Source organism: Adiantum capillus-veneris, chromosome 18 (assembly GCF_014529385.1).
Source record: "Adiantum capillus-veneris isolate H3 chromosome 18, ASM1452938v2, whole genome shotgun sequence".
Taxonomy (NCBI): domain Eukaryota; kingdom Viridiplantae; phylum Streptophyta; class Polypodiopsida; order Polypodiales; family Pteridaceae; genus Adiantum; species Adiantum capillus-veneris.
Genome location: NC_140948.1, coordinates 54,450,309 through 54,522,397, shown reverse-complemented (window position 1 = coordinate 54,522,397; position 72,089 = coordinate 54,450,309). Strand labels below are relative to the sequence as shown.

Genomic DNA, 72,089 nt, shown 5'->3' with positions numbered 1-72,089 from the left:
ATGCCAAGTCTTGTGTCTAACACAGTCTTTGAACTAAAAGCTATGCATGTTGAATCTTTTGTACCACACATTTCTTGTAAGCATTGAACATTTTTTCTAAGCCTTGAACTTACATAGCCCCCAAAACAAAGCGCCAGATGCCACATTAGTATCTCCAAAATTGATATCATGTAAAATACTTCTATCTTCCACAAACATGATTACAAGACCAAGGTTTGCAAGTGCAGATACATGCAAAAGGTATGTCTACCACTTGCAACACTAAACATAATTTTTCCAGCTTCCTTAACCGGATAAGAGGCATTCTTGGCACATGTGATAGTATTCCCATTAAGGATAGTGTCAGAGAATTGAACAAATCGTGATGAGATATTATACTCTTAGGTGCACCATTGTCACAATATCATGCATAATCCATAGATTCTACAATAGATGCATCATGAACAGATGGGCCATACTTACACTGTACACTAAAAGACCATTTTACATCTTGCACACCATTTTTTGAGTTTGTGTTTGAAGAAGCATCTAAAATAGCTGCATTTTTCTTTTTCTTACAAGCCTCTTTAGCTTTAAGCTTAGGAAATTTCTCAATGAGATGATCATTTTTCCTATAGTATTGCTTCTTCTTGCCTTTATTGCTAGACTTCTCAGACCTATTGATGTTTGAAGAGGTAGCAAGTGCGGGGCAAGACTTATAAAAGTAGAAGCATTGGAGGTGGAAAAATTTGTATTTTTATTCTACCCAAATGCTTGATCAATAGTGCACTAATTAGCCCTATTTCTTCTAAACTAAGCCACTTGCAACAATACACAAATAGAACCATCAAACTTCACATGATCAAGTTTATTCTCTATCACAAGACTAGAGGTGAAACACTTAATAGAAAGTGAAATCCATGCATGAGCCTACACATCCTTAGCATTCCAACATGCTTGCTCATTAGTAGGCAAAACAACTATAGTAGTAGGAGTGATAGAGCCTACACAATCATCCACAACATCCATATCTATAGAATCCGGTCTTACATCATAATATTCCAACACTCTTTGCAATGAGGACATGTTGCATCATGTATGCCCAAAGTGGGTAGTTGTCTCCATCCAACTATATCTTTTCCTTAGGGGACAACGTGCAAAAAGCATTATCATTGTTAGCCATGGTTGGTGACTACCTGATGCAAAATTTGCATGTATAAACTACACAAAACCAGCCTCTTATATATAGAACATCCCATAGTGGATTGCAAAGTGCCTAGTTTCAAACAATCTATACAAAAGGATAAAATTACTTGCACAGTATTGCTAGTAGTGGAAACAAAGACCAAAATGATTCTGTATTAAGTTTTTTACGATACGAAGCTCTATCAAAAATACTCAATTGAAGAGTGTGACATAGGAGGGTGTTGGCAATGCTGGGGGGGGGGGGGGGGGGGGGGGGGGGGGGGGGGGGGGGGGGGGCAATAGAAGGTGTTATTAAAAAGAAAAATCTCACATTTTCACATATAGAAGGGTACAGCGGAATGGAATTGGCAAAAAATCTATTGATTGAATAGGAAAAGGGTGTATTTATTTGTGTCAAAAATTCACAGACAAGGAGTTTAATAAATAGTCCTTGAACGCACGAATAATTCACAATTTATACATAGTGACCCCCCCGCCCCCCGACTGGCTATGTTGCGAGGGATGTCAAAGCCTACTCTAAAACCAATTGTTTGATATAAAGCTCTATGAATGAGCGCAAAGACGGAAAAGTTGAAAGAGAATCTCGAGAGAACACGACACAAGAAGTATTACTGAGTCTACTTTGCATTAGATAAGGATTTACCTTGAGTGATGGGTGTATACAAGCCAGGGGGGGGAAATCTCATAGCAAGGATTTCCCTTGAGTGTATACAAGCCGGGGGGGAAAACCTCGTAGCAAGGAAAAGTGCCCTGACAATCCTAAGTGTGGTTACACACATCATTACCAAAATATGGTTACAACTTCAAACTCATTTAGAGGCCAATACATCAGTTATACATCATCGCAAATATTTTAGATGCAAGAATCTATTTCTTCATTGCGTCTTCTCAAGTGACTTCACTTCACTTCACTTGGAGTCTTCACTCAATCCATCTTTGCTTCCATTACTGCTATCCATGCTTGGCCTCACTTACCATGCCACTTCTACGTGTCTTCACCCTATTGCAACCCAAGTGTGCACAAATTGCTACGCAACTCCACACTTCCTAATGAGTGTCTTCCCCTAGACACCCTTTGCAAGGTGCTAGGTGTTGAGGAAGTGGTGATGAAATGGCTAGACTTTCTTGAATTGAGCGTTGATAGTTTGATGATATTGAAGCCTTTGTAGGGATAATGTAGAAGAAGATATAGGAGGCCATTTGTGGTTGAAAGGTGAATTTTGGAAGTTATTTGGATGGCCATAGCTCTTTGAAAGGATATAAAGATATTAGATATTGGAGCATGTAAAGTTTTATGAAGTGAAGGTGTTGTGGTATGAGGGAGGAACTTAGCTTGGCAAGAAAATAAAGTAGAAGGTTTGTGATCCAAAGCTAGGGTATAAATACCTGGATGAATGAGGGGGGGGGGGGACCCAATGGGAGAAAAGTTCCCTTTGCGTACGCACATGAAATACTTATATGTGCTATACTTTAAATGAAGTTGATTTGGCAAGGATAAAGTAATTACAAAAAATCTGGATAAGTCTACATCTAGAGAATAGGGTTGAAATGTATAGTAGCCCAAAATGGTATATGAAAGTCGAGAGGCTGGAGTGAGTCATCATTGCATGAGAATTTTGCTCAAGTAGTTGTTGGAGATGGGTGGATCTGTACATGGAGAGAGAGAGAGAGAGAGAGAGAGAGAGAGAGAGAGAGAGAGAGAGAGAGAGTAGATGGCTGAGACAGTTTCACTAGGTGGGAACCGGCTCCTGTGAGACAAACAGTGAATCAGTCAGTAATTACTACGGTAATTACCATGGTAAACCCAAGGCATATAAATAGGGCCCATTACATTGTAATCGGGTTGGCATTTGTTGGCAATTGTACTCGGGTTAGCAATCATTGGCACTGTTGTCGACTGTACTCTGTTCATCCTTTTGTTTATAAGCTACATCATCTTCATTGTAATCCATCATTTGTAATTCCAATTATAGCAGTGCAGTATATTCCAATTATACATACTCTGTACTCAGTTACTATGAATCTGAATCTGAATGTGAATCTAAATCCGAATCTGAATATCATTCTCAGTACTTAGTCTGGTTCTTATTCAAGTAGATGTATTCCATTTCAGTTTATGTTCCTCTGTCCATTCTACTGTCTGAAATAATACATCACCAGTAGCTAAAAGCTTTTACCACTGGAATTAGCTATCTCAAGAGATCAGCTCCAATTCCATTTTGGCAATCACGGTGGCTAGAGCTGAAGCTCGTGACTGGAACACTCTTCTCTCAGTTGGAAGTTCTCAGCTACAGCAATGGCACCCAAAACCAGTTGTGGCCGGAAATCAACCATCAGTGTTGATCCTATGCATGACGAGTCGGGAAGAGAATTTGTCCCTAAGCAAGAGAGGGTGACTGACACTAAGGCTCATGAGGAGCATAGTTAGGCTGATGAGACGCAGGACTCATAGCATTCCAGTCACTCTAGACGCAGACGGGCAGAAAGGGAAGCACGAAAGGCCAAAATTTCTCGGTCCAGGCAGGGGAATGAGGGTACCAAAGGTAGTAAAGGCAGTCGCCACACTTCCAGTAGACAGGCCAGAGAGGACACTGACACAGAGATAGAAACAGATATTGATTGGGATGCAGATATTGACAACTCTAAGAAGACTCCAAAGCGTCATTCAGACTCTAAGAAGAGAAGCGGCAGGCCCAGCGGTAATCGGAATGATTACACATCCTCACTAAAAATCTCTTTTCCAGTCTTCAAAGGGGGCAAGAAGGATGATCCGGATGTTCACATCCAGGCTTTTGAGCAATATGCAGAGCTGAAGAATATTGATGAAGATGAATACTTTCCACAAACCTTGAAGGAGGCAGCGAGAAAGTGGTACTACCATTACCCTGCTTGTCAGCTTAAATCCTATAACAAACTACTTAAAGCCTTCAGATTGGAGTATTCCGACAACAGAGGTGATGAGGATATTCTTTGTGAATTGGATAAGATCAAGCAGAGGAATCTGTCAGTCCGAAGCTATGTGGAGAAAATCAAGGAGCTGACAAGGCAATTGTAGGAACCGCCGTCAGAAAAGCTAATGCGTGCATGGTTGCTTAATGGCTTTCGTAGCAAAGAAGCTTAGAGAGCAGGAGGTACCAGCACCAACGAAGAAATTCAATGATCTAGTACAGCGAGCACTGAAGCTGGAACAACAGGCCAAGAAGGAAAAGAGCCATAAGAAGAGAAGATCCAGTAGCAGTAGTTCTTCTATTGAGAACTCTGATTCCAACGAAGTTTCCAGCAGCTCTGAAAGCAGCTCCAACGAGAGGTCCAAGGATAAGTCAAAAAAGGGATCCTGGACTAAGAAGATTGAAGAGATGGCTAGGCAGATTGCAGAGATTAGCGATACCAGACAACCAGTGAGGAAAATGGAGACTTGGTGTTCAAAATGCAAATCCATGTTTCCAACGAGTGCCCACAGTGTACTTACTATAAGGCCTTTGGCCATTTATGGAATAATTGTGGTATTAGGATTCATCACTTCAAGAAGGGCAAAGACTTGTCAGTGGTAGCATATACGAAACCAATAAGAGTGGAAACCGCCAAAGCCTCTCAGGAGGAGAAACCAGGTACCAATGGTACTGGTCCCAGGCCGAGGCAGATACCAAGCGGGTACTGGCCGAGGCCGAGGGCATGGCAACTTCCAGAGCCGGAGTTTGAATTGCTATACTTGTGGAAAGTATGGGCATTTCGCGGCTCAATGTCCAGACACACCTACACCTACACCTGCACCTGCTGCTACTGAGACAAAGGCACCAGAGCCAGTTCCAGTACGGGCAGTAACAAGGAGCAAAGGAGTAGTAATTGAAAAAATTCCAGATACTCCAGAAAAACCAATCACTACTGAAAGCAACAAATGGGCTCAACAGAGAGAGGTATGGAAGGCCAAGGGTAAAGAGAAGGTGGTAGATGAATGGTAGGAGTAGAGAGAACTAGCGGCGAAAATCACGGAGGATTTAGCCAAGAAGCTGCCAGAGCAGCCAGAAAGTTCTGAAGCCCAAGTCATTCAGAAGATACCAGCCCAATCTACTAAGAAAGATCAGTCAAAGCCTGGCATACCTGAGACCATGCTGGCTGCAGTACAAGGAATGATTGGAGAATTAGGAGTTAATAGAAGAACTGGAAGCACTATAAGGGAGGAATGGCATTGCGAAGATACGACCAGTTCTTCGAGCTTCGACAACCAGTCTGATCAGGAGAAGGAGGAAATCCATGTTAAGATCTGTGATAGAATTCAGAAACTTACAGTGGAGTTGGAAGATATCAGAAGAACCTTGCCTGAAGTGGCGAAATTCATCAAACAGAGAAGGAAAGCTAAAGCGGAGGCCAGAACAGTTGATGTGACGGCTGTGTGAGATGATAAAGTACCGCTCATTCAGGTGGATTACAAGGTTCGGAAGCAATGGGAACCACTTTCAAGTGTCATCTTGGATGGAGGAGCAGAAGTCAATATAATGGGAGTACATCTCCAGCAGAGGATGGGCATCACAAATCTAAAGCCAACACCATTTAAAGTGAGAATGGCATATCACAGAGTAGTACAAGCTACTGGCATGATTGAAAATATGCAGATAAGAGTAGGCAAGGAAAAATTTAAATCCAGCTTCCTAGTTCTTGATGTGCAAGGGGCATATGGGATGCTGCTAGGACGCACATGGTTGAGAACGGCACATGATGTTCACGACTATGCAAATCAAACCTTAACCATACAAGGGGCCAGCAGAGCAGAGTTCAGATCCAGACAAACAATACTAGGAGCTGGAGAAAAGAGCTGAGGCCTAAGAAATTATGCCAGAAGTACAAGGCAAAGAAGATTGAATGAATGTCAGCAACTCTGAACATATTTCCTCTAGCACAAATTGACTTGAATGCGGTTTTACTGAACAAAGAGCAGGCCGACAAGCAGAAAAAGCAATTCCCATATCAGTTTACTGAAATCAATACATGAGAAGGATCAGTTCAGTTAACTGGGAGGCTAGAGGAATCAGCTGAAACTGGCATAGCAGAGGAGCCAGTGCATTCGGGAGAGCACACAGTGAATCAGAATGCTGATTCAGAACTTAACGGGCCATCTTGGGATTATGTTGAGGAATCGACCAAGAGAAAAGGAGGTGGGCCTAATTGGTTGCTTCCAGACGACCAAGAAGTTGAAGAATGGTACCTAGGCTCTGAGGAGAGTCCTAGGATGATCAAGGTTAATAAGCATCTCAATCCTACAATGAAGGAAAAGACACGCACGATGTTCCAGAACTACAAAGACGTATTTGCATGGAAACGCACAGACCTGAAAGGGGTGGATCCCGAAGTATGCCAGCACAGGATACCGTTGAATCCAGATGCTCGGCCAATAAGACTGCAAAGATACCGAATGAACCCCAACTATGCTAAGAAGGTCAAGGAGGAGATTGACAATCTTCTCAAGACTGGGTTCATCACAGAAGTGGCCAGTAGCGATTGGCTGTTTCCCATAGTAGTAGTTCTCAAGAAGAATGGGAAATTGAGAGTCTGTGTTGACTATAGGAAACTCAATTCCCAAACTATCAAAGATCCATTTCCATTGCCTTTTACTGACATGTTGCTTGATGAGATTGCAGGATATGAAATGTATAGTTTTATGGACAGTTATTACAGTGGCTATAACCAGTTACAGATCGCTCCTGAGGATAGAGCGAAGACCACTTTCATCATCGACTAGGGAACTTTCATATATCTGGTGATGCCTTTCGGCCTATGCAATGCACCAGCTACTTTTCAGTGGTGTATGATGGAAATGTTCAATGAGTTTCTTCATCGGTTCCTCGCCATCTTCATGGATGATTTTACTGTATATTCAAATGAGGAACAGCACTTACTATTTCTAGAAATGGTTTTTAAACGCTATCAGGAGAAGCGGATTTGTTTGAATCCATTTAAATCCGTTTTCCTAGTCTGGAAGGGAAAACTACTGGGACATGTAGTATCCCGTAATGGAATAGAAATGGCCAACGATAAAATCCAGTGTGTTCAGCAAGCCAAAGCACCCAGAAATGCATCTAAGTTAAGCTCTTTCCTGGGTTATATTAACTTCTACAGAAGGTTTGTGCATAAGTTTGCCTATCAAAGAGTACCATCATATGAGCTCACAAAGAAGACCAGTAAGTTCAATTGGACTGCTGAGTGTGAGGAAAGCTTTCAGAACTTGAAAAAGGACATTATCAGTAAACCAATCCTCAGGCAACCAAACTGGGATGTTATTTTCCATGTACATGTGGACGCTTCGGGACTGGCAATGGGGGCGATATTGGCTCAGCCAGATGAAAGGACTACTTATCCTGTTTATTTTGTCAGTCCTTGCAGATTCAGTCAGGCTGAACAAGGTTATACGACCACTAAACGAGAAGCCCTAGGAATGGTTTTCAGTGCTACAAAGTTCAGGCATTACCTGCTAGGCAAACTATTTCATTTCTATGTGGATCATTGGGCTCTTTTGTTCTTGATTAATAAAGTCATTATTCAAGGCAGGCTAATACGGTGGATGATGTTCCTCATGGAGTTTGAATTTTGAATTTTTCATAAGACTGGCAAGAATCACTGTGGAGCTGATTTTCTATCCATAAGTACAGAGGGTTATTCAGAAGCATCCTTAAGGGACGAACCAATGGATGCTGAATTATTTCAGCTGGAAGGAGGAGAATCAGTTGACCCTGAATGGTATGATGTTTATCAGTTTCTTTCTCAGGGTGCTTTCCCAGATGACTGGAAGCAGAACCAGAAGAAGGCTTTGGTCACCAAGAGCTTGAAGTTTACCATCATAGGGGGTTCACTCTATCGACTAGGTGTTGATGGTATTCTTCGGCGTTGTGTGCCTATGGAAGGGAGAATGCAAGTCATCTTAGAGGCACAAAATGGTGAATGTGGTGGACATTTTTCCAATGAAGTTACCTACAAGAAGATTTTGCAAGCTGGTTGATGGTGGCAAACATTGATAGCTAATGTTAGAAGTTTTTGCAAAACTTGTGACATATGCCAAAGAATGGGTAGACCTACAGCTGCAGACATGACTCATTTAACGCCAGTACAACCACTGGGGGTTTTCATGAAATGGAGCTTGGATTTTATGGGACCTTTTAAGAAGGTTACCCCCAGGAAGAACAAGTACATAGTGATGGCTACTTGTTATGTCACTAAGTGGGTTGAAGCTAAGGCTCTTTCTGACAACACAGCCAAGTCAACTGCAAGATTTCTATTTGAGAATATTTTCTATCGCTATGGATGTTCTCTAGAGATTGTGTCGGACCAAGGGACACATTTTATTAATGACACCATGGAGATTCTAATGGATATGCTTTCAGTCAAGCATCAAAAATCTACCCCTTATTATCCCAGATGCAATGGACAGGCTGAAAGTAGTAATAAGATAATAAAGACTATTCTCACTAAGGTTGTGTAGAAGAAGCCAGACTAGTGGGATTTGAAGCTCCAGATTGCTTTATGGGCGTATAGGACAGCTTACAAGGTCACTACAGGGTTGACACCATTCAGAATGGTGTATGGCACTGAAGTTGTGGTTCCTATGGAGTTTGTTATCCCAAGCCTGAGAATGGCTGTGAAATATGGGTTAAACTTCAACCACAATCTGAAAACGTGCATGGATGAGCTTATGCAGTTAGATGAACTCAGGCAACGGGCTATGCTGGAACAAGAGATTGTTCAGCAACGAAGGAAGCACTGGCATGATCGCAGAATTAAGGTCCTAGAATTTCAGAAAGGGGATCTGGTGCTCCTCTATCAGTGTAGATTGGGTCATAAGAAGCCAAACCTAAAGATTGCCTGGGCAGGACCATTTGAGGTAGGCTGGGTTTTCTCCAATGGCACAGTCAAATTGAAAGACTTATCTGGATTACTGCTGCCAGGGGTGTATAATGTCGCAAAGATCAAACTCTACTATTCAGAAGCTAGAGAGCCTGGCCAGGGTACTAGGGAGCTGGGAACTGAAGATCAAGAGATACCAAAATCAGATATTTTTGGGCTTTTTCATGTGCAGCCAATTCCAGTTTCAGAACCAGTGTCAGTAGGACCAAGCCAGACTGGTACCAGAACCAGTACCAGTGTGATCAAGCCAGAATGGGGCCCAGGCCAGTATCAGTGGGAACACAGTTATCAATTTTTAAGCGCCTAACAGTCAGATGGCACTCTAGTAGTAATCATTTCAAGGATGGGTAGGAGTCTTGTCCAATGCATGTCTACCACGACAGTAGCGACGCACAAAAGTCTAGGAACGACAAGTGGTGGAGCTTTTATGGTGCGAACGAGTATAATAGTAAGGAGAGTCGGCATTTTTTCTCACAAATCTCCTGCGCGATGATTCCCACCTGTTGTCCATTAGCCTCACCAAGCTCTGAGGTATCTTCGCTCCAGCCGCAGACTTCGTCTTCTGAGGAGACAGTGGACTGTCGTCTAGCTTTGCCATGAACACCTAGGTACAGATTTGAAGCATCAAGTAAGTCTTCCTCTTCCTCACATGTTTCGTCATCTTCACAGTGTATGTGTAGGAGGAAACGTTCAGAAAAGATGCAGGAATCTCTCAATGAAACCCAAGCTATTGTCACTGCTGCAAAGGCAAGCCTTCCCCTCATCCCTTACAGCAAGATTCAGCGTTACGTGTTCACTGACCAAGCCATGGCTCTACTGCAACTATGGGATTTATGTGTGGTTCTGCAAGCCACAAGAATCGATTTTGACACAGCCATCATCAAGCAGGTTCTCGACTCTTTCAATGCTGAAGATGGCAGTGCTATGGTATATGGCAAGAAGGTGTCTATCACACCAGACAACATAGCTTTTGCATTTCGTATGCCAAATGAGCCCAAGCCGTCTGTGGCAACTCCACAGCAGATCAGCATAGTTTTGAAGGAGGATGATGTTGTCAAGCGAAAAAGAAAAGCCAGTAGTCAAGGGATTCCAGTGGCCGGACTGGAAGCTTGCGTTGCTTATAGGTTTGTAGATGAAGCTGTTAGTCTTAAGAATAATCCAACATATGTGTCAGAGAAGGTTTTTGCTATGCTGCTAACAAAGACATTGGATTCAAAGGTTTCTATCAACCTTTATCAGATCTTGTCACATAATGTGCTTCAACAAACTGCCAAGTTGAAATCCCAGAGTGTATTTAAAGCTTGGTATGTTTGGCAATTTTTATATTCGGAACTGCTCCAGATGCTCATGACCAGGTAAGAATAGCTTGGAGTGAGAAGCCATTTCCAGTGTCAAAAAATATTTATTTGTCTTCGGCTGAAGAAGCCACGGACAGTCGGACCACTCCAACTTGACTGAAAAGGAAGGCTACCCAAGATGAATCTGGCAGCTCAAAGAAACCGAGGACTACATTGACGAAGAGCAGTGCTTTTCTGAAGCAGATGGAGAGTCAAGTCAAGACAGTGACTACTGAAAAAACTCTAGTCAGCCAGGCTGACAAACAACCTTCTCAGACCACTGAAGTCAACCAGTCAGTAGGACAGATTAAAGTCACTACTGGTACTGGCAAAGATCAAGCAAAAGAGACTACCTCTGAAAAGTCAGCAGAACAATTGGATAAGGGCAAAGGTCCAACCTCTCCAACCCTACTGGGTGGCGTTTCTATCCCAAACAATGAAGAAGCTCGCTCTGCACCTGATGAAGAAGGACAAGTTGCAGCAGCTGTAGACCCATCCACTTAAAGGACGTCTCTTTCTACAAAAATCTGATTATGCTGCTTTACCCTATATGGCTCCTGTTATAGTGTATGAGCCAACTGATTCTGACCCAGCAACAGTCAATCATGGATGTTCAGTCCTCATCCAGTCCTCATGGAACACTATTGTCAACTATATGGGACAGATGTTGGACGCTGCAGGGTCAGAAGATGAACTGAATAAGGTAAAGCTGAATTGAAGGGGGTTGAAGACCAGATTGAGAAGCTGAAGGAAGCAAGAGAAAATCAGAACCTGCGCCACAAGCTACTTGAAGCTCATTCAAAGAGGTCCATTAAGCTACTGGAAAGTAAGCTAGCTAGGGCGGAGTCTGCTATGCAGATGATGAAGGAAGAAAAGGAGGAAGCACAGAGAGCTGCAGATCGGTTTGAAACGATGCTGAGAATGAAGAGAGTTGACTTCAACTCCTTGCTGCTTCGTCATAAAGCTCTGAAGACTACCCTCACTGAAAGATATATTTATAATAATTTGGCTGAGATTTTAAATCCATCAGGCAATGTTGTCTTTGATCTGGAGAATTTGAAGTCTCTTATGGAGGCTATGCAAAGTCACTTGCAGGACAAAGTTGCTGAATATAATAATACTCTGGCAAATCAAACCATTTTGGATTATATTGAACAGCAGAATTCCCTTGAAGAAGCAGAAGAAGATAAGGAAGAAGAAGAAGATAAGAAAGAAGAAGCTGATAAGAAGGAGGATGACCAAGACGAAGGGCATACTAATGATGATGATGATGCCTCCCCTCCATCTCCACCTCCAAGACCTAGTACTGGTGGCACAGGGCCAACTGGAGGAAGTCAGTCACAGTCAGACCAGCCAGACCAGTATGAAGGGCATAAGTCAAGCCATCAGCAGCCAGAAGAACAATGACCTAGTAACACTGGGAATCTGTCATCAAATCAGTCCCAGCATAGTAGGGAGGATAAAGGGAAAAGTAATGGCTGAGGGACCAGCAGCTGATGAGCAGAATTCATTACAGCTTATCACACTAAACAGGAAATTGAGACATCAACAAGCTCCCATAACCAGGCAATATCTGGAGGATGATGATCTCCTATCTGATCTGGAACGCTTTCAGCAGCGACTCTATGTCGGAGCCAGGAAAATGATGGAGCACTGGAAATCAGTTGCTTTTCATGATCAAGAGACCTGCCAATTACCTGCGCATCCCAGTACAGTCTAGCTGTTGGAAAGGATACCTAAATGGATAATCACTTCTGAAGAGAGAGTGACCAATCCACACTGGCAACGACAGTCTACTGCAGATTTTCAATCTCTGGCTATAGAATTAGAACTTCTGTTGGGAAACAAGCCAACCTACAAATGTATGAAGGATGTCAGAAATCAGTTGAAAAAAGTTTTGGTACAGATGCAAATTGCTAGAGGAATCTTGGATCAAAGGGTGCGGGTCATTCTTGAAGATCAGACGGCCACCAGCAAAGGACCTCAGACTAAAATGTCAGTCGGAGAACAGACGACTGCTCTCCAAAAACTGTTTCAGCTGATCAGAGTAACCAGAAAAATGATGCAGTAGGAGAACCAGGTTGTTCTCAACTTCTTAGAATTTGTGCCTGATTCCCCAGTCCTCTTGTATGCTTTACCAGCAAGAGAAACAGGCGAAGAATAAGGATAGTTTTGTTAGTGTTAAAATGTCCATTGAACACAGGCGATTGACAAGATAAGTTGGCTCTTTATACCAAACAACCTCCCACTTGAAGGCCAATGTAACAAGCTATGGACATAGACAAGTAATATAGAGTCTAGATTTCTACCGAATGTCCATAAGCACTCGACAACATTGTGCAAATGTTTCAGAGGGTAGACCCTTGGTTTAGTAGATCAAGAGGTTTGTCATTTGTGTGAATCTTGATAAGCTCCGCATGCTTGTCCTCGAGCATTTTGCAAATGAATTGATACATCACATCAAATGATGATAATCTCCTCCACAACAATTAAGTTTCGCTTAGTATTTAGTTAAGTTTGTAAAGAATGTGTTTTGAAGATGCAAAACGGATAATGGAATCTCAGGACTCTCTCTTTAGTTGAAGACTATAACCGTTTACATAGGTTGGGTAATGCACAAAACATTCATGTATAAAAATGTTGAATGAAACAAACTTTTGTCTCTTTATTTGTTTATTGTCTCCATCCTGTATAATGATATTGATATGTACACAATGTTTTCATGCTTGCAGCAAGTCTTTATTTCTCAACCATCAGATACTAATGTCCCCTTCCCCGCATACCCTACAAAATCTGCCTGCTCTACATCACTCTCTTGGGAGTCTCCTTGCTCTACCTACCTCCTCTCGGGGCACCCACATTCCTATTTTTCTAGCTTCTTTGAAGTTACATCTTATCTGCACTCCTCCCACTCTTCCAAAGCTGCAAATCAAGAGCTCCTTTTGCCAATCGAGTCAAGAGCAAATGTTCCTCACACGTTGTAGGAATAGGGCCTTGAAGGCCTACCTTATAGGCCATATTTGTAGAAAGATGAGGCGACTGCAGATCCCATGCAAAAACAAATGGATGCATGCTAGGGTGAGAGACGTTTTGAGTGCATGCACAAAGGGAGACCTTGTGGCTGCATGTGCATTTCCCCATCCAGATGTTATTGATGTCCTAGTTGCATGCACAACTCACCATCGCCCACTACGGTTCTCTTGCAGACATGCAGATGTGCACGCAATGCTAAAAGATCTCCCAAGATTCCATAAGAATAAGGCATATGTGTAAATCAAGACTCCCTACTCTCTTTATGACTTTTTCATCAAGGGACAAACCACAAATACGAACATCAATTGTAATGTGATGTTTGCTTGAACTTGGACACTGACTACAAAACATCTAATTGATGATAAGCGCATGGCATGACTAAAGTCGCGTAAGTGGCAAAGGACCCAGCATCTTATTAGGTGATACTGAACTCAAGATAAAATAGCTGGCCTCCACAAGTGGGTCGTCTGCAAGGCCTAATGCACACATATGAAGATCCCTTACAGTATCAAGATCCAGCAAAACCACACAACTATGTGTGCAGCACAAAACACTTCATTCAGGTACATCTTCAATCTAATCGAAGGATTGGAGATACATTGCGATGACTCTTGAAAACTCTTCACTAAAATTAATTATATGCACAAACATGACCTACAATTGTGCCAATCAACTCTACTAAAAATAGAGACTCAAGTTAATCCACATGAAAACAATTACAAAGAAAACAAAGGCACACTCTTTGGCAATGTCTCATTTTGTTCTTAGGCACCGTGCAAAAGCACATGAAGGCTCTTCATATTCTAAAGGAACCTATGGGATCCAATCAAGTACTAAGCAAGCCCAGGGCCAAAGACTCAAAATCTAAAGAAAAAAATGTCGCTTGCATCAAAATTGGGAACCAAAAATATGTCTTGCATGCTGCTGTATATATTGCTAGCTCACACGTATTACAAATGTTAACATATGTGCATCAATTACACACAAAGGTCGCACTCATCAAGTAGTTTGTTCCAACAGCCTGCTAAAGAAGTACCCTTCAAATCTCCCAAAACATATGTCAAGAAAGTGAAATGCTCTACAAAACCAACAAGCTTACACCATATAACGTACACACCATGCCACAACAGAAATGAGTAACAACTACTGCAAGACTTACGTTCTGTCATTAACATTCCTTTCAAACCTTCCAGCCATAACAGCAGCATCTTGCATGATAACTTGCCCTCAGCTCAGGGCAAAAGACCAGCCGTACTCATCGAGTTCTACGACTGGAGGTCATTCTGGTTTTAATGAACAGAAGACTAAGCCCTTCGAATCGTAAGCTATATGGAAGCCAGCACATTAGTTGATGCTTGAAATACCAAACATGAACTTCGGAGGCTTACAAGCTAAGGCATTCCTTGATGAACAATCCCATTAGTTGATGCTTGAAATACCAAACATGAACTTCGGAGGCTTACAAGCTAAGGCATTCCTTGATGAACAATCCCATTGAGCACTCTTGTGGTAACAACTGATAATGACCACAAACAAGAAATCACACTTGCCGAGCCTTGAATGTTACAGAGCTCCAGCCTGCTCCAATCAGCTTGGAAAAGGTACCAGGAACCCAAGTTCCCCTGGATTACGAGGACACAGCTGCTCAGCCCCTCGTTCCCAACAGAAAGCCAAGCAAAATCACTTCAACAACCCACCCAAGAATGTGCTAAGGTCACCCTTAGCAAGCTCTTGCTCACACAACAGTTTAACATAGTTCACCATGCATTTCCTACTCTTTCCATGAGTTGAGGACCACTTTGGGGTCCCTTTCCGCTGCTTCAAGGTACCGGCTGTCTCAGAGATGATAGGCCCAGGAGGAACCCCTTTTTTTAATGCACTACCTCTGGGAGTAGCTGAGGGAGGCACTCTAACATTCTCAGCTGGAAGAGGCGTGGAAGGCGTCCAAACTAGGTTCTTCTTGAGAGCAAACCTAACCCTTTTGACCTTTCCTGAGCTTTTTCCACTCGTAACAACTGTAGGAGTTGTATACTGTCCACCAGCAGATACAGGAAGCGCAAGAGTTTCATGGCCTTCAGCAGCACTATCACTGGAAGTCGGTATTTTCCTTTTCCTCTTGCCTGTACTTTGTGGAGAGACCACCTTTGACATCTTGATGTTAGGTGAGAGGTCAACGACCGACGCTGCATCTGCAAGCATATCAAACTGTTTTTCTAATTTTGACACCACTGAATCATCCATACCCAATCCATTGGATATACTCCGTAGCCCCTCCTCACTAGTTCCTGTTCCCACCAAGGCAACCATTTTCCGCTTCACAGATCTTCGCCTTTTCTCCTCCTCATTGCCTGTTGTCTCATGGTCTTTCCTCTCAAGAGTACTAGAGTCCCTAGGCTCAATGCATTCAGATCCCTTTCTTTTGTCCGCCTTCATGCTCCTTTCACCTTCTTTACTTTCAGAAGGTGCCTTACACTCTTTGAAGACACTGATGTGTTTCGAGGAACTTCCTTTACTCCCTCTTCCTCTGTCCAAGACCTTTTCCTTTGAAGAAGCGGCTATTTTCTTGGATCGTGCTTCCTTCTTTGTTCCCTTGGCAATGGAATGCACTGGAACTAAACCTGTCTCCTTTTTCTTTTTCTTTTTCTTTTTTTTAACATCTGTTAGCAAAGAAAGGGCGATACCAGAAGTCTCTAATAGCTTTTCCAATTTCTCGAACTCCCCATGGAGCTCATACAAGATCTTCCGATTTGCTTGTGAGGTGGAAGGTAGGGAAGCCAGCTTAAAAGCTTCGGGGCCAAAAGGTGCAGAAAGAAGTAATGATCCAAGCACGTCTTCAACAACATCTATAGGATGTCCCTCTTGCTTGGCCGTTATGACCATGCGGCTGAGATTAAAGAGATGGTTAAATATGTTCTCCTTGATCCTTTGAAGCAGGCTCTTTTCTGATGAATGACTGCAGATTACCAAGAAGGGCTCTAGCAAAAGCTTGAAGATCTCTGCTCTCAAGGGCAAAACAGTTTTAAGTTCCTGGAGAAATATATCAGCATAATGAAGGTTTATGCCCAATGCAGCATACTGGTCTTTAGCCAAGAAGGCATTCTCCAAAAGAATATCCATGAACTCCTTAGTCGAATCAGCATCCCAACCTGATGTTTGCAGAGCTGAGAACATATGAGCTAAGTACTTCCTTAGCAGAAGGTAAAACTTGTCCAATCGAAGCCTATCTATGCCAGCCCACTCCCGCCTCATGGTTATTAAAAACACCTTGAAGAACTTTAAAGCAAGACCATCATCGAGCTTCTCTAAAATGGATGCCAGCCTTTCAATTAGGTCTGCTTGCACTGGAGCTTTGTCAGAGTGCCAGACACAATAAAAGAGCCCTTTCCATACCTTTTTGAGCTCATCTTCCTCAAGCTGCTTTTGTGACGTGAGCCACAGCACAAGGAGAGAAATGGCTTTTTCCCGTGTCTTCTTTTTGGGTGATGCCAACCTTCGAGCAAATCCCATATTGGATTCACTGGCATGAGCTTCCATCTTCCCGCTACTTCACCAGTTTGCCTCAAGGTGCTGAAAGAAAATAAGGGATTACTTTACACACATAAGGAAAGCATAACCATTCTACAAATGAGGAATCAGCATCTCAAATGTCATGCTCTTCAAAGAAAGAGATTATTTCCTAGGAAGAAACTACCTTCACAGATCTGAGAAAACGCTATTCACCAAATGGAAGGAAATGTCCAAGAGTAGAGTAAAACAGTACAAACCAATAGCCTCAGCCTCAGGAATGGTTAAAACTCAAATGAGGTAATAAGTTGCAACCAAAGTGGTAGAAAAATCAAGGGTATACCCAGATTCATAGGTATTGTATGTGTGTGTATGTGTGCGCGCGCGCATGAGTGCATAACCTGTGTAAGCGTGCATGGCCATATGCATGAGCACATGTAAATGTGCGTGCTATTTTGTGTGCGCGTGCATGCGTGCAGTATAACAGTGCTCCAAAAAAAAAAAAAATTGACCTTGTTTTTTAAGGCCAAAATAATAAGACTACTGGGATTCATGTGCAAATGTAAGGTATTTACCAGGATTTACAACTAAAATGCCCAATTTTTAACCTTGGAAATGAAGGTCCAAAAAAATAACAACCGGGATTTTCCATATTCAACCAAGAAATTTACACTACAAACCGGGTTATGTGAGCACTGCAGTAAAAGTGCATCTGTGCACTCATATACACATTGCACTTATATATAGGGCAATAAATGCACACGCACAGGCGCATGCATGTATGAACATATGAACCACGCCGACATATGAACCCAACCTTTAAACGTCAAAACGCAAGGGCTATTGTGCCCTTGGCGAAAAAATTGACCAATCAAGATTCCTACTCTACCCCCATTCCTGACTCATCAAAAATTGAATGGAGACAACTACGCTATTTGGCTGCGACCATGACGACGGTCTTCGACTCATTTAAGCTTAAAGGCCTTTCCACCCATGACTTCAAGAAGTCAAAGAATCCAACACGGGCAAAGTTGTGGGAGGTGCCAGAGCCCGGATTTGATCCTTCATTATCCTCAACGATACTACATTAGTAGTTAGTCGCATCATAGTGATGATGTAATGGGACAGGCACCACGTGCCAACTGAAAAGAGAAGACTGAGACAGACGTTTAGCACTTTAAACAAGTAAACAGAAACACAAAGAGAATCCACACGAAACACGGAGTGGCGGAGTTCCACTCCCACACTGCAATGGCCCCAAACGATGGCACCCCTTTCAGTATTTCTTTATATTGCTTCAACATGGTCTAACTCTGTAGCTCTGCTCTACTTCTCTGTACGGTAGAATGCAAAAGAGAGAGCCCACAACACGTATTTAAAGACCTTTAGCCTGAACAAAAGCAATTTACATAAAAGCAACAATTCTAAAGTATCTTGACCAAAAGCAAACGCCCAGTGGGCTGTCCGTACGACGTTGCCACATCGTCAACAATCCGCAAAACGCAGAGGTGTCCGTACAACCTGCCACGTCATCAATTTTTACGCAAGTTATGGAGTGTGTGTGACCTACTTTATTTAAATGATTTCAAGCCCCTCAGCAAAGGTTCTGCAAGTTATTGGGGGTGCCAAAAGTAAATCACAAATCATTGAAACCAGAATCAAGCAATCTCAAATCAATTCCAAAACAAGTTAAAAACAGATAAAATCCATTTCAAACAAATTCAAAACAGTATTTTCAAACAATTTCTCAAGCAAAATGGGTCTCCTCGTTGTAGTAGAGTGGATGTCTAACTCCATGCTCCCAAATGCTTATTCCTCGATCCTAAAACCTGTTATTGCACACAAAAGAAAAGAGCTTCGAAAAACATTACTTTTACACGTACTGAAATTTTCTGCAAAAACCCTAATTTTTCAAGATTGTCGAAATCAAAATCCGCTCGCGTCAAGGCATAGGGCGCGTCGAAATGATCAACTTTGACATCTGTTGCATACCCAAAATTCTCAACCGTTGAAGAGATTTTTAGAGACCTCCACATAACAAAAGGCATCAAAAAGCACGTTTTTTGCGCTTTTTAGGGCAAAAAAGAACTCTTTCTCCTTTACCTCCTCCTCGTCTTGTCGTTTCTTTCGTATCCAACCCATAGCTTCCATCTATAGGTTCATGTATGTCCCGTTTTCTCTCGAAAAAAGGGAGAAAAAATTTATGTAGATTCTAGAAGCGCCATCTTGCTCTGTCTCGTATTGAAAGAACCGATATGCTTTCAGAAAAGCACACGACTGTAGCTCTAATACCACTGTAGCAAGACGGGCACCATGTGCCAGCTGAAAAGAACAAACTGAGACATACGTTTGGCACAAAGCATTTGGTCCAAAAGCAAGCGGCTATCTGTATAACGCTGCCACATCATCAATTGTCAGCGCAAAACATTGAATGTCCGTACAACCTGTCATGTCATCAATTTTTACGCAAGTTATTGAGTGTGTGTGTGTGACGTGCTTTATTAAAATGAATTTAGGCCGCTCGACAAAGGTTCTACAAGTTATTCGGGCTTACGACTTTTAGTCCTAACCCATCTTTAAATTTGGGCCACTCGGCAAGAATCTGTAAGTTGGTGAAGCTAACTCAACGACTACCTCGTCACTCCCCCCGCAAATAACTTAAAAAAGTCCGGGCCATGAGTTCAGAGGACTTGTACAACCAAGCCCTCCCCAAACCATAGCCTACGTTGGAGGTTCGAGCATACAACCAAACGCTTCCCAGACATCCCGCCTACATCGTTCGGAGGTTTTCCAGCATACAACGAAACGCTCCCCAAACATCCTGTCTGCATCGTTCCGAGGTTTTCAAGAGGACAACGAAACGCTACCCAGACATCCCGTCTGCGTCGTTCCAAGATTCACACAATACCAAAACAGCATTTCTAACTACTCAACCCGGGAGTAAAATCACCAATCATTGAAACGAGTATTAAAACCAGAGTCAAACAATTCAAATCAGCACCAAGACAAGTTTAAAACAGATACCATCCATTTCAAACAAATTTCAAACAAACAGAGTTCAAAAGTATCCAACTACAAAGTAACTAGAAAAATCATCCATGTTTTTTGTTCGGACAGCTGAACTTTAAGGACGATTGGCTTGTCCTTCTACATCAAGGTAATGGTTCGGTTCCGGATGTGGAAAGTTGCATTATCACAAGACGGGCACCACGTGCCAATAGAAAAGAATAGACCGAACAAACTTTTAACACTTCAATAACAACTGAACTGAGAAAGAGAGAGAGAGAGAGAGAGAGAGACGACACGCGACACGGAGTGGCGGAATTCCACCCCAAAGAGTATTGGCCCCAAACCTTGCCGCCCCCTTCTGTATTTCTTTATAATGCATCAACACAATACAAGCCGGTACTCCAAACTTTGCACCTTCTCCAGGAAGCATGCCAGAGAATGAGCCCATGGCCTCATATTTAAAGACCCTAGGCCCCAAAAGCAATTTTACATGAAAAGCCTTCAAACTCAAAAGCATCTGGTCCAAAAGCAATGCCCAAAAGCTATCAGCGTAAATCACGAAAATCCGTACAACTGCCACGTCAACAGTCAACAGTCAACGCAAAACGCAAAAATACGTACAATCTGCCACGTCATCATGTCAGCACAAAATCGGTTTTATGTACAGTTGCAACGTCATCAGATTCTACGCTGTGTGAGGGCCAGCTTTATTTTAATTCCTTTGTCACTTGGGCCCCATTGAATGGGGTCCCATAAGTTGATAGGACTTCTTCTTCTATTGTTGCTTGTTCTTCTTAGGATTGAGGCCCCTCGGCCGTGATCTACAAGTTGGCTCCATCCTTCAGGGCTTGACATGTCAGCAGTTTGTGACATGCATCATTCTTGTCGAGCCAAGACATGCCCAAGAGAACGTCGCAATTACCCAACAACATAATCTGGAAATTGGCTTTTCCATGATAACCTTGTATAGTCATTGGAAGAGTACCAATGGGCGGTACCACTTTCTGAGTTTGCCTCGTAGCTAGCTCGGCTTCAATTTCTCCACCCTCTGCATCATAATCAAAGTGCATTTGCTTCAAGAATTTTGGATGGATGAAGTTCTTTGTAGTTCCAGGTGAAAGCGCGAAGCAGAAGGTACTGGTAGGTGCGCGTCGCGATGTAGTGCAGGATTGGGAAGAAGCAAGAGGCGGAGTGCAACAGAGAGGAAGCGCTAGGAATCGAAGCTCGGAGAGAGAGAGAGAGAGAGAGAGAGAGCTCACGTTTTTGGGAAAAATTCAATAAGTGAGTTTTGGGTTTTCCCACTTTTATTATAAGTAACTTTGAAAAAATGTGTCCAGGTTCATATTGAACCTGGACAAAGTATAAAAATGTACAAAAAGGAGTTATTTAGGCCTTTAACCCAACAACCTCCCACTTAAAGGCATAAATGACGGCTTTAAGTTAACCAATTCCCACCAGCTGTATGCAATGCTCATGTTGAGCCTTAGCAAGACTCTTGGTGAGAACATCTGCAAGGTTATCCTGTGTATGGATCTTAGTCAAGGTGACTAGACCATCCTCCAATACCTGTCGTATGAAGTAGTACCGCACATCTATGTGTTTGGTACGCGCATGAAACATGGCATTTTTTGCTAAATAGACAGCACTCTGGCTATCACAACCCAACACGGGTGTATGAGCAAGCATGCCAAGTTCTTTTGCAAGTCTGCCCAGCCAAATGGCCTCTTTTGAAGCCTCTGTGGCTGAAATATATTTAGCCTCAATAGTACTCAATGCCACAATTTTCTGTAACCTAGAACACCAAGAGATTGCACCACTAACAATGGCAAATACATATCCACTGGTAGATTTCTTGGTATCCATGTCACCTGCCATGTCTGCATCACAATATCCTTGCAACTTCAAGTCACTTTTGCCATAACAGATACACTATGATTGTATGCCTTTCAAATATCTCAGAATGCATTTGACAGCTTCCCAATGCGCTTTGCCAGGATTCGACATGTATCGACTAACAACTCCCACTGCATAAGCAATGTCGGGACGAGTGGCAACCATAGCATACATAAAAGAACCACAAGCCGATGCATAAGGGATTCCCTTCATTGCTTTCAATGCCACCTCATCCTTTGGGCAATTTGCTTTGCTAAGCTTAGTGTATGGTGGTAAAGATACCCCAAGAGACTTAGCATCAGCCAAATTAAATCTGTCAAGTACTTTTGCAATATATCTTTCTTGAGATAAAAACAGCAATTTCAGCTTTCTATCTCTTTTAATACACATGCCCAAAATATGCTCTACATCACCCAAATCCTTCATAGCAAATGCTAAATTTAGCTTACGTTTCAGAGCATCAAAACTAGTCTTATGTTTCCCGTCAAGCAGCATGTCATCAACATAGAGAACAAGTATGATGGGACTACCATCTTCATCCCTTTTCATATACAAACAATGATCTGCATGGCTGCGTTTAAAGCCTTGAGACAGCATAAAAGTGTCAAACTTCTTATACCACTATCGTGATGATTGTCTCAAACCATACAGAGCTCTTTTCAGTTTGCATACAAGTTCCTCGCGTGTAGGAACTACAAAACCTTCAAGCTGTTTCATATATATGTCCTCTTCAATGTCACCATGCAAAAACGTTGTCTTTACATCCATTTGATTCAATTCCAAATCAAGTACCGCAACGAGAGCAAAAAGGACACGTAAAGTTGTAAGCGTTAAAACAGGTAAAAAGATTTCTTGAAAATCAATTCCTTCTTTCTGTGCATAACCTTTTGCAACCAATCTTGCCTTGTACTTGGGTTTTTTATCCACTATCTTAATCTTGTATACCCATTTGTTAGGAAGAGCCTTTCTCCCTTTAGGCAATGGCACAAGATCCCAAGTATCATTTGCATACAAGGATTTCATTTCCTCTTGCATCGCAAGCTCCCACTTACTGCTTGACTCACATGATTTGGCCTCTTTATATGTAAGAGGTTCACCCTCATCTGTCAACATTACATGATCCAAAGAGGGGTTAAATCTCTGCGGTTGCCTTCTCAAACGAGTTGACCTGCATACCCAATCATCTACATTCTTAGGCAACGGTTCTACATCATAAGGCAACTCATTTTCAGCTCTATCATGCTGCTGAAAATCATTTTCAGCCAATTCAAGTGACTGTCCATCCTCATTAGGAGCATCAAAATCATGTCCTACCTCTTCTGGCTCAAGGTTAACCAGTTGATTATCAATTTCAGCTTGCGGTAATGCATCATGAGGCTCTTTTTCAACATCAATGGGTGGCACGGATGGCTGAAATCTGGCAATTTTCCTGTCAGTATCAGATTTTGTAGCATTCTTAAGCAATTTTGCCTCATTGAACACTACATCTCGGCTGCGACTTACCTTTCTAAATTGTGGTAACCACACTCTATAGCCATTTCACCTTCTTCCCCATAACCTAGGAAGACTCCTTTAATGGACTTCATATCAAGCTTTGTTCTCAAGTCATCCCATACATGAACAAAAGCTTCGCAACCAAATACTCTCAAATGATCATTAGAGGCAGGTTTGCCAGACCAAACCTCCTCTGGAATGTCATTTTTCAGCGCACTATTAGAAGAGCGATTGCAAATATGAATTACAGTTTTCAATGCCTCCCCCCAAAACTCTTGGGAAAGATTAGCAGTGGACAACATGCAACGCACTCTCTCGCATAAAGTACAATTATACCTCTCAGCCACACCATTAGAAGACGGATTTTAAGGGACTGTCAACTCCCTTTTAATCCCATTTTCATCACAAAAACGTTGAAATTCAACATATACATACTCTCCTCCATTATCAGATCTGAGACATTCAAGCTTAGTACTCTTTTACGTAGTGACAAAAGCATGAAACTTCTTAAAAGCATTAAAAGTCTCACTCTTACTTTTCAACAAATGCACCCATCCTTTCCTAATACATACTACAGTCATCAATGAATGTAACAAAATACAATGCACCACCAAAAGACTTAACAGGCATAGTGCATACATCGGAGTGAATAAGATCAAGAGGATTAGCTTTGCCTGGCAAGTTTCTTGCTGTTGCTAAAGTTGCTTCACACACGGAATTGTGGCATAAGAGACTTGGCCATATGAGCCAAAAGGGTATTGATGTGCTTTCCTCTCTGAAGAGGGTTAATGTAAAAGGCAAAAATTTGGATTTTTGTAACGATTGTCTTTATGGAAAGCAAAAGAAATCTTCTTATTACTCTGGTATCTCTCAATACCAATTGAAAGCGTGAAGCAAAAGGTACCGGTAGGTGTGCGTCGCAATGTAGTGCAGGATTGGAGCAAAAAGCAGGAGGCGGAGTGCAACAGAGAGGAGGCGCTAGGGATCGAAGCAAGGAGAGAGAGAGAGAGAGAGAGAGAGAGAGAGAGAGAGAGAGAGAGAGAGCTCACGTTTTTGGAGAAAACTCAATAAATGAGTTTTGGGTTTTCCCACTTTTATTATCAATGACTTTAAAAAAATGTGTCCAGGTTCAATATGAACCTAGACAAAGTATAAAAATGTACAAAAAGGGGTTATTTAGGCCTTTAACCCAACATCGGGACCAAAGAAAATAAGGGCTTTCAAGCCGTTGACTTTGCTATATGCTCGACACAATTCATTTGTACTTTCAAGGTGTATGCCATGGATATCGAGGACTAGTCCAATAGCGGGTCTAACTCTCTTAGCTGGAGGTGGCCCTACGGATCAATCTGTCGTGGAAGCAAAAGGTTGCTCTAAAGGCCTCGACAGACGTCGAGGCCTGCTCTGGACATGTAGTGAATGTATGTCCTTTTTGAAAACATTCGAATCGTCGGCCTTCTTGTAAAAGGGTTTCTCATTGACATTGTGTCAGACGAGGCCTTTGAGGTTGGGTTTCACGAGACTCAAGAGAATTTGTTCGTTGTTCCTGAGAGTTTTGGTTGATGGCCGGAGTTGGTTATATGGTAAACTCCAACTTCCCTTTGTCACAAACGGGAGCGCATAACAATATAAAATACATTCGGATAAATAGGATTTATCACTTATTATTGAAGCCAGAGGATATAGAGAGAAATAAATAGAGAGAGAGATAGAGAGTGAGAAGATCGACACAGTACTGGGGACCAGAAGATGGGTTGGTCCCCCCCCGTAATAGTATCTTTATTACTGAGGAGAAGTCTATACAAGCACTTGAACCAAACGTATTACCACGTTCGTTCTAGAATAAGACTTGATGGTTCCCGGAAGCCTCAGCTTCCGATTCCTAGGGCAAAACCCTATTCCAAGGAACTTCCGTTCCTTGTTCCAAATCCTTGAGAACCAAGGTTCTCGCCTCTGGATCTCACCTTCCAGACTCAGGGCATGACATCCCTGCAACTCTTTCTAACTCTCTTTCCAGAGTCCTCTTCCTGCAGAACAACTCTGCTTTCCCGGACACAAAGTCCTTACTTGGGAATCCCAACTTCCGGACCGCAACTTGAGAGACTACCTCTCTCCGATCCGTGGATCTTCTTCCCAAACTCGGGTACGAAACCCTTGGGCTGATCTGGCTCTAGTTCCTCAGAGCGCTTTTCTCCTACAGAGGCTCATGCCTTCCTCTGCTTCTACTCCCTCACGAAGAGGAAGTACACCTGCAATCAAATACTCAAAGATCATAATATGAAAAACGTTACCTTCAAAGTCTCGACGCTCGAAACACAACTCCGTTCTCGAAAAGCAATTCCCCGGAAGAGATCTTTACATAGAAAAATCCTCTCTTCCAATCCTACATACAAAAGAGGTGTGTTCTCGGGTTCCTTCTCGTAAATCAGCCCCGTCTACGACATTTATGGGCTGAAAACAGAGAAAAACAGCAACCTGTCGCGATGGAAACACGCTTCGTAGGCACTTCTTCGCGAGGGAACTAGCGCACTGGGTCTTGGCGACGTCTCGTACACTTGGGGCAGCCATGGGCATCACTGGCAACGTCTTCTTTATGGCTGAAATCTGCAGTAGCATCTCCTCCTTGCAAAGATTGGTCCTCCCCTCTGAGTGAGGGCATGTGATGCTTTTATAGCTCCTAGCCACGGGCACGAATAGCTACTCGCGTGGTCGCGGCCGTCAAAAAAAAAAAAAAAAAAAAAATCCTTTTTTCTTTTTCTGTTCTGCCAAAAAAAGAGAGAGAGAAAACGCTGGCTGATCTGTTGCCTTATTTATTAGATGGCTGCCCACTTATTAAGTAGACGGCCGGCGTATTTTAAAAATAATCTGAACCTGCCCAAAAACTCAATAAAACCTTATAAGTTAAAACAATGCTTTCACAGCACTTCCCAGGCGTCCCTGGATGCAATCACATGCACAGTTGCAATGCAGACAAAGACTTCCTCGCGGGAAAGCATCTGCTTTCCCGAAAAGCAATCCCGCTTTCTCAGAAAGCATCTGTTTTTCCTCAAAGTTTCCTCTGAACCCATCTTCATTCAAGTGCTTGCTTTTCCTTGTGCACAATTCTAACACAGTTCGGAATTTCCTCCCGACTATGGATATTCCCTTTCCGATGCACCCGTCACCCACCTTGTGACGCATCAGGAATACCCATCACCTAGTCCTTTCCTACCGAACTTACGATACAATCTCCTTCACGATGCTCTATGTCACCCATCCTATGACACATCAGAGATGTCCGTTCCCGGATGGTCGGATACTTCTTTCCGATGCTCCCTGTCACCCATCCGATGTGACGCATCAAAAGTACTCGTTCCTGGTGGCCTTACAGATATTCCCTTTCATAGTGCTCCCGTCATTACTCTGAATGACGCACTAGGAATATTATGTACTCGGATGTCTCCAGTGAGAAAAACCCTCTCACTTAAAATTCCAATAATTCATTTAGAATTATTTTTCCTTGGTGTTCCAAGCGAGAAAACCCTCTCACTTATAAATCCAATAATTCATTTAGAATTATTTTTCTGTCAGATAAAGCCAATTTAGCAACACCCTTCATCGGTTTGTAGCCAATCACGGCATGGTTCATAAGTTCTTGCATGGTTGAGACTTGCTTGGATAGACAATATTCCTGCAGCAGTGATGGTAGTCCAGTGGTCTATTGCTCGCACTAGTCCTCCAGGGAAATAAACTTAAAGGACACCGAAAGGTAGACGTCGAGAAACCTTTGGTTATAGTCGTCCATGGTCTCTGTGGCAAGCATTTTGAAGTTGCCCCATTCTGCCAAGATCCGGACTTCAAAGAGATAAGTCATATAACGGCATGCAAATATTGTCTTGAAAGCTTGCCAGGTCCTTGGAGCATGCAATTGCGTCGTGATGGAACTCCACCACTACATGGCATTATCTTTAGGAAATCCCGTTGCTCAAGAAATCTTGGATTCTTCTGTATAGTTCCCCAAAGCATAGATGTTGTCGAATTGTTGTAGGAACTCCAATGCTTTCTTTCGATCTTTCATCCCGGAAAAGGTGAAAAACTTGACTGTCGTGCCGCCATCCTTCAAATCTTTTGGTTGGTTAGGCACATATCTTGGGTACGAATGATACGGGTATCCATATTGGCTCCAACCATTGAAGCTATTGGCGGTGATGGTGGGGACGGCAGTGGCAAAGGCGGTTGCACAGGATCAAGGTCAAATGCCTGCCCCATATTCCTGAAGACTCTCATTATCGGAACAGACGGCTAGGAAGGTGCCCTTTGGAAGCTCTTGTACTTTCTGGTGCCGGAGGTACCACCTGGGGCATCAGAGGAGGTAACATGTAATTCAAAAACTTTTCCAACTTTGCAGAATCTTCCGATTTTGCCAAGGATGCCACGAAAAAATGTCGCCAAGCTTGTCGAGGAGAAACTGCAAGTATTCTGCGGAATCCATGAACGCCATTTCTTGGATTCTTTATGGCTTATGCCATGACAGAGCGGTGAAGACGGCAGCACACATGATGCACGATGAAGGAAGGGTGGGAGTGGCTACTAAGTCCGGGGTCGGGGCACAAAGTTACTTCAAATAAAATTCCAATAGACTTTGGAAGCGCCGGTTTGCTCTGTCTACTCTTTGTGGCCGGTATGCTTTCAAAAAAGCACACGCCCAAAGCTCTAATACCACTGTCACGTGCAGGACACCACGTGCCAAGAGAAAAGAACAGACTGAACAGACTTTTAGCACTTCAATAACAATTGAATTGAAAGAGAGAGAGAGAGAGCACACGCGACACGGAGTAGCAGAATTCCACCCCAAATAGTATTGGCCCTAGATCATGGTGCCCCTTTCGATATTTCTTTAAATTGCTCAAACAAGGTGCACTCTGTGGCTCTTGCTCTGCATCTACCCACGATAGAATGCCAGAGTGAGAAACTACAGTGGCTCAAACAAGGTGCACTCTATGGCTCTTGCTCTGCATCTACCCACGATAGAATGCCAGAGTGAGAATGCCATATTTAAAGGCCCTTGGCCATTCAAAAGCAGTGTACATGAAAAGCTGTAAACTCAAAAGCATCTGGTCCAAAAGCACTGAACCCAAAAAGCTGTCAACGCAAATTATGAAAATCCGTACACTTGCCACGTCAACAGCGCAATTCACAGAAATCCGTACTGGCTGCCACGTCAATGTGAGTGTGCCTGTGCGAAAGAGTGAGAGAGAGAGAGAGAGAGAGAGAGACCACAAACGCTAGATGTCGCCCATGACTACCAAAGCAGAAGATCCGTACAATGATCAGATAATAATGAAAGTGTACCCCCTGGCCCCATATATATGAGTACCCAAGGCGGGCGCCCAACTCAAGTGGGCGACTGGCCCCAAACTCGGGCCGCCGAACAAGGTACAACATATGATATGGATGGCCAGCCCGGAGACACTAGCCGTGCGAGGAAGTGTCCTAGACCTGTGTGAAGCAACAGAGTGGTGTAAACCTAACACCTCCTTTCAGCAACTGATGTTGAACAAACCGCGTGAAGCCAAAGATGTGAGGCAAATGATGAAGATGTCTGTTGCGATGTCCACTGAAGGACAATACTCTAGCGAACTCCGTGAATGTAGCAACGCTTTGGGATGTCCCCACCGCCAAGAATCGATACAGGGTGAAGATACCGCATGAAGGTCCCGAACTGAGTGTGAAAACAACTCCTTGTCGTGAAAGAAGTGCCAATAGCCCTGCGAGTGTCTTGCCCAATAGGATATGTGGTGTCTATAGTCAAACCGTCTGGAGAAAATGGAGAGGCTTAGGAATCGTGATGAGAATGCACGGAAGCCTGTCAATGCATGAACCTGCAACCCAGTGTGGCCAAGTGGCTAAGCTGTAAAAAACTCCAAGAAGGCCAGATGTAGAAATCTGCGCCCTAAACATCCTTTGAAACAAGGAAAGCCAGACTAAACAGTCTGCACTATAGAAGCTACTGTAAGACAGTCACCAGTAGACCGCACGAACCACCACTAGATGGTGTCCTGTCAATAGGTAAGGTAATCCAAGATGAAGGGAAAGCTAGACTCAACAGTCTTTCGCTGTGAAGGGCCTCTGAGAAGAGGTACGGTCAGACCAAGCTGACTACACCGTAATCATCCTGTATGAAGAAGGGAAGCCAGGACTGAGAAGTCTGCGTTGTGAAGAATCTCTGAGAAGAGGAAAGGCCAGATCAATCTGTCTGCGCCGTCTTGCCTATATCTCCTGCCTCCAATCCTCTGGTGTCAACCAGTGACCTACTGCCCAGGTCGGGGGATAAGTCTGCTGTAAGATTACCGAGGGTGAGTGTAAGCAACTCTGAAGGTAGCAATCCAAATGATCCAAGACAAGCTCCGGGTAACTACGAATGTAGTCGCGTGATGATGCTTGATATCTCGCATCGCGCCGGTAAACTCTCCAAGAGAGTGTAAAGAACCGAAGTCCCACTCCAGTCTGTAGATCCAAGCAATGAACCTATCCAGGAAGAGATCCAAGATCCTCTCCCGGAGTCCATGTAGATGCTCGTGTGTAAGCAAGTGATCGCACGTGTCAAGGTCAAGTGGTAAGTGTCTATCCACCCAAGATGGTGGTGTCCTCTCTGGGAATGTCGTAATCCCATATGCCATGAGCATGGCCATATCTCGTGTGAACTCCTCTGATAAGTTCATAGGTGTGTCCATAGCAAACCACAAGTCACCACCCCCTCTTGAGTGCGCAACCGCCGAATGATGGCTAGAATGATGAATCTCCGAAGGATCAAGAAATAGGATCTCACGTCGTCGTAGAAGGTACCGTCTCCAAACTTGTAGCAGTCCACAATAACCGCTCAAACAACCACCGGATGGTGTCCTAACGAGCAATGGAGTGATCGACCACACAATAGGCAAAAAGGCAGCCTGCTGTCCGCCCAGAAAAACACTGCAAAGGGTGCTAAAAACGCTGCTGTAATAGAGATTTCAGCGTGCATGTACGCCACCGATCGGTACGGGAGCGTCACAGAGGTTCAAATGAGGGGGTTCTCACACTTCTCAGTTGTCAAGGGGCTGAAAACAGAGAAAAAACAGCAAGTAATAAGTACCAGAAAGGTGCCGGTTGGGTGTAGATACTTGACAATGGCGTAGATCTGCAAATTCCAAGCAGTGTAGAAGACTCCCGTGAGTGCCTTGGCCGCTCCCGTGTATGCAAGAGGTTTAGCCTTTGCGGAAAACACAGCAATCTCAGCAAACGCAGCAAGACCTGAAAACATCTGGTCCAGAAAAACACAAGGCTTATTTGTTGTCGTCTGGTGCGATGCTCTGCAGGGAGGGGGCGCCAAGAGAGGGAGCAGCAGATCGATGTCTTCAAAGCCAAAAACGTTGGCCTGATTGAAAAACATCGATCTGCTGAAAAAACACTAGGCTGAAAATTGCGACTCTCGCGATGAAAATCTGCAGAAGTGCTGACGCTAGGCCTCCACAGTGAAATTGATGATGATTCTCCAACAACGTTGGATGTTGTGATCCTGAGAGGAGAACATGATGTGGGTGATGCGCCCTCGACGTTGGCGACTGATACCATGTGAGTGCACGTGTGCAGAAGCGTGAGAGAGAGAGAGAGAGAGAGAGAGAGAGAGAGAGAGAGAGAGAGCACAAACGCTAGATGTAAGAAGAGGGGGGGATCAGCCCCCTAAACTCAAGTGGGCAACCGGACAAGGTACAAACTATGCTATGGGTGACCAGCCCGGAGACACTAGCCGTGCGAGGAAGTGCCCTAGACCTATGTGAAGCAACAGAGTGGTGTAAATCTAACAATCAGCACCTGTCAACGCAAAACGCGAAAATCGGTACTAGCTGTCACATCATCGTCTGAATTCGCTTTGTGTGTGTGTGTTGGTCTCGCTTTATCTTTAGGTCCTCTGGGCCCCATCGGACAGGGTCCCATAAGTTGGTAGGACTTCTCTTAAGGTTTAGGTCCCTCGACCACGATTTGCAAGTCGGATCCGTTCTTCACTGGCTTGACACATCAGCAGTTTGTGACACGTGTGGTGGACAGATTGCCCTACCTAAGCCTAAGGAAATACTTAAGTCAATTTTCAGCCCTATAAAGGGGACCAAGCTACTAGCGTTTCCTGCAGATTGCACTAGCACCAAAGAGCTGCCAACGTTTTGGGACAGATGAGCCCCAACGTTTTTCAGCCCAGCAACCAGCAATCTCAATTTCAGCCCCTAGCGCTTGCAGATTAGCAATAGATCAACCAGCATTTTCATTTTCAGCCCCTTCCATCCCCGAAAGTGCACGGAATCTGCACTCGCCGGCCTCCCCATTGCAGCCCGATACTGCGGCAACCCATCAAGCCTCCCCTTGGCCATTCCCTCGCCGGCATTGAGTGCTCCATTGTTGTCCATCATCAGCATCGTCAAGATCTAAGTTTTCAAACCTTCATTCCTCTCACATCGGGAGTCAAATCAACCCCTTGGTGGCCATCCGCAATCCCACATTGAGAAGGATCCAAGGTGCACCAAATCAGCCCCAGAGGTGCCTCATCTTGAGGAGTTACAGTAGCGATAGTCATCACTCGAGTTAGTAGCGTCTACATGTAACAAACTGCAAACGTGTCAAAGCCTAAAGAATGGAGCCAACTTACAGATGATGTGGCTGCTCGAGAGCAAAAACCCTAACCCTAATTTCTGCCAAAAACCCTAACTGTTGAAACCCTAATTTTAGAAACCCTAACCCTAAAACTTGCAAACCCTAATTTTGAAAACCCTAACCCTAAAACTTGCAAACCCTAATTCTAGAGACCCTAAGAAGAACAAGCAACAGAAGAAGAAGTCCTACCAACTTATGGGGACCCCGTCCAATGGGGCCCCAAGTGACAAAGGCATTAAAAATAAAACAGAACACACTCAAAAGACTTTGCACATCAAAATATGATGATGTGGCACCTGTACGGACGTCCTAGAATTTGCGGCGAATTTTTAGGGAAATCCTGAAATTTTAGGAAAGTGATTTTTTGGGGTCGGCTTTTCATATTTGATGCTTTTAGGCTTTGGGCCTTTAAATATGAGCCTTGGGGCCCTCTCTGGCACTTTTTAGCAGAGCAGGTGCTCCTCGGCTGTTGTACTTTGTGAATCGGCAGTAATATAAAGAAATACCAAAAGGGGCACCAAGGTTTGGGGCCAATACTCTCTGGGGTGGAATTCCGCCACTCCGTGTCGCATATCGTCTCTCTCTCTATTAGTTCAGTTGTTATTGAAGTGCTAAAAGTTTGTTCAGTCTGTTCTTTTCTATTGGCACGTGGTGCCCGTCTTGTGACAGTGGTATCAGAGCATCAGGCGTGTGCTTTTCTGAAAGCATATCGGTCCTACAAAAGAGCAGACAGAGCTATTGGAATTGAATTATATTTTGAGGTATCAGCCACTCCCACCCTTACTTCATCGCACATCGGGCGCGCTCTCGTCTTCATCGCTCATGTCTTACAGGGCATAAGCCAATTAAGATCACTTGCAAGAGAAGGATCCAGATTTGTTTCGAGTCACTGTTTTTCTCAAAAGCAGTGCCATGCAGATGTTGATGTCTACAGCTACCAAGCAGCATACTCCAAGTACTTGGCAAGCTTTCAAGAAAAAAAAATTGTCCGAAGTTATATGGTTTCTGATATCTTCCTTCGGAGTGCAACTTCTGGTAGAGTGGGGTATCCTGAAATGCTTGCCATGGAAACCCTAGAAGATAATATCTTGAAATCTCTCAGTAGATGTCTCTTCACGAGCAGATGACCTTGGAGATTTAGTGCAATTGCTATCTTGGGACTACCATCGCCGCCAAAGCAACACTATTTGTCCAAGAGCTGACGGACCATGCCGTGCTCGGCTACAACCCTATGGAAGAAACCTAGCCCTAATTTTTGATGCAGGTTTTTTTTTTAGGATGGAAAGTCAATCGACTTTTCGAGCTCGACTGATGTCAAGATTGCTTTTTAAGTTTGAGTTCTGTTTGATCTTGTTTGGTGATCTTGTTTGGAATTTGTTTGAAATGGATGGTATCTGTTTTGAACCTGTTTTGGTGCCGATTTGAATTGTTTGACTCTGGTTTGATACTGGTTTCAATGATTGGTGATTTTACTCTCGGGTGGAGAAGTGAGAAATAATGTTTTGGTATTGTTTGAACCTCGGAACGACGCAGGCCGATGCCTGGGGAGCGTTTCGTTGTATGTTTGAAAACCTCGGAACGACGCAGGCCGATGCCTGGGGAGCGTTTCATTGTATGCTAGAAAACCTCCAAACGACGCAGGCCGATGCCTAGGGAGCGTTTGGTTGTATGCTTGAACCTCCAAGCGACGCAGACTGCGGTCTGGGGAGCGTTTGGTTGTACAGTCCTCTGAGCTCATGGCCCGGACCTTTTTAGGTTATTTGCGGGGGGAGTGACGAGGTAGTCGTTGAGTAGCTTCACACAGCAGACCGTTTGTCTTGGGGGAGTGCTCAACGGCGCTGTTTGTTATGTCTTGTAACATGCATATGTAAGCATTTGTGTTGCATTGTGATGTGCCAATTACTGAATATTTCTAATTGGATGAGATTGCCTGGGTATGTAATTTTAGTGCATCAAGACACCCATGGAAGATCAGTACGGTCTTGGTGTGATGGCTACTTTTACTACGCCGGAATATCAAGAGTTCCGATCTGGGCGAAAGGAGAAGCTAACTCCTCGATCAAAAGAGCAGAAAGGAGAAGCTAACTCCTTGATCAAAACAGCAAAAAGGAGAAGCTAACTCCTTGATCAAAACAGCCGATAGGAGCAGCTAACTCCTTGATCAAAAGAGCAGAAAGGAGAAGCTAACTCCTTGATCAAAAGAGCAGAAAGGAGAAGCTAACTCCTTAATAAAAAGAGCAAACTGATTGTCCCTCGGAATGTCCCTCGGAAATTTTTGAGCTAACTTGAGTTGTTTTGCAGATATGCTGTAATCGCAGACGATTACTCTCTTTCAAGAAGGGGAGATATAATAAACTACTGACGTGTCAAAGCCTAAAGAATGGAGCCAACTTACAGATGATGTGGCTTCTCGAGAGCAAAAACCCAAACCCTAATTTCTGCCAAAAACCCTAACTGTTGAAACCCTAATTTTGAAAACCCTAACCCTAAAACTTGCAAACCCTAATTTTGAAAACCCTAACCCTAAAACTTGCAAACCCTAATTCTAGAAATCCTAACCCTAAAACCTACAAACCCTAATTCTAGAAACCCCAAGAAGAACAAGCATCAGAAGAAGTCCTACCAACTTATGGGAACCCCGTTCGATGGGGCCCCAAGTGACATAAAGGCATTAAAAATAAAGCAGAACACACTCAAAAGACTTTGCACATCAAAATATGATGATGTGGCACCTGTACGGACGTCCCGGAATTCGCGGCGGATTTTTAGGGAAATCCCGAAATTTTAGGAAAGTGATTTTTTGGGGTCAGCTTTTCATATTTGATGCTTTTAGGCTTTAGGCCTTTAAATATGAGCCTTGGGGGCCCTCTCTGGCACTTTTTAGCGCTGCTCCTCGACTGTTGTACTTTGTGAATCGGCAATAATATACAGAAATACCGAAAGGGACGCCAAGGTTTGAAGCCAATACTCTCTAGGGTGGAATTCCGCCACTCCGTGTCGCGTGTCGTCTCTCTCTCTTTCAGTTCAGTTGTTATTGAAGTGCTAAAAGTTTGTTCAGTCTGTTCTTTTCTATTGGCACGTGGTGCCCGTCTTGTGACACTGCACTTGAGGTATTGCATGTGTGTACATTCCATTTATGCAATCAAAAGCAAATACCACATCAGCATCGGTGTGGGGGGCCCTTCAAAGGGTTGGTTGGTCCCCCATCAGGTGTCATTCTCCTCCTCTCTCTCTTTCACTCTCCCTCTACACATCTCTACCGCACTCTCTCATTCCCTCTCTTCAAGGAAAAATAAAAGGTGTCACAAACTGGTGACGTGGCTAGCCCTTCGGTGGCATACACACACAACCTACCTGGCTGGCGGCATTGCCACGTGCAACAGTGTACGAACCCGTGATTTGCGGCGCCATTTGCGACAAGAAAAGCGAGCTGCTGACGTGGCTGACAGTTCTTCTAGCTCTTCTGACTCGAGCGAAGAAGACAGGAAAGAGAAAAAGCAAAACAAAAAGCAAAGCTTCGAAAAGGGCAAGAAAAAGGCAAAGAAGCCTAAGTTTCACCCAGTTTCTGACAGTCCTACAGAGGACTCGTCTTCAGATAATTCGGACTTCGATGATCACATATTTTATGTAAAGAAGAAGAATTTCTATAAAGCCAACCAGTATGACTTTCTGGAGGATAAAAGCAAGAAAGTTCAAGAATTTAAAGAAGATGGACAGTCAATTAAATTTGACACTTTCTGGATTCCGAGATGCTTCGAGGGCTTTGGCCTTCATACAGCAGTTTGATATAGCTTTCTCTGGAGGGCATTACTCAGAGCACTCCAAGATTTGGAGCGCTACTTCTTACTTCAAGGGAAATGCTCGGACATGGTGGTCCACTCTCTTGGAGTGCTACTTCTTACTTCAAGGGAAATGCTCAGACATGGTGGTCCACTCTTCTATTGAACAAGAAAGCACCAGTTAAATGGCTGAAATTTAAGAGGCTTTTTATTTCTTCTTGGTTGACTCGAGAGTACGAACGCGACATACGAACTACTTGGAACCATCTCCGAATGACCAAGAAAGATACTTTGGACACATATTGCGAGAGATTTTGGAGCTTTTTTCTACCCGCTTCTTCATTTAAGAAGATCTCGTTTAAAAAACAGATTGAGCAGTTTGGCTGCGGACTTCCTACAGAGATCCGAGATCACTGCTTAGAACAAAAGTTAGATTCTATTCAAGAACTGATGAGTCATGTGAAACAAGGCTTTGCCATACACTCAGGCGGTTTGACTTACCCCACAGATGAGATCATGACGCAGAAAACAGTACAGACTTCTAAAAATCAAAGTAGACAAAAAAAAAGAGCCCCCAAGATCAGAAAGATAAGGATGCACGACCCCGGCTCACTCTTCGGGAGAGAGCCAACTACATCAAAGAGGGGAAGTGTTTTACATGCGGGGAACCTGGGCACATCTCCACGAAGTGCCCTAAAAAGACACAGAAAGAACAAGATGAAGAAAGGCCAGAGAGTTCGAAAGCAGCTGAGAAACGTGGATGAAAAGGCAAGATGAAAGCAAGACTGGTTCCAAATTGCATGGGTACTGTCACAAAGTGATGACGTGGCGGACAGCAGAAACCCTAATTTCTGCCAAAAACCCTAAAATTCCTGCAAACCCTAATTTTTGCCAAAAACCCTAAATTCCGGAAATCGCGGAGGCGGAATATTAAATTTAAAAAAAAAATTGGAAAATGATGAGCGACGCGAATTTTGCTTTTGCTTTTTTTTATAAAAAAAAGAGAAAAGACTCTCTAAGAGAGAGGGAGAACTGATGCTTTTGATTTTAAAAGCTTTTGGGACTCTGCTTTTGGGCATCCCTTGTAACCTTTAAATTAGTGGTGAGGGCCTCACTTCTCAAGGCATCTGGACGCAGAGTCTGAGAGTGAAACCCTAACCGCTCTCTTGTACTTTGATGATGGACTAATATAAAAAGAAATACCAAAAAGGGCGCCAGTCTTTGGGGCCAATATCTCTAGGCACGGAACTCCGCCGGGCCAGTGCAAATCTATTGTGATCTGTGAATTGTTTTGAAGTGGTTATTTGGTGCTGTCGCGGTTGATTCTTGACTTGGATTGTCCAAGTCTGTTACAGGTACTGACCCAAGCACGATTGATGAGAGTACAGAACTTTGCCGAGCTTGGGGCAAAGTGAAAGATCAAGAAGCCTTGATTTTCTTTGATGGAGGTGTTGCTAAATTGGCTTTATCTGACAGAAAAATAACTCTAAATGAATTATTGGATTTATAAGTGAGAGGGTTTTCTCACTTGGAACATCAAGGAAAAAAAATTCTAAATGAATTATTGGAATTTTAAGTGAGAGGGTTTTTCTCACTGGAGACATCCGAGTACAGAGTATTCCTAGTGCGTCATTCAAAGTAATGACGATAGCACTGTGAACGGGAATATCTGTAAGGCCACCAAGGACGGGTACTTCTTATGCGTCACATCGGATGGGTGACAAGGAGCATCGGGAAGAAGTATCCTACCGTCTGGGAATGGACATCTCTGATGCGTCATAGGATGGGTGACAGAGCATCGTGAAGGGGATTGTATCGTAAGTTCGGTAGGAAAGGACTAGGTGATGGGTATTCTTGATGCGTCACAAGGTGGGTGACGGGTGCATCGGAAAGGGGATATCCATAGTCGAGAGGAAATCCGAACTGGAAAGAGGAATACGCGTAAAGACGCAAGCACAAGAATAAAGATGGGTTCTAAGAAGTTTTTCTTAAAAAGCGGAAAATTTGAACGAGTTTTCCGAGAAGAGCAAACGCTTTCCCGCGAGGAATCTATGTTTGCATTGCATTCGTGCATGTGGTTGCATCCAGGGACGCCTGGGAAGTGCTGTGAAAGCATTGATTTTAACTTATAAGGTTTTATTGAGTTTTTGGGCACGTTCATACCAATTTTAAAAATATGCCGGCCGTCCACTTAATAAGTAGGCAGCCACTTAGAAAATAAAGCAACAAAACCAGCCAGCGAATTCTCTCTCTCTATTTCGGGTAGAACACAAAAAAAAAAAAAAAAAAAAACGGCCGCGATCTCTCCGCGAGCAGCTATTCCTGCCGTGGTGAAGGAGCTATAAAAGCACCACATGCCCTCACCGAAGGGAGGTTGCCAACGCCAGCAAGAGAAGACTCTGCCGCCAGAAGACGCGAGAGATCGCGAGACTACGAAGCACGGAAGTCGCTTTTCTCGCGCAAGAGCGACAAGTACCTATTGTGGATTCGCCATACGAATTGTTGTCGTGTGTTTGCGTGTGTGTTTGCGTGTACTTCATCGCGAAGGAGAAGCGAGAAGGCTTCGGCCTACACTTGGGAATTCCGGAAACGGAATTCGGAAATTGTCTGCGGAGTCTCAACTCCGAGTACAGACGGAAAAAGGATTGAGAGTTTGTCTCTCGGATTTCCCTTACGGGAAGGAACGACCATCGAGTCAGAGATTTAGAACGGAGGGGTTTTCTTCGGTTCTTGTGCTTGTAAAAAGATTCTCCCTAATAAAGAATTCTCTTTAAGGGGGGGGACCAGCCCATCTTCTGGTCCCCAATACTGTGTCGATCTTCTCACTCTCTCTCTCTCTCTATCTATTTCTCTCTATATCATTTGGCTTCAATAATAAGAGATAAATTCTATTTATCTGAGTATATTTTATATTGTTATGCGCTCCCATTTGTGACAGGAGGAGCCAAGGCCAACTTCATTTCGGTAGGGACGTGGCCATTACACTTGTCATTGGCAAACTTGGATTGCATTGTCAGGGGTATTTGGGGCACGAAAACTTCTAGATAATGCCCTTGGAAGGTTGTGATGTTCTCCTGGGAGTCCCTTGGTACCATAAGACCAACACCGTGGTCGATTATCGGGCGAAGAAAGCGACATTGACTATTGGAAAGGGCCGAACCATTGTACTTGATGTGAAACTTAAGGGCGAGTCTGTCCCTATTGTATCGGCTTCGGGCGTTTCAAAATTAATGAAATCCAGTCTGTTTGTTTACTCGATCTTTTTGAAAGAGTTGAATGATGATCATAAGACAAATATGTCTGATCTAGAAAAAATCGCCAAGAACTTCTCCACACTCATGCCGATTGCTTTTCTGAGGGCGTGCCAGGCGAGTTGCCACCAAACCTCGCAGATTCAGCGTTTTCAGTTTTCAACATACAGACACCGCAGAACAGCCCCCAAACCTCGCAGATCTCACCTTCCCACAGCAGTTCCTCGCCGCACGGTTAGATCAGCCAACGTTTGCAGATTCAGCCCACAATTCACAGATTTCAGCATCTGCGTTTTCAGTGCATCGTCGTCGCGTCATTGTCACTGACATAGAGTCAGAATTCAATAGATAGCAACTATGCAGATTTCAGCCCCTAGCGTTTTCAGATTTCAGCCCGTCTCATCGTTGTCGACATCGTCGGCAAGACCATTGCATTCAGACCATTGTAGAGATTTGTGCAATCAATAGTAGACCGCTCTCGCCATAGAGAGTGTGGCCTTCGGAGGAGGGTTTGACATCTTTTCTGGTGTCGTATTCTTCTCTCTCTATCTCTCAGTCTCGGCACCTTCATGCACAGTGTTTACCCACTTGTTTGTGATCATTTGCACTCTCTCACTAAAGGACGGAAGGCTCTCCCTTCCGTAAGTAAAAGGAACCCTTGAGCACAGTTCGGAGCACTCATCTTGAGCAAAGTTCAACATTCACCTTTGCTGCACCTTACATTGGTATCAGAGCTTTGGCAATGTTCTATATCAATCAAGGAAAGAACCACAAGAATTTCTTTTGCTTGTTACGGTCGCACGTAACCCAAGTCCACTTAGGAGTGTTGATTCCTAATCGTGTTATTGAAGAGTGACAGGTTTTCAGCCACCAAAGATCCAGCCATCGTTTTTTATCAAGTGCAGATCAGCCCCTGCAGATCAGCCTGGCGACAACTGTTAACCCTCACGGCTCACGGACACCCCATCACCTACGGCGGACGTGTATTATGTATTTGGTAGAGTCAGGTACCGGGCTTGTCGGACCAATAGGAAAAGGGTAAGAGTGATCGCCGATGAGAGGCGCACTCTAACTGGGACATTCAAGGGATTAGTTGGCTAAGCATGGGCGCCCAAGTGTGAATGGGGTGAGCTCATATAAAAGCCAACTAAACCTAAAATTCACTCATTCTCTCATTTGTGCAATAGAAGAGTGCTCTTGCTCCATCTCCATCTCCATCTTCTTCTTCTTCACCTCCTCGTGTGTGTGTGTGTGTGTGTGTGTGTGTGTGTGTGTGTGTGTGTGTGTGTGAGAGAGAGAGAGAGAGAGAGAGTGCGATCGAGCATTGCGGCGGCACGACGGCGGTGAAACGGTTGAGCGCGACGTAGCGGCGTCTCCTTCTTCTTCGCGGCGAGGAATCCTCCACGGCAGGAGCATAGAGCGGTGAGTGACACACCATTGCCCTCTTTTGAGCTTACTAGTTAAGCTAGTTGTGTGCTTGGAGCCGTCTATGGCTCGCACACAGTGTTAGGCAAGGCCCTTGCTTCGACAGTGCGGCAAGGAGCGCACATTTTTGGCGCCGCTGCCGGGGAATCGCCCTACACCAAGCCCAAAAGGCACTTTGTGCTTCTCCTATGAGTTGTTTGTAGTAGAAAAGAAGAGGAAGAGGAATGAGTTGTTTTTCTGCAAGTTGTTAATTTCTGTATTGTCTGCAAGTTCTGTGATTTCTGCATAATGTTGTGTTTTCCGTTTGCACACAGTCTTTGCACAATTAGTAGTCGTTAGCTTGTTTGCAGTGAATGAATAAGTAGGAAGGCAGTTAGCAATTTCTGTTTGCACACAGTCTGTACACAGTTTCTTGTCAAGGTTTAGCTGCACACAGTCTTTGCACAGTAAGGTAGTGAGAGAGTAAGTAGGTGGACAGTTAGCTCACTGTCCGTAAGCAGTTAACAGATTAGTTAGTAGATTAGTTAGTGGTTAGCAGCACTATTAGTAGGTAGATAAGGCAGTGAGCTGTTTGTGAGCTGTTGACAGAGAGGCTAGGTAGGTGTTGACAGTGTGTGTGGCCAAGAAACCGCGCGCGGTCGAAGCCTTTTTTTTTTTAAAAAAAACCGAAAATATTTAAGCGTGAGTGACTGGGGGGCTACACTAAAATTCTGATCGGGATCGGGATCATTTCCCCAGGCCCAGCCCAGGCCCAGGCCCAGGCCTCAGGCCTCAATCTTATGATATATACTAGACTCACTCTTATATATATACCCTACCCCCTCAAGGGGGAATGAGAGCATGTGGGGCAAGTCCTCCACTCTCCTCCCTTCTCTTCCCACTTGCACCCTTAGACTTTCTAATTTGGGCCTAGTTCCCTACTAGAAATTGACGGTTTTAGGGATTCCGAGGGCATAAAGTGACCAAACGGAGGGCTGTAAAGCACGGCACGTCCCTCTGACCGAGACGCTCGTTTTGAGCTATCATACGTTCTATTCTATAGCTGGGTCAAAAAAAAAAGGACCAGAAAATCAAAAAATTAAAAAAAAAAAAAAGAATTGGGTTGCAAAACACCCAAAAATACTAGGTGAGCAGCCTTCACGGGCACTCACTGACACTTCTAGGGGATCCAAGTCATATGAACCTACGCTCTAGACGAGTGTTAGAGCACGAGCATATTGGTAGTGCCTCCATTTACGCAGGCACCCATTATTCCTTCACCCTAGGTTCTGGACCTTCGGCCGGGACTCAAGGTAGCGCGACCCGAGATCCTCATATCACGTCTAGTGATTCTTCCTCTGACTACGAAGTCATGGAGGGGTATCCTACATCAAACCCTGATAGTTCAAGTCAAGACATACATGCCATGGATCCACAGCCCAGGTCCAACGTGTTTAGCCGCTTAAAAGAGACCCTTAGTAGAGCTACTCGCTCCGAACATACGGTTAATGAAATAAATGAAGGGAGTGGGGAAGTAAATTCGTCATTCATGCCTAAAATAGACCCTATGCTTCTTGAGAGTGTGCATGTGAATGTTCCATCCACTGCACCTCCTGATCCTTTAGGACTATCTCCCTCTGAGGTTTTACTACCCGATGGTAGGAGTCTTGCCGAAGTACAAGAGATCGAACGCTATATGCAAGCAACAAGGGAGAGGGAAATTGAGAACCTACGAAGGCTAGAACAAAGTCAAGCCCTGCAAGCAAAGGCTCCTATGACAACAATCATGCCAGCCGAGCAACCGAGTGCTCCCAAGGTAGCAGTCACGGAGGGGCCAGCGATGGGGAGCAATAATGCTTCCACTTCGAGGGAAACCTCCAGTACGTCAGGCCTAGATGGGATATTCCTAAACGAAAATTTGGAGTATGACCTACAAGCAGAAGCTTTAACTGATCGGTACACAGGACACACCTATCATGTGAGTTGGTTAGATGTTCTACAATCCACATCGAGTGCTACTAGCATAGATGAGCAACAACAGAAAGTCTGTGATGTCCTCCATAGGATTGTCGAGTTAGAAAGACAGAACACAGGGATCTACATGCCTTCAACAGGCCTAATGAGATTCTTGGATACGGGAAAGACCAACCAACCAACCCTATCACAAATGGAGACTCCCTCAGTGAGCCCCATTGATCCTCCATATGTTGTTTCGCCAGGGGCCTCAATACAGTCTGAACCCACAAGTGGCAGCTTTACCTTCCCAGATCTAGCTCATCTTTCTCTTAATGATACTACGGCTACCATGCATATCCCAGTGGTGAGCATGACAAGAAATACACCATGGAGTTCATTTGTTAATACTGCGCCGATGCCTAGTAGTACAGTGCCCCCAACTATACCTACATGTATGTATCAATCATGTGCACCTGTCGTACCTCAGCCTCATGTAGCTCCTACACCTCCGATTATTCCAAGAGCTTACAATCCACAATGGAATTATCCAAGCTCTTATACAAGTGGAGCCATGCCATTTAATAATAACATACCATATCAGGCACCCCCTATGCCTAGGGCCACGCCTGTAAACTTTGGACTACCGTCTGGTACACCACCATACGAAATATGGGACCCGAGAGCCGCGCGTATGCCAAGGCCAAGGCCAACTCCCATCTCACATGTGGTTCCAGGAGCACATACACCCATTATACCTGCTCAAATAGGAGATTTGGCAGCATTTGCTCAAACTATCGGTCGCTCTATTGCGGAAAACATGCGTAGTGCACCTGATAGAGAGCCTAGGAGCAAGGCAGTTCAAGTAGCTAAGCTCACACAGAAATTCAGTGGAGACGGAGATGCTAGAAAGCATATGGAAGTCTTTGAACATGTGTGCGATTCCTTGGAAGAGCACAATGAGCTACATAAGTGTAAGGCTTTGAGTTTGACCCTAAGCGGAAAGGCTGGAGATTGGTATAGAACCTTAAGAGTAGAAGAGAAAACGATCTACTCTACTCTTAGGAGACTGTTCTTAAAAGAATACATACGAGAGGGAGTACTTTGGGATGTAGCCTCTCAGCTCCAGAAAGCCCAACGAGAAGAAGGTGAATCCGTGAGAGACTTCATTAGTCGCCTAAAGAATTTGAATTCTCGATGCAATCCAAACGAGCGATTCAACAACAACCAATTGCTCGATAGATTCATTAGGGGACTACGACATGAAAGTATCTATAATGGCCTAGTCATTAGAGGTATCACTACTTGGGAAGCAGTCACCATGAATGCAATCCAATTGGAGGATAATTTAATGATTGCAGGAGAAAGAGTGTCTGCCAAGCCGAAGTCTAGTAGCTCGCAAGCATTAGGGCATGAGCCAATGAAGATAAAGCCAATCGTGAAAGAGCAAACGATATCTGAGATGACTTTGACAGATCTCACCAAGGCCATCCAAGAAAGCCTTAGGGATAATCGTGCTCCACAAAACACTCATACGTATCCAAGAAGGGAGCAACAATGGTGCTCAATTTGCTTGGGCCCACATACTACGAGTGAATGCCCTACTTTCATAGTAAAGTTTAACAGGACTTGTAACGCGTGTGGTAGGTATGGCCATCAAGCGAAGGATTGCCTAATGCTTAAACGCATCATGGAAAATAGATCGCCTATAGCTTGGGCAGACTCACCTCGAGTTCCTGCATTGATGCCTACCCCACCCATGGAGCAACAGTTGCCATTACAGCACATGGTCCCTAGAACCCAAAATGTGGTCCAAACCACGCCGTTGCCACCTCCAATGCTAGGACCGCAACCCCCTCATCCAAGAGTTACACCTATGAACCAAATAGGTTGCGAGTCATCTAGTACTTATGTAGATTGCGAAGAGGACATAGACCCTAGTATCACCTATGGAGTCGACATGCTTGAGGAGTGTCCCATGTACTATATGGAAGACCATTGGGGACAAATCAAACCGGTATATCAAGCTACTGCGCTAGCAGCAAGAGGCCAAAACATTAATAGTTTTGCCAGGAGACCACCTCTACAGTGCTACGAATGTGGTGGACCACATCGAGTAGCTGAGTGCCCCATTAGAATGCAAAAGAATGTTGCACTAATGCAAACAAGTCAAGGGAGTGCATTGGCAATGCCAATACTCACTTGTAATCGTTGTGGCATAGATCATTTGATCGCACAGTGTCCTAACAATCCAAACGCACCGAAAATCACACCATTGAACATAATAGAGATTGTTGATGGGACACCACCAACTATAAACATAGCACCAGTGAATACACTCACACGATCAATGCTCCAAAAGCAAAATTACATCCTCGAAGAGAGAGATGCTGCATCCATTGGCCGAGCGAGAAAGAAGAAAACACGAAGAAAGAAATCCCTTAATGCTTCTAGCTCAAAACCTAGTTCAAAGACTAACATAGGGACAGGAGAGGATCCCGTGTATATGAATGACCCTGAGGATGACTCAGATTCGATAGAGACCACGGAGACCAAAACTGTTACTACAAAGGAAAAAGCCAATGAGGAGGATCACAAAAGGGAATTACGACGAACACCAAAAGGGTATTCAAAGTTAAACCACCCAGTTGCGAACCCCCAAGATAAGCCACGAGATTTAAAAAATGAGGATTGCAAGAGAAAGATTGGAACCTATCCAAACCCAACAGTGGAAATTGAACGAGTCCAACAACTGAGGGGTTTGGTGGAAGAAACTCAACGAACATTAGAACCTGAACCTAAACATATCCAGATGTCGGACACAGTGTTTCCCACACAAGTTCAACCTCACAAGAACTACAGGCCGTTAGCTATACCCAGTATCATTCGGGAAGAGAGTGAGGGTAGGACATCTGAAAGTGGACACACACCTTTCCTACTAGAGAGAATGTTTGGTGAGGGAATACCCGACCCCCTTGAGGAAGTGGAGATTCTATCTTCACCATTCTCTTGTCAGGGTCCTACGTCCCACAAGATGCCATTAAATGTTGCCAAATTGATGGATTTCATGTCTTCAGAAGTTAGGACCACCATCATGTCCAAACTATATAAAGACCCCGAGCTAGTCTCAGCTCTTCGAGCCTTCCTCAATGGAGAATTACAGGCCGGATTACCACAGTTTGCACATATGAACAAACCTGACTCGGTAATGAATGATGAGGAACATTTAGCACCACCATCTGACCTAGCGAGACATGAATCTGTAATTGAAGTACCCGTTAACAAGTTGGGGCAATACTTTGAAGGTGATGAATCTAATGCTACTCTACCAATCACTACTAAAGGATTAACTATAAAGGGGGTCCTTGACGGTGGTGCGGGAGTCAGCATGGTGACAAAGAGTTGTTGGGAGTCTATGGGGCGACCTCACCTTGAAGCCACAAGCGTAGTGGTAAAAATGGCTAATGGATCTATTGTTACGCCTATTGGAATGCTAAAGGATCTCAGAATCAAGGTCTTGGGACACAAGGTAAGGCAGACTTTCATTGTTATGGATTTTTCCAAGCATCCTATGTCATTTGAGATGATCTTAGGGCGTCCATTCATGAGGGAAGCAAAAATGGTGCATGACTGGTCCAAAAACCACGTCTTACAGTTCCAAGACTCTGTCATTCGAGTTGATCTTTTAAGTGGTCGAACGCATCCTCTAGGAAATAAATTCATCATTGATAATCGATCAGACACAACAATTCACTCAGCTCCGTTACAGTATTGTTACACGTGTAACGAAGACACGGATATTGGGGAGAACTCTCCTTATATGGATATCCTACCCGGAATGGCTGAGTCAGACAATGTCGATTGGGTGCACCTAGCGGCAACTATAGATACATGGGGAGCTAGAGGAACAACCTGGGTAACACCAAATGGGAAAGAGATACCACACATTGCACCAGTAAACATGTTAGGTGTAGCGCATGTAACATCCGATGATAAGAAAGAGACACACCTACCTGAGAGTGAAACAGATGATTCCTCAAAGGCTTCAGGCCAATACACATCAGAAACGGAATCTCAGGGAGAAATGGATTCAGAACCTGAGGAAACATCGAGTGAGCCAAGTATAGAAACTGAACACTCAAGGCCTAGTACGACCATCTATGGTAATTTATATGAGAGTGAAGAAGATACAAGCGAAGACCTATCAAGCGAGTCGAGTTCAAACATTTACCAAAATCAAAACCTTAACAAGAAACAAAGGTCATATAAGAGACGACGATATCGAGCAAATGTGAGAGCTAGGATCAACAAGGAAAGATCTACTGCAGAATGGCTTAGCTATCTAGGGACATGTGATGCTCATCGAAAGCTAGTAGACAATTGGGGTGAACATCTCCAGAGTATCATGTGGTGCAGCCCGCGACCCATTGACCTCGCTCAATTGGAGGTTACAAAGCCGAAATTGAGTCGAACTATAATAAGACGTCATAACCGAGAGTTAGCACAACAACAAAAGGAGACAGAACTAAAAGAAAAGTCTCCGTCAGGACAAGAGCCTGCTGACTTACATACGGCTCCTGAACATTTTAAATCTTATACCACGCGGGAGCGAAAGGTTGTGTATGCCAAAGCCCAACGAATACCTACCAATGGAAGCAGTGGAGTCTATGATGGTCCAGCGGTAGTTAAAGAGATAGAATTAGCAGAACCAGGTGAGGAGTCTAAACCAATCTTTATTACTCAAGACCTTACCGAAACTGAAGAGGCTATACTTAAGGAGCTCCTCAAGGAATACAAGGATATCTTTGCTTGGACATATCATGACATGAAGGGCGTTCCACCTTCTGTGGTACAACATACAATTCCCATGATCAACACTGCTAAACCCGTCCAGCAACGACCCTATCCAATGAATCCTAAGTACGCCAAAATTGTACAAGAGGAGATTGAAAAACTTATCCAATGTGGATTCATATACCCTATTGAGCACTCAGAATGGGTTTCTCCAATAGTCATTGTACCAAAAAAGAATGGGAAACTAAGAGTGTGCGTGGACCTCAAGAAAGTTAATGCGGACACTAGGAGAGATCATTATCCCTTGCCATATTCAGAACATGTGCTTGAAAGAGTTGCGGGCAAGAAAGCTTATAGCTTTTTAGATGGGTACTCTGGTTACAATCAAATCACAATTGCATTAGAGGACCAAGCTAAAACTGCTTTTATCACAGAGTTTGGAGTGTTTGCATTTCGTGTTATGGCTTTTGGCTTAACGAATGCCCCTGCTACATTCCAACGATTAATAAACACTGCGTTTAAAGAATTTCTAAGGGAGTTTTGTGAAGCTTTCCTAGACGACCTTTGTGTTTATTCTTCTTGGGAGAAGCATTTGTTATATCTACGAAAAATATTTAAAAGGTGCAGATTTTATCGCATCTCATTGAACCCCTTCAAATGCCAATTTTGAGTTAAGCATGGAGTCATTCTAAGGCATATAGTGTCCAAGAACGGGATATCCACAGATGAGAGTAAGATTAAAGCCATTGCCGATTTGCCACCACCTACGAACTATAAAGGAGTTCAAAGATTTATGGGCCATGTTGGTTATTATCGAAGGTTTATTTTAAACTTTGCCGAGATAGCGCGTCCATTGTACAAGCTTCTTATCGAGTTTCACTGGACGGAAGAATGTCATCAATCTTATGAGTTATTAAAGAAGGCCCTAACAAGTGCTCCAATCCTGCGAACACCTGATTGGAATGTACCTTTTCATGTGCATATTGATGCATCAAATTTTGCTATTGGGTGTGTTCTAACTCAACCAGGAGAACATAAATTGGACTACCCTATTAGATTTGCAAGTCGCCAATTAAATGATGCCGAGATGAACTACACTACTACAGAGCGCGAAGGTCTAGCTATGATTTACGCAGTAAAGAAATTTCGCTATTACCTTCTTGCTACCAAGTTTGTGTTTTATGTTGATCATCAAGCATTGCTATATTTGGTAAACAAGCCGTGTTCCACAGGTCGAATTACACGATGGTTGTTAATTCTTCTTGAGTTTGACTTCACCGTTGTTGTGAGGCCTGGGAGAAAACATGTCATAGCAGATCATTTATCTCGTATCCCTAATGGCGAAGCTCCTACAGGGATTGATGATGAATTGCCTGATACTCCTTTGTTCATTGTTGAGACAATGCCTGAATGGAGTGAAAAGATTGTTAACTTCTTAGTTAATGGTTTTCCACCCAAAGAGCTGCGAAAAGATATAGCTCAAAAATTAATCAAGGAATGCGAACCCTATTGCTTACTGGCTGGAACTCTCTATAAGAGAGGAAAAGATGATGTTCTTAGACGCTGCGCCCGCGAGGATGAGTATTTATATATTCTACAAGAGGCACACATGGACGTAGCTGGTGGTCACTTTTCAAGAAAGTTGACTGCCCGAAAGATCTTACAGTCAGGCTATTGGTGGCCCACTCTGTTTAAGGATGCATCACTTTTTGCAAAGGGATGTGATGAATGCCAACGCTTCAACAAGCCACAAAGAAGGGATAGGATGCCTCTACATCCCATCAAGGTAACCCAACCATTTGAAAAGTGAGGCTTAGACTTTGTAGGACCGATTAGTCCGGCTGCACGTAACACGCAATCACGATATATCATTGTGGCTACCGACTATGTAACCAAATGGGCTGAAGTAAAAGCAACACGAAAGGCGGATGCAAAAACAACAGCTAAGTTCCTCTTTGAGAACATTATCACACGTTTTGGATGCCCCTTTGAACTTGTGAGTGACAATGGAACTCATTTTATAAATGAAGTAATAAAAGAACTCACATCAAACTTCATGATATCTCACCACAAGTCTACACCCTATTATCCCCAAGCAAATGGCCAAGCTGAGAGTACCAACAAAACTCTCATCTCCATTTTGACAAAGACAGTCGAGGCTCATCGCACTGATTGGGACCTAAAGCTTACATCAGCTTTATGGGCTTATCGTACTGCGTATAAAGTTGCTATTAATTGCACACCATTTAAGATGGTGTATGGCCAAGAAGCAGTTATGCCATGGGAGTTTGTCATTCCTAATCTTCGAGTAGCTTCTCAAGAAGGTTGGGATGGTAACCCCTTAGTGGAGAGATTATATATCCTGGAAAGGCTAGATGAAGAGAGGCAATTAGCTGTGCGAAATGCTCTAGTGGAGAAGGATAGGAGAAAGAAGTGGTTTGATAGCCATTTAAAGGATAAAGACATCAAGGTTGGTGATAAAGTTCTTATGTGCGGGGTACGTAATGAAAAGAAGAAATTGAAATACGTTGGTAAGGGACCATATCGAGTGTGTGAAATTACCCCGCAAGGTACCATTCGTGTGGAGACTCTAGATGGAGTTGAAACCATTGGATTCCTTAATGGGAGTAAATTCAAAAGATATTATGATCCTCTAAGCCAGGAAGAGTTGCAAGCCATCCATCAAAAGAAGGCTGCCAAGGAACAAGCAGAGCTTTAAAAAATCCAAGCAAGAGTTGAGACTCGAGAACGACAACGTCTTAGACGCCAACGAGAGGCTAATCTGGGAATCACGCAAGCATTTTTCGAGGACACAGATGACGACTCATTAGAATCTGAGCCACCCCTACGATACCCAATTGAGCTAAATAGCCCCTATGGGAAAGTACTATACAATGCCTTATTAGATACGGGAGCTAAACACAATTTGTTATCCTATGGAGTTTGGTGTCAATTAGGGAAACCGACCCTATCCCCGAGTACGATGCAAGTCAAGGACATTAATAAAAAGAAAACTGCTATTCTTGGAGTCTTTCAGACCCCTGTTGTCTATGACAATGGAAGCATAGTGCAGAGGTTTCTAGTCATGCCCGCGGGAGCTATGGAAGGCAACGTAAACCTGGGACGCACGTGGATGTTGGCAACCAAATGCACTATTGATTGGGATACTGGTAGTGTCACGACGCGACCACCGACTCTTACCCCTATCATTCAAGCAAAGTCACCTACGTTGCAAACTCTAGCAAAGTTGAAGGATAGCCAACATTCACAAGCCAAGGTGGTTAACTCGTCTTTGCCGGCTACCCATGAACCTAGCACTTCAACACTTGTAGTTGCAGCAAGCAGTAATATTGCAAGTACTCAACCGGCACGACCTAAGAGTACATACCAATGGGTCCCCAAGGCCTTACTTCCAGCTACCTCAACCCCCCCATCCATTCCAAGAAAAAATTTCTCCAGAAAACCAAGAGCGCACCCTAGGAGAGTCAAGACCAAATCACGATGGATTCCAAAACAACTATTAGAAGCCCAAGGCTACTATGATGGAAATGAGCAAATTTGGGTACCTAAACGTAAAATGTGTCCTTCCCTATCGACAACAAACCCATATGAGTCAAACAGTGTAACGCTAAAGCCAATGGCAGACCGTGGGAAGGGAAAGATCACAGAATGCTACACACCTAGTCCAAAGCTAGTTTGGGCTCCAAGGCAAAACCAATTTATTCCACCTAGCTCAGGAAGGGGAGAGTTCCATGAAGCTTCTAGCTCCTCATGTAATACATCCATAGAAGTAAAAGCTTCTACACAGCCTCCATCTATAGTAGTGGACCTCCATGAAGCTACAAAAGAATCCACACCTCCCAGTGTTCAAAAATCACATGATGAACCACTTCAAGTTCGATCCTGGGAGAGTACCTTACCACCCTTGCAACTTGACCAGGCACCTAGGGTAATAAAAAACTACTGGCAAAAATCCTCACCTATTACCAACTGGAACAATTGGTTTCAAAGGGTGACGACATCATTTCAAACGGTATGATCTACCCAAGGAAGGGGAGAGTGTTTGTGGACATCCATCATTCACTTGCTTCCCTCTCAACCTTTCTCCCTGACCTCTTATCTCCAATCTTAGGGAATGTATATATAAAGCCTTATACTCACAAAAACAAGATAAAAAAGTAAAAGAGCAAGAGCCATAACACAAATCATAAAAACAAATTATGCACAACAACACGATCCTTGTAATATTTGCACTCTAACCATCATCTATTTGCGTGTACAGATATGGCTAGTACGCTAGAGTCATCCACTCCTGCCTTGGATGAGAGATACCCTCGTTACTTTTCACAAATATTTCACATAGTCTTTCCAGTGCTTGCATGTGGATGGGATTTGATAGGTACGCTAGCATATGAGAGGAATTTTGAGGAGTTAGAATGGCTTTTACGTCTCTTGACCACGTTTGATCCATACTTAGTAGAGAGCGTTTCTCCCATTGCACAAGTCTACCCTTTTGACCAAGATGACTATAGGCGTCTAGTGACCTTTTTAGTAAACATGGGCACCTATGATGAAGAAGAAAATTTACAGGACTACACGGATGACACATATGGTCTCATATGGTCTCATGGATGATGACTTTGTTTATCTCGACGACGAGGATAGGGGTTTAGCCTTAGGGTTTCCCCCCAACCTCTACAATATCCTATTCCCTTCACTCTCTAGGGGGAGTACAAATAATTAAATTAGGGTTCCTTATGTTTTTTGTTGTGTTCAATAAGTGTCGGTACCTTTTCCCACTAATGTGCCTCCTGGAGGTATTCCTTTTGTTTCCTAGTGTGTACAGGAGCGTGTTGCTATTGATAGGATTTGGACCTTCATGGAATCTTTATCTCGACTCACTCTTCAAATCAAGCGCGACCATCGACACAAACAGGTGTTTCTTGTCCATTAGCATTGCCCCTTATCTTTTTTGCATCTATGATTGTCTACTTTAATTGTGATTGGTAGCCTAATATTCACCGCATTTGCTTAGTATCAAACATTTAATTCAATGTAATTTTTTGTCATAATCACTTGTCTAGATTTAAAAATCAAGCAGTCCGACTAAGCTAGTTTGACCAAGTTAGGTGTTAGAAATCTTCTCTTAATACCATGGGAAATGCCTTCCTAATAATCAATGGTTACTTAGGTTCTTAATCCGATTTAGGCAGCATTGTGTGAAATGTACTAGGGCTTTCTAGTGGGCTTAACCCTATTGACCTTTCGCTTAAGTATTATAAAGGGAGTTTACTAGTGTGATGAGCCTGAGGAGGTGTATCAGTGTTATATGACCCCCCAAAGTTACAAAATTAAAATGCTGAAAATGAACAAACAAAAAATCAAAGTGCCACATTGTAAAATCTTAAGCTATAAGAGAAATCTCAGCTTGATTTGGTACTTCACTCACATGTATTGCCTATGGTACTAGAGCCCTAGAGGTTCCCAGTATGAGCGCTTTTCCTTGAAAAGCAAAAAACCCAAGGCATACAAAATAAGCACACACATCAAATTGAATCACTGTGAAAACACTTTGGGGGATCAAAGAAAAGGTAATCAATCAGGCGATGATTTCATGAGAAATTCCTTTTATGGTAGCTTAACTACAAGGTCTTCTAGATATAGCTTCTAGTCAACCCTCGAACATGAATACTTGGCTCTCGCGATTAAACAACTTAATTGACCACAGAAAATTAAGAAGCTTACCCATGGTATTAATATTCGATCTCTAGTGCCTTTCGACCGTCAAATTAGCGACCCCAAACTTGTTTAATTTTTTACCTTTACATCTATTTATGCATTTGATTACATTGCAATTTAATGTTCATTGCTGACAAATTGTTTGAAATTCTTTTACCAATCAATTTGTCTATCTAAAACTACATATGCTTTATAATCACTTATGAGAATGCAATTACTGTGCCAATGTTGTTTGATTTTGCAGTGACTGAAGAAGGCTAAGGATATTCATCTCAAATGCTCTTCCACCTCAACGAACGACCTTCGACTCAATAGCTTCCGAGGACGGAATCTACATCAGGAAGGGAGGCATGTTAACCCTCACGGCTCACGGACACCCCATCACCTACGACGGACGTGTATTATGTATTTGGTAGAGTCAGGTACCGGGCTTGTCGGACCAATAGGAAAAGAGTAAGAGTGATCGCCGATGAGAGGCGCACTGTAACTGGGACATTCAAGGGATTAGTTGGCTAAGCATGGGCGCCCAAGTGTGAATGGGGTGAGCTCATATAAAAGCCAACTAAACCTAAAATTCACTCATTCTCTCATTTGTGCAATAGAAGAGTGCTCTTGCTCCATCTCCATCTCCATCTTCTTCTTCTTCACCTCCTCGTGTGTGTGTGTGTGTGTGTGTGTGTGTGTGTGTGAGAGAGAGAGAGAGAGAGAGCGATCGAGCATTGCGGCGGCACGACGGCGGTGAAGCGGTTGAGCACGACGTAGCGGCGTCTCCTTCTTCTTCGCGGCGAGGAATCCTCCACGGCAGGAGCATAGAGCGGTGAGTGACACACCATTGCCCTCTTTTGAGCTTACTAGTTAAGCTAGTTGTGTGCTTGGAGCCGTCTATGGCTCGCACACAGTGTTAGGCAAGGCCCTTGCTTCGACAGTGCGGCAAGGAGCGCACAACAACAGAATCAATAGCGTTTTTACAGCAGATGTCCCATCAGCCTAGCATTTTTGGAGTTGCAGATCATCTAGCGTTTTGCAGTTCCTCGGCGACAAATTCAGCCCTAGCTTCAGCGTTTTCAGTTTTCAGCGTACAGACACCGCAAAACAGCCCCCAAACCTCGCAGATCTCACCTTCCAAAGCAATTTTTCACCGCACGGTTAGATCAGCCCGTTATTCGCAGATTTCAGCATCTGCGTTTTCAGCGCATCGTCGTCGCGTCGTCGTCATTGCCGTCGTAACCGATAAAGAGTCAAAATTCAAAAAATAGCAAATTTGCAGATTTCAGCCCCTAGCATTTTCAGAATTAAACCCATCTCGTCGTCGACATCGTGGCAAGACCATTGCATTCAGACCATTGTAGAGATTTGTGCAATCAATAGTAGACCGCTCTTGCCATAGAGAGTGGGGCCTTCTGAGGAGGGTTTGACAACTATTCTGGTGTCGTATTCTTCTCTCTCTTTCTCTAAGTCTCAGCACCTTCATGCACAATGTTTACCCACTTGTTTGTGATCATTTGCACTCTCTCACTAAAGGACGGAAGGCTCTCCTTTCAGTAAGAAAAAGGAACCCTTGAGCACAGTTCGGAGCACTCATCTTGAGCAAACTTCAACATTTACATCCACTGCACCTTACAATCATACCATTGATCTAATACCTGGAAGCACACCACCGAACCAGCCACCTTATCGTGTGAGCCGAGCCCAGTATGAAGAGATTATGAACCAAATGAAAGACCTCTTGGAAAAGGGTCTTATCCAGCCGAGTACTTCACCTTACTGCTCTCCGGTGTTGTTGGTTTTGAAGAAAGACGGATCTTGGAGAATGTGCATTGACTACAGAGCTCTCAACAAAATCACCATCAAGAACAATGTCACGTGACACATCCAACCCTGTGTGTCCATGGACAAGCTAGCATGACCAAGGTTCAGTTCAATCAGATCAGTCTAGAATAGGAAGTGATCTGGCACTTTTGTAAGTCTGTTCGCAGACCGTGCATGCCAAGAGATGCTTAAACTTGGTAAAAAAGTTGAATACTAGATTAGATGCATATCCTCTGGCACAGCATAATCATCAGCATTCCCATCAAATTCCATCACGATCATTTTACATGGCAGAAAACCTATTTTCCCTATTTTTGACATTTTTTACTTATTTATTAAGTGATTTTTGTTGGGAAACTAGGTAGGGCAAATTCCATAAGATAATATATAAGGAAACCAGCGCTAGCATTATCTTGCAGAAGTGGAAGAAGTGCACAAGGCAACAGGTTTGCAGCAGGCATCTCTCCCTCTCTCAAGCAAGACTCCTTGAAGCTCTGGCGTTTTCCACCCTATAACCTCAGCGTTTCCAGCAAGCAAGACCAGCGAATTTCAGCCATCTTCTACAGCGATTCCCCATCAGTAGAACCAGCGTTTTTCAAGCAGTAGAACCGTTGCTTTGCAAGCCTCAAGACCAGCGTTTTTGTACAGCCTTAAACCTGCGTTTTCAGCCCTGCATGGTGGCGTTTTTGGATCAGTACATCAACGTTTTACACCTGCAGCAGTCAGCGTTTTTGGACCAGCAAGGGGCAGCGTTTTGCGACAACAAATCAGCCAATAAGGAATAGCAGAAGGAAAGCCAATCAGCCAGTCACCGTCATCGTCCCGTCGTCTTCACAACATCCAGTTTTCAGCCTTAGCATCGTCGACCTCGACGTAGCATCACCAAGATTTGCATCAGCATCTTGTACCAGATTTGTGCAATCAATAGCATAGACCGCTCTCGCCATCAAGAGTGGGGCCCTTGGAGGAGGGTTTGACAACTTTCTGGTGTCGTATTCTTCTCTCTCTATCTCTCAGTCTCAGAACCTTCACTCACAGTGTTTATCCACTTTGTTTGTGATCACTTGCACTCTCTCATTAAAGAACGGAAGGCTCTCCCTTCCCTAAGTACAAGGAACCTTGAGCACAGTTCCGAACACTCATCTTGAGCAAAGTTCAACATTCACTTCCGTTGCACCTTACATTGGTATCAAAGCTTGGGCAGTGTTCTGTATCAATCAAGGAAAGAACCACAGAATTTTTTTTGCTTGTTGCGGTCGCACGTAACCCAAGTCCTCTTGGGCATGTCGATTCCTAATCGTGTTTTTGAAGAGTGACAAGAAACCCAAGAAAGAAGGGCTTGTCCAGCCTCCCCTTGTGCCTCTTTTCACTCACTGAGAGCGGACTGTGCACTTAGCGGCCGGCCAATCGACGTGAGGTGGGAAAAAGCAACCTTGGTGTGAGTGCAAGGCCGCCAAGGGGTGCGCCCGCGGGAAAGAGCAGAACTCGAGTGAAGAGAAGATCCTTCTCTAACACAGATTGCAAGCGAAAGAAGAACCTCAAGACCCTCGAGAATCTCAAGAACTCAAGAACCTCAAGAACCAAGAACCTCAAGAACCAAGACCCACAAGAACCCAAGTTCCTCGTAAACTTAAGAACCCGAGACTTCAAGTGTGTGGTCATCACCCTAAGCGGAACGGATACTTCGCATGGAGGTGATGAGCATGGGAGTGGCGAAGAAGAGTTTTCCACACCAGGAGGGTTTTCCGACCCTCCCCCTTCCCCATCTACGCCACGGTTTGCACCAAATCCTATGGAGGCTTTGGTCAAGTCGATGATGGACATGATGGCACGACAAGAAGCGACTCGCGTTGCCTTGGAACGCGAGCGCGATGAGACGAAAAGAAAGAAAAGCAGAAAGAAAGGCGGCTATTGAGCAAGCGCGCTTGGAAGCCGAAGACACACGCGAGGTGCAGAGAGACCTACGCATGCAAGAGTTGGTCCGACAGGCTCTCACCTCAAAGTCCGAACCAACCAAAGATGTTGGTAATTCATAAAGTGGTGCAAGCCGAGATTCGGACTCCAACCACCTAGTCACAGAGAAGTTGACTTTCAATAAGTATAATGGTAAGATGGATGCTACAGTTATTCATTCTTGGTTGCATCAATTTAATGCTTATTTTGCGACAACTAATAAGACAGGAAATAGCAAGGTTTTGACGGCAGCTATGTACCTTGCCGGTGATGCAATCAATTGCTACCACGCATGGCAAGAGGCATAGTTGGCCGCGCAACTAGAGGAAGTCGACGATGGCGAGCCCCTTTCTTTCAATTGGGCCGACTTCCAAGACAAGCTCAAGGCGCGGTTTATGCCACCCCAGTATCTCGCACGGTTGAAAGACGATTGGCGCAGTCTCAAGCAAAATTGTATGTCAGTTATGTTTTTCTCTAATCGTGTTTTGCAGCTCGGCACCCAATTACCCAAATCGGATGATGAGCGCAAAGGGGCTTTCATTTTCGGATTGGACGACTATATCAGATTTGATGTCGAAGTCCTCAACCCAATCGATCTCAACAAGGCGGTAGCGATTGCTCTCGCACAAGAGATGAAGCACAATAAGGGAAAGCTTAAGGAAACCAAGACTTCCACAAGTACCTCTCAGAACGGTAAGAACGGTAAGAACGGTAAGATTGGTAAGAACGGTAACTCTTCTAACCAATCTTCCAATAGTCTCTCAGAAAAGAACTCTCAAAATGAACCCAAGGGTAAAGCTAACACAATTGCTAAACCTAAGCTCACTCCAGATGAAAAGGTAGAACAAGGAATTTTAAGTGGATACATCACATCGGAAGAGCAAAGCACTTATTCTAAGGAAGGTCGTTGTTTTCATGTCACATCAAGGGTCACATAAAAAGAACATGTCCTAAGCTTGAATCTAATGAATCTAAAGAACCCACAGAACCCACTTCCTCTGTCAATGCAATAAATGAGAACACAAGTGTGACCCAAGTCTCTCATGATCCTCCCATTGATGAGTCTCTCATTAAGTGTTATGGTCATGTGAATGGTCAACGTTTTGTCATATTGTTTGACCCAGGCAATATGCATGATTTGATTAGTGACTCTCTTGTCGAAAGAGCCCGCTTGGACATCTCCTTTCGAGGTGTCGGGCTTCTCTCCCCATATGGACTCTGTCATCATGCAAGAGTGCCTTGATGTTTTGTTCACTGTTCAACAAGTGTCCTTCCGCAGGATCTCTCCTCTTTCAGGATGTGATATGCTTTTGGACATTCGATGGTTTCGTGAGCATAACCCTCTCATTGATAGGGCGGCAAATACATTCATTTTCAATGCCAAAAGTGACTCTCCCCTTGTCATTCGTGGAGAGCAAGTTCTTCATTCTTCGTCTCTCATTTCTAATGTGCAGGCGAAAGATTGAAAGGAATCAGGATTCAGGAGACAGAGACTCTCTCAGTCTCGTCTTCTCCAAGGCACGACACACAGGAATTCCATGATTTGCATGATAATGATAAGCATGTTGATTTGCATGATCAAGATGTGATTTCTCACAAAGATGATGGTTTAGTTGCTACTTTGTTTAGTAAAGTAAAGCTAACCCCATTGCAGATTCGATCAATCACAAGGAACCGATCTTGGCTCTCGAGTCAAGGTCCAAAGCACCCCCACAGGAAGTATTATGTGTTTGAGTGATTAGTCAGCACGCATTGTTCGAGTGTTTCATTCGTGACCGTTTCCCGTATTTTAGTCAACGTCTTTATGTGATCCCTTTTCCTAGGCATGCCATATTGTACGTTGAGCACGATTCACTCATCAATGAGCACGAATGTATGCGGATTTCTCATGAAAAGCAGAAAAGTATGCATTCCAGGAAGTCACATTCCATGTCTCTTCCTTGGCACGACACAATCGTAGAGAGAGCACAAGAAGGATTGAGCATCAAGCATAGGCATTTTCATTGTGATTTCCCACAGTAGATTGATTTAGAACAGAAAGTCAAGATTCGACCCCATTGTTTATGTATGTTTGATGAACGGTTTGGCACTCCGTCTCTTTGTTCATCTCCATTGCATGCACAGTCATTTAGGAAGCATAGAATTTTTCGAGTCACTTTATATGAAATGGGTATGTTCATGTTTTTGTGTTGAAAGTGGTTTCAAGAATTTTCAGCCTCGGAAACACAGCATGATCATCAACATTCCCATCAGATTCCATCACGATCATTTTACAGGGAAGAAAACCTATTTTCCCTATTTTTGACATTTTTTACTTATTTATTAAGTGACTTTTGTTGGGAAACTGGGTAGGGCAAATTCCATAAGATAATATATAATGAAACCAACGCTAGCATTATCTGGCAGAAGTGGAAGAAGTGCACAAGGCAACAAGTTTGCAGCAAGCATCTCTCCCTCTCTCTCAAGCAAGACTCCTTGAAGCTATGGCGTTTTCCACCCTAAAACCTCAACGTTTCCAGCAAGCAAGACCAGCAAATTTCAGCCATCTTCTACAGCGACTCCCCATCAATAGAACCAGCGTTTTTCAAGCAGTACGACCAACGTTTTGCAAGCCTCAAGACCGGCGTTTTTGTACAGCCGTAAACCTGCATTTTCAACCCTGCATGGTGGCGTTTTTGGATCAGTACATCAGCTTTTTACACTTGCAGCAGCAGTCAGCGTTTTTGGACCAGCAAGGGGCAGCGTTTTGCCATAGCAAATCAGCCAATAAGGAATAGCAGTAGAAAAGCCAATTCAGCCAGTCACCGTCGTCGTCACGTCTTCTTTACAGCATCCAGTTTTCAGCCTTAGCATCGTCGACCTAGACGTAGCATCACCTACATTTGCATCAGCATCTTGTACCAGATTTGTGCAATCAATAGCATAGACCGCTCTCGCCATCGAGAGTGGGGCCTTTGGAGGAGGGTTTGACAACTTTCTGGTGTCATATTCTTCTCTCTCTATCTCTCAGACTCAACACCTTCACTCACAGTGTTTATCCACTTCATTTGTGATCACTTGCACTCTCTTATTACAGAACGCAAGGCTCTCCCTTCCCTAAGTAAAAGGAACCTTGAGCATAGTTCGGAGCACTCATCTTGAGCAAAGTTCAACATTCACTTCCACTACACCTTACAAATAGATTTCCGATTCCTAGGATCGATGAAATTCTTGACCAACTACAGGGATCCTCTCGTTTAAGCAAGATCAATTTGAAGAGCGGATATCATTAGATCCGAATCGCACCGCGAGATGTCTACAAGACAGCTTTTCGGACGACCTTCGGTTTATTCGAGTTTTTGGTGATGCCTTTTGGGATTACCAATGCTCCAACGACCTTCAACCAAATGATGGACAAGATTTTCAAAGAGTACAGATCTTTTGTTGGCACTTTCTTTGACGACATTATTGTCTTCTCCAAGGATGAGGCAGAACATAGAGAACATCTGCTACAAGTCTTTCAGGCATTGCGGGATCGCAAGTTGGTGATCAATGCAAAGAAAAGTGAATTTTTCCTACCAGAGATACACTTTTTTGGGACACATCATCTTAGCAACAGGAGTGCAAATGGACCCGGCCAAGATAGAGACTATCCCTGATTGGCCCGATTTGAAGAATGTCCATGAAGTAAGAAGCTTCTTGGGCTTATGTTCTTACTACCGGCGGTTCATTAGAAAGTTTGCAGAGGTTGCTTTCCCTTTGCATATTTTGACACAGAAAGGAGTCCATTTCTCGTGGGGACCCACAGAGGTGACTGCCTTTCAGACATTGAAAGAGAAATTGACTAAAGGACCATTTTTAACTTTGCCGGATTTGCAGTAGTCATTTGAAGTATACTGTGATGCTTGTGGTCGTAATCTGGGTGCGGTCTTAATGCAAGAAGGCAATGTCATTGCCTATGAGAGCCGATTGTTTTCAAGGCCGGAATTGACAGCACAGATATATGAGAAAGAGCTTTTGGCGGTTATCCATGCTCTTACTCAGTGGCGACATTACCTACTCGGAGCCGATTTTACGGTCTTCACAGATCATCAAAGTTTACGCTACTTCTTGTCACAGAAGCAGCTATCGGAAAAGCAGATGCGGTGGGCGAACATCTTGTCACAGTTTCACTTCTAGATTGTCCATGTGCAGAGAAAGAAGAATTTGGTGGCAGATGCTTTGTCCCGAAAGCCGTTGATTCTTGCTATTTCCGCGATACATCATAGGAGCTTCGAGGATATGGTCGATCAGTATGCCACAGATACAGATTTTGCAGATATTTTCACTCGGATATGGAATGGGGAGGTAGTAGCGAGATATTCCATTCGAGATGGCTACTTGATGAAGAAAACAATGTTGTGCGTTAAACAACAGTTAAGGGAAAAGGTTCTAACCGAATGCCACTGTCCACCATTTACGGGTCACCGGGGCATTGCTACCACCTTGAAAGGTGTGGAGAGATACTTCTTTTGGCCGAGACTCAAGAAGGACGTGGACGATTTTGTACGCAGTTGCTTGTTATGCCAGAAGGTCAAGTTTGACAGGCATAAAGCACAGTGATACAATGGATTTCATTTTTAATCTCCCGAGAACACAGAGTGGGCAAGATAAGTATCTGGACTGTTATTGACAGATTTAGCAAGCAAGCTCATTTCATTCCAGTGAAGAAAACAGTCAGCCGGATCACTTAGCGAGACTGTTTGTGGCCCAGATCTTCAGATTACATGGCATGCCTGAGACAATTGTCTCTGACAAAGATCCCCGATTCACGAATTTGTTTTGGAGGAGATTTGGGAAAACATTGGCACGCGGTTGGAGTTCTCATCATCTTTCACCCATAGACAAATGGGCAATCAAAGATTGCAAATTCAACCGTACTGGATTTATTGAAGTCTTACATCTCAGATCAGAAGACTCAATGGGAAAAGTATTTGTCCTTGGTGGAATTTGCCTATAATAACACGATACACTCTTTGACGGGGGAAGGCGCCATTTGAGATTATCGAAGGTGTTCCGAAGGTTGTACTCTTCCTAAGCACAAAAGATAAGATTTTTGAAGCCAACCAGTACACGAGGGACTTGGACACAGCTTTTGCCAAGGTCCGAGAGGCTTTAGAGAAAGACATAAAAAGGCAGCACATCGACATTGTCGCGATTTGAAATTAGAGGAGAATGATTGGGTGCTCTTACGTTTTGAGAAGGCACGCCTGAGAAAGAAAAAGAGAAAGGACATGCTTTTTCCAAAGCTTAGCATGCGATTTTATGGACCTTTCCAAATTTCCAAAAGATAAATGATGTCTCCTTTAGACTGAAGATGCCCGATACTTGAAGGATTCACAATGCTTTTCGTGTGAGTCTCCTGAAGCCTTTTAAAGGCGATGTGCCCGATGATGGGGAGCCAAATGAGCAACCCGAAGTGGAGAAAAACGAGGAGATATTCGTTCCAGAACAGATATTGGCACATAAAGATAGAAAGTGTAACAGACTTGGACACTCCAAGTCAAGAATCAATCACGACAGCACCAAATAACCACTTCAAAACAATTCACAGATCACAATAGATTTACACTGGCCCGACGGAGTTCCGTGCCTAGAGATATTGGCCAGATGCTAGGTCCTCCTCCATCCACTTCGCATCCAATGCAGAATAGTTCTTGAACTTAACCAAGAACCGCCTTCGAACTTTACCTTTAGTCTTCGTATCCTTATGTGTCAAAATCTGTTCAAGAACAAGGATCTCCTCATTTTCTTCCACTTCGGGTTGCTCATCAGGCTCCCCATCATCAGGCACATCACCCTTAAAAGGTTTCAAGAGACTCACATGGAATGCATTGTGAATCCTCCAAGTATCCGACAGTTTCAATCGAAAGGAGACATCATTTATCTTTTCAGTGATCTGGAAAGGTCCGTAGTATCGCATACTAAGCATTGAAAAAAAAGCCTCTCCTTTCCCTTTTTCTTTCGTAGGCGTGCCTTCTCAAAACGTAAGAGCACCCAATCATCCTCCTTCAGTTTCAAGTCGCGACGATGGGGATCCGCTGCCTTTTTCTGTCGTTCTTGAGACTTCTGCAAAGTCTCGCGAACCTTGACAAAAGCCGTATCCAAATCTCGCGAATATTCATCCGCTTCAAATATCTAATCTTTCGTGCTCAGGAAGGATGGAACATTTGCAGCACTTTCAATAATCTTAAATGGCGTCTTCCCCGTCGAAGAGTGTATCGTGTTATTGTAGGCAAATTCCATCAAAGGCAAGTTCTTTTCCCATTGAGTCTTCTGATCCGAGATACAAGACTTCAATAAATCTAAAACCATTGAATAGGCAATCTCAGATTGCCCGTCAGTCTGCAAGTGGAACAATGACGAGAACTGCAACCGCGTGTCAATGTTCTCCCAAATTGCCTTCCAAAACAAACTCATAAATCTGGGGTGTCTGTCGGAGACAATCGTCTCAGACGTGCCATGTAATCGAAAAATCATCGTGATCATTTTGTGTTCTCGGGAGATCAAAAATAAAATCCATTGCAATACTTTCCAAGGGGCGGGTGGGTATGGGTAAAGGCTGTAACAATCCCTATGCCTTATGCCTGTCAAACTTGACCTTCTGGCATACTAAGCAACTGCGCACAAACTCTTCCACATCCTTTTTGAGTCTCGGCAAAAAGAAGTATCTCTCTACCCCCTTCATGATGGTAGCAATGCCGCGGTGACCCGTAAAAGGTGGACAGTGACATTCAGTCATAACCTTTTGCCTCAACGGTTGTGTAACGCACAACATGGTTTTTCTCATCAAGTAGCCTTCCCAAAGCTATTGTCTCCCCATCCCGTATCCGTGTGAAAATAAATCTGCAACATCTGTATCTTTCTCATAAATCTATGCTATCATTTCCGGCCTAGAGAACAATCGGCTCTCGTAAGCAATGACATGGCCTTCTTGCATTAAGACCACACCCAAACTACGACCACATGCATCACAAAATACTTCAAATGACTTCTGCAAGTCCGGCAAAGTCAAATCTGGTCTTGTAGTCAATTTCTCTTTCAATGTCTGAAAGGCAATCACCTCTGTGGATCCCTACGAGAAAGGGACTCCTTTCTGTATCAAGAATATGCAAAGAGGAAGCAACCTCTGCAAACTTTCAAATGAACCGTCTATAGTACGAACACAGTCCCAAGAAGCTTTCAACTTCATGGACATTCTTCAAATCGGGCCAATCACGGACAGTGTCTATCTTGGCCGGATCCATTTGCACTCCTGTTTGCTGAGACAAAGTGTCCCAAAAAAAAAGTATCTCTGAAGCATATGATCTCTGTGTTCTGCTTCATTCTTGGAGAAAACAATGGTATCATCAAAGAAAGTGCTAACAAATAGCATGTACTCTTGAAAAATCATGTCCATCATCCGATTTAAATGTCGCAGGAGCATTGGTTAAGCCAAAAGGCATCACCAAAAAAACTCATATAACCCAAAAGTCGTTTGAAAGGCTGTCTTGTAGACGTCTCCCGATGCGATTCGGATCTGATGATATCCACTCTTCAAGTCAATCCTGCTAAAGCACGAGGATCCATGTAACCTGTCGAGTATATCATCGATCCTAGGAATCGGAAATCAGTTCTTGATGGTGATTTTGTTAAGAGCGCTATAATCGATGCTCATTCTCCAAGATCCGTCTTTCTTCAAATCCAACAACAGTGGAGAGCAATACGGTGAAGTACTATGTTGGACAAGACCCTTTTCCAAGAGGTCTTTCACTGGGTTCATAATCTTTACATTCTGTACTCAGCTCACACGGTTCGGTGGCCGGTTCGATGGCGTGCTTCCAGGTATCAAGTCAATGGTCTGATCTTCAAGCCCTCTAAAAAACAATCGGCATGAGTGTGGAGAAAAATCTTGGCGTTCTTTTGATCAGGTCAAATATTCAACCTTTATCCATCGTTCAGTTCTCTCCCAAAAGAATGAGTAAAGAAATTGAAGTTCATCAAGTACAATCTCTAAGCTCTTCATTTATCAAAGTCGCTTTCTCGACCTGGTAGTCAACCAGGACGTAGTTCTTGTGGTACCAAGGGATCCCGAGTAGAACGTCACTCGCGTGCCCTGAACACCCCTGTCATTGCAAACGAAGTTTGCCAATGCTCGGTGTAATGGCAACATCCCATCCGGGTGCCAATCGAACTACCTCCACCTGTGGCGTCAGTCTGTCGAGCGTAATTCCAAATCGAGCCACCAATTCCAAGTGAAAAGAAGTTGGCCTTGGCTCCTTCAAAAGAGCTTCCTGATCCTTCACTTTGCCCCAAAAGCGGCAAAGTTTGTACTTTCATTCATTAGATTCGATGCAGGTCCCACGCCATGTGGTACCAATTCTGCCTTTTCTGCCACGTTCCTCAACTGCTCTCGAACTCTCAGGCCTGTCGTCGTCTTTATCATTCTGTTCTTTCTGTGCCTTTTTAGGGCACTTCGCAGAGATATGTCCATGTTCCCCGCATCCAAAGCACTTCCCCTCTCTGATGAAGCGAGCTCTCTCCTCAGGAGTAAGCTTGGGTCATGCATCTTTTTTCTCTGGGTTGCTCTTTTTCTTTTTACTTTCCTTCCCAGAAGTCTGTTCGGCTCGTTGTGTCATGGCCTCATCTGTGGATAGGTCAGACTGCCAGAGTGAATGGCAAAGCCTCGCTTCGCATGACTCGTCAACTCTTGAATAGAAGTTGACTTCTGTTCCAAGCAGTGATCTTGGATCTCTGTAGGTAGACCCAAGGTAAACCGCTCAATCTGTTCTCTGAAGGAGGTCTTCTTGAATAAAGAGGCGGGTAGAAAAGAGCTCCAGAATCTTTCACAGTAAGCATTGATTGTATCTTTCTTGGTCATCCGAAGATGGTTCCAAGCAGCTCGTACATCTCGTTCATATTCTTGTGTCAACCAAGAAGAAATAAAAAGCTTCTTATTTTTCAACCATTTAACTGGCGCAGTCTTGTTTAAAAGAAGTGTGGACCACCAAGTACGAGCATTCCCCTTAAAGTAAGAGGCACCTCTTCGAATCTTGGAGTGCTTTGAATAGCGTCCTCCCGCGAAAGCGATGTCAACCTGCTATATAAAAGACAAAGCCTTCGAAGCATCTGAGTATCCTTGAAAAAGTATCAAACTTGATCGAGTGGCCACCTTCCTTAAACTCTCGGACTTTCTTGCTTTTATCTTCGAGAAAGTCATACTGGTTGGCTTTGTAAAAATTCTTCTTGTTCGCATAAAAGTTTCTGTCATCCGAATCTAAGCTATCTGTAGACAAGTCCTCGGTAGAACTATCAGTCTCAGGGCGAGATTTAGCCTTCTTTGCCTTTTTCTTGCCCTTTCAGAAGCTTTGTTTCTTGCTTCGCTTTTTACCTTTTCTGTCTTCTTCGCTCGAATCTAAAGAGCTAGAAGAACTGTCAGAAGAAGAAGAAGAAGAATTGGGTACTCCTTCAAATCGAACACACTTCTTTCGTTTCTTTGCCTTGTCAAAAGTCGACTGACGACCCAAATATCCCGAGAAGTCAGTGCTTTTCTTTTGCTTTTTGCCGTTCTTTTTGGCTTTCTTTGGCGCGTCAAAAAGCTGAGCAATTCGTGCATCAACCACCTCTTGTAATTCCTTCTCTGAGTATTGTTTGTGATCAGAAGGTTTCTTGAGAGCGGGTTTCAGGGGTGGTGTAGTGGTTTTCTGCCACTGCGCATGCACTTCCTGAAAAGAAGTCTCGCTCATATATTTTGTCGATTTCGGATCCTTCACAAAACTGAGCATCATCTTTGTTGCATCGCCAATCAATTGACAATGCTTCATCTCTCTTTGCTCCGCGTGAGTAGGCCGAGGCGGGCCACACTCTGTCGAAATCTTCGTTGTGATCCCTGTCCGCATCTCTAGATGCAGAGGGAGTCAACTGATCCTTGCGTGAAGCCATAGGTGCCGCGGAAAAAAAAAATTTGGGGATCGTATTTCCCGTAGAAGAGAAATCGACTGTGCTCTGATACCACTGTAACAGACTTGGACACTCCACGTCAAGAATCAATCGCGATAGCACCAAATAACCACTTCAAAACAATTCACAGATCACAATAGATTTACACTGGTCTGGCGAAGTTCCGTGCCTAGAGATATTGGCCCCAAAGACTGGCGCCCCTTGCGGTATTTCTTTATGTATTAAAAATCAATGTCAGAGTACAAAGAGCGGTTAGGGTTTCACTCTCAGACTCTGCGTCCAGATACTCTAAGAAGTGAGGCCCTCACCGCATATTTAAATGTTACAAGGGATGCCCAAAAGCAGAGCCCCAAAAGCTTGAAAGCAAAAAAGCAGATTCTCTCTCTCTCAATGAGAGTAGCAATAAAGCATATTCTCTCTTTATCTCTCTTCCAATTTTCTTGCAAAGCCAAAAAGCAGAGATTTGCGTCGCTCAAAAAAAACAAAAAAAAATTTTATTTTTTTTTCACCTCCGCGATTTCCAAAAATTAGGGTTTCTGGCAAAAATTAGGGTTTGCAGGAATTTTAGGGTTTCTGGCAAAAATTAGGGTTTTTGCTATCAATAGCCATGTCATCACTTTGTGACAGAAAGATAAAAGATAAAGTGATAAGGTGGTTCTTGGTTGAATTCAAGAACTATCCCGCATTGGATGCAAGTGGATGGAGGAGGAGGAGGACCTGGTAGATACTCCTCAGATTGTGAACCTTTACGTTGAAGCTTTTGGTTTAGCATAGTCTATTCCAAATCGAACCCCAAACTCAACTTGGGCGGAATTTGGTGCAATGAGTATGCACAAGAGGGGAGTCGCTCCACTCCTTCGTCAACAGATTGCCCCGATTTTTGATACTAAAGTCACTGATGTCTCTTTTGAGTTTCAGGGATACTGTGAGCTGACAGTATTCCGCTATAATCACTATAAGAACTGAAATTCCCGATAATATGATACTGATTTGTTCTTGACTTGTCTAAGTGCAAGAACTGATAGACGAACTGACCATAGCATTTCCGTTTGAAAGATCTCGATAGACATGGTTGCAATAAGGATTAGTTAATCGGACATCTATGAGATTCCGAGTGGATCTAGATGTGATTGCTAAATATGTTGCCGATTAATCATGGTCTGAGTCCGAATGAATTTTTGAATGTGATTTGTTATGTGATGTCAAGAGATGTTCAGTGATGTGATTGTCGATTGATACATGTGCTAGATGTGTGTTCCTAGTGCGTCGATACTAACAGCCAGTGTCTGCTAAGACAGTTTATGGCCTTTGCCTGTTTTGCAGACGTAATCGAGGGCGATTACAATGCTTTCAAGAGGGGGGTATGTCACAAACTGGTGACGTGGCTGGCCTTTCCGGTGGCATACACACAACCTCCCCGGCTGGCAACACGTGACAGCAGTGTACGGACCCGTGATTTGCGGCGCCATTTGCGACGGGGAAAGCGGACTACTGACGTGGCTGAGCGTATGGATCTCCGTAAAAAGTGACGGCTGTACAAATTCTCAGCTTTTGCGCAAGAAATCCTACGCAAGTGGAAAATAGCAACTTTTTTAGCATTACTTTATTTTTAAGCCTATTTTTAAAAAGATGGCAGCTTTTGGGGCTTTGCTTTTGGCATCCCTTGTAAACCTTTAAATAAGTGGTTGGGCTCCCACTCTGCAGATCATCTGGACGCAAAGTTTGAGAGTGAGAACTCTCCCACTCCCTTGTACTTTGGGCACAGATTTAATACAAAAAGAAATATCGAAAGGGGCGCCAATCTTTGGGGCCAATACCTCTTGGCACGAAACTCCGTTGGGCCGTGTCAAATCTAATTGTGAACTCGTGTCGAGGTAGATTCTTGACTTGGAGTGTCCAAGTTTGTTATAAAAGGAACCATCATTCAAGCTAAAAGGAATCACAAACCCAAGGAAAGGAAGTAAACCGAGATCTTCATCGTTTCAATTCCGCTGCACCTGACACTATCAGAGTGGTGGATCTAGGAGAAGACTGAGAATCCAAAATGTGAGCACAAACGCCAATGGTCCAAAGAGTGATGCTGCACATAATAGCAAAAATTGTATCCCGCCGGTAGAGGTCCGACTGACTGATGACCTGCATCTGGAATCATCTATAGAGTGCTTGGTCTAAATTGCAATGAAGTAAGTATTAAGACCAGATAAGTCAGTGAGCCTTGAAAAAAGGTGTGTTACCCCGGAAATTGCAAAAGCCATGCAACTGCCCCTCATGTCACGAAACCATCATGTATGCCCACTCTAATCAACAAACAACACACTGGCTAAACATTTAGGCAAACCAAGAAACAATGCCTCAAAGACTCGGGCTATAAAGTTCTCTCTCTCACACACACACACATCAGCGCAAGTAGCATTACATGCATAGAAGCAGTATCAGGCCAGTCTTAAATAACACGCTAATTTGCTGTGTGAGGCTGGCGTTCCTTCAACAAGTGCTGTCTCTGCAAGGTTGTGAGTCAACCACAAGTCAGAGCCAAAGACACTGTGTCTCCTCCATGGCCGTGCCTAAGTCATGGTCTTGAAGCTTTAGCCAGTGAGTTCGTCAAAGCTATTACGCCAAGCTTGTGTATTACGAACAGTTCTATTCAAGAGGGCCGCCATTATGAGAATTATGGTCTCGTGAGATTTCCGAATTGCTCTCTCTCTCTCTCTCTCTCTCTCTCTCTCTCTCTCTGCAATCGCAAACAACACATCCTAAAGCAGAGAAGCTTACCAGCAGAGAGCAGACGGACAGAGCGGGAGAGGAGAAAGAAGAGCGTCTGATTGCCTTGCAAATGTTCCTCCAGCTCTTTGCAAGTTTTACCTTAGGTTTGTCTAAGTATTGTACAACGCAAGAGTAAAAGAACCAAATGATGAAATCAAGAGGCGAGCAAGGCAAACAATGTCCGGGGGCACGCTGGGCGGCGGCAGAAATGTGATGCGCGCTGGCAGCAAATCAAAACCACGCACGTCGGATGTTGTGTTCACATCGTGCGGCGGCAACATGGTGTATCTTGTGCCAGCGCAATACTTTCGACCCCCAAATTGGTTGACTTGGCATTTCACCCTTCGATTTTCCTCCAACGTTCGTGCTTAACGTTAACAAAAAAACAAACACCTTCCCTCCCCCCCCGGCCCCGCCCCCCCCCCCGGTAATGGAGTAGCAGAAATTAAAAAAAAACACTTTTGTGGAATTACTTTGTGAGCATAGCGGGTGAACTTAATTGATGGTAGCAACATAAACATAGCATTTAATTAACTTGGCATGAACATACTTTTGCAAGAGAGAGAGCTTAGAGAACATGACAACATTTGAGAACCGGATTTATGTGGAGCCGGTCCCCCCTCCAATAAGCATTTGTATTATAGTTTCTCCCATCAAGAGAGACTTGTTACAATACAATTTTTGTGTTCCTTGTGACCTAGGTGATGCAATGAAGATGGAAAGCTTCATGCATCACGAGCATAACATAAGCTTTGTGGAAAGCATTAACTATCCCAAGACCTCAAACACCTTCGAAGGTGGAGAGAGCTAGCCGGGAATGAGGGTTGGGAAGAGGAACGAGAAACATTTCATAGGAGAAAGAACTTATCATCACTCTTCTTGCTAGCATACATAATAGCATAGTAATGAAGATGGAGAAGATGGCAAGCTTAAGCATTGAAGCATGGCTCTTGGTTGGATTTGCATTCCATGGCCAAGAGTGTTGGTGTAGGCTCTCAACTTCTCTACTAGCTTGGAGAAGGAGATGGAGCTCTTGCACTTTGCACTTCACACAATGAGAGTGTGTGTGGGAGAGTATACCCCTCAAGCAACCCCCTAGCATGCTTTGTTGACCCCCCCTTGTAGCTCATGCTTGAAGCTCATTGGACCCCTCCAGGAGGCCTAGCCAATCACAAGCAGGGGCATATCAAGCAACAAGGGTAGCCCTGGGACAAGTGTCCCCCTTTTCCCTTCAAGAGAGAAAACTTGATAAATACTAAAACAATTAATTAAATTAACTAATTTACATTAGACTTCTTGGGAGGCCAACCAATAGGCTTTAGGCACACCATGAGGGCAACATGAGGAGGAGCTTGATAAGTGTCCCTTTTGCCTTCTTTGTACCAAGCTTGCCTTGTGTGAGGGTGTGTGTGTTCTCTCTCTACCCCCCTCTTGTAGGGCTCGCCCCCTCCTTGTGTTGGGGTGTATGCCAGGTGGCCATGGGAAACCACCCTTGTACACTAAAGTTCACCTATTCAATATAGGGAGAGAAAGAGGAAGTGTTGACTTTACTCTTTCTTCTCCACTAACCTACACGGGCTGCCTGTGCATCTTCCCCCCTTCCCCATTTCTCTTCTTCCCTTCTCTTGCACACACTCCGTACGCGCTACACGCGCTCATCAATTGGTATCAAAGCTTGGCTTACCAATCCCGCTCCCCATCACCGTGTGTGCAGCTGCCCTTGGAAGCATAGAGTCTCAGCAGGGAATTCGAGATCTGCAGGTTGTTGAGCTTGAAGGCAAGTGTTGTCAAGCAAACGAGAAGTAGCAGGAGCTTGAAGGCAAGCCCGACAAAATCGGAAGCTTGGAGGTCTTCATGGAAAGCTTTGCAAAGCAAGGAAGAGCTGCAAGTCAAGTCGAGAGCAGGTCACAGGGGGCAGTGAACATAGCCAATTAAGGCAGCCAGGGAATCCGGGCTCACACACAGGGCAGCGTTGTCGATCTCTCAGGTTAAGCAGCCCAAGACATTGAGGAGATCAAGGCATAAGGAGATAGAGTCAAGGCAGCATCGAATTGAAGGCTTGGAGTAGCTTGGGAGGGATTGCAGTCGGGCAGTCCGAGCGTGGTATCACACACACACACACACACACTCTGTGTGTATAAGCAACAAATTAAGAGGTGCAACCCGAGCAGCAGTGCTGCACCAAGCAAGAGGATAAGCTCTCATGCAGGAGCATTTGAGCAGGTGTGTCCCCACCCACACACACACATTCGGGCTGTGGGTTGTGGGCAGTATCGAATTGAGCAGCCAGAAGCACCGCAAGCTGTAGAAGCACTCATCTATTGGTATCACACAAGGCAGCGCTGTGGTGGAGGAGCAGGCACCGTAAGGATATCCTCACACACACACACACACACACACAGACACACTCGTCTGCAGAAATCGACAGAGCTATTGAAAAAAAAAAGATTTTTTTAAAAAAGGCTTTTTTGACACAAACATGTTTTGTCTGTGAGGGTGGGTGCACACCCCATGCAAGCCTTGACCTTCAAACCCAACTCTCCGACCGCCCCCTCTCCTTTCCAAACCCTTGGATCCCGACTCTTGAGCTGTGAGAAATCGACAGCAAGTGACTGAAAAAAGAGTGACAGAGACAAATGAGAGCTTGACACCGTGCTTGCGAGCGAGCACAAGCGACCGAG

The 72,089-nt window shown here is 43.9% G+C and overlaps 1 protein-coding gene across 1 annotated transcript; it reads right to left on the bottom strand.

The window, feature by feature from the left end:
* Positions 1 to 14,763: 14,763 nt before the first annotated feature.
* LOC147435680 (uncharacterized) lies at positions 14,764 to 69,555 on the bottom strand. Its single transcript, XM_086488671.1, has 2 exons — positions 69,418 to 69,555; positions 14,764 to 17,012 (listed from the first exon to the last, which is right to left on the bottom strand). The coding sequence occupies exon 2, from the start codon at positions 16,977 to 16,979 to the stop codon at positions 15,126 to 15,128; it is 1,854 nt and encodes a 617-aa protein (XP_086344797.1). The 5' UTR covers positions 16,980 to 17,012; positions 69,418 to 69,555; the 3' UTR covers positions 14,764 to 15,125.
* Between the last annotated feature and the right edge of the window lie 2,534 nt (positions 69,556 to 72,089).

What these genes read in the sequence shown, in the direction of transcription:
- LOC147435680 (XM_086488671.1), bottom strand. Translation starts at nt 16,979, where the DNA reads ATGGAAGCTCATGCCAGTGAATCCAATATGGGATTTGCTCGAAGGTTG.